At 46.4% G+C, this 72,089-nt stretch overlaps 1 long non-coding RNA gene across 1 annotated transcript; it reads left to right on the top strand.

The window, feature by feature from the left end:
- The first annotated feature begins 24,570 nt into the window (after positions 1 to 24,570).
- On the top strand, positions 24,571 to 36,179 carry LOC310744517. The gene is made up of 2 exons (XR_014539593.1): positions 24,571 to 25,018; positions 36,043 to 36,179. It is a non-coding gene; the product is annotated as an uncharacterized lncRNA (long non-coding RNA).
- The last annotated feature ends 35,910 nt before the right edge of the window (positions 36,180 to 72,089 follow it).

Raw genomic sequence — 72,089 nt, forward strand, 5'->3', positions numbered from 1 at the left:
GAGAAGGGGACGACAGAGGACAAGATGGTTGGACAGTGTTCTCGAAGCTACCAGCATGAGTGTGACCAAACTGTGAGAGGCAGTGGAAGACAGGAGTGCCTGGCGTGCTCTGGTCCATGGGGTCACAAAGAGTCGGACACAACTAAACAACTAAATAACAACAACAGACTTAACCAAACCATCCTGCATTTCATTCAAACCAAAAGGCATCAACAGTTACTAGCCACAGTGGCTGGCTTCTACCTCCATTGTCAGAGGGAGTATGGCCCTTAAAATCTGTTGCTGGGAATCACAGGTGAGTAGAGTGCAGTTGTGCTCATGTCTAGCTTGCAGGTTTCCCATGGGCACCCGTTCAACTCCTGCAAGATAAGGATCCTGGGGTAAGTGGGCCATTCGTCTGCTCCAGCAGGACTCTTCTAACGTTCTTAAGAATCTTGAACAGGATCTTGGCACCTCACACCCTGCGCCACTAGCCTGTGGCCTTCTGCTTTGCTCTCTGCTGCACTGGGGTGCCCCCAAGACCACTGGCCAAAGATGGTACTGCAGTGATCCAATAACACAACAGGCCAGACCCCAATGGCAGGACCCAGCATGAGTTATTTATTTCATTTATGGCTAGCTTCCCAGGAGACATCCTGAAGTGATTAACAGCAAAAGCATCATCAGTAAAATAAATAAATAAATAAACATAAAAGGTAAAGTTACCCCTGACGTTAGGTCCAGTTGCGGGCTACTCTGGGGTTGCGTGCTCATCTTGCTCTATAGGCCGAGGGAGCTGGCGTTTGCAGAAAGTTTTTCTGGGTCATGTGGCCAGCATGACTAAGCTGCTTGTGGCAAACCAGAGCAATGCATGGAAATGCCGTTTACCTTCCCACTGGAGCGGTACCTATTTATCTACTTGCACTTTGACGTGCTTTCAAACCACTAGGTGGGCAGGATCTGGGACTGAACAATGGGAGCTCACCACATCACAGGTATTCGAACTGCCGACCTTCCGATCGGCAAGCCCTAGGCTCTGTGGTTTAGACCACAGCGCCACCCGAGTCCCATAAACATAAACATACCAAGAAACAATTCTTAATCCAATGCAGATACAGACTAGGGTAAGAACTTCTACTCTTATAACTCTCATTCATTCCCATGGCAGCAGTTGAAACTGAAGTGAAATCTTGCCTTCTGGCAAAGGGTGAAGGTTAAGCCAAAGGCTAATTACTGCTTATTGATTGGGGATCATTAACCAATAAACCAATAAATCATAGACCTCTTGATATTTCTCCTGAGTAAAGTGGGGAAGGGCTTAGCTGATGGGAACCTAACTGAGATCAGCACTTGGCTGCTAATCAATATACACAGTGCTATTTTTCTAGAAAAAGAGGTGCCAGAACTCGCCACGAACACCTCCTTCGTTCTCTTAGAATGGCATTGGGGCCCACCTGAGAGGTGCCAGTGTGGTCCCAATGTCAGCCATCTTGAATGCAGAATGCCTGGATAGAGTTTAGGAGTGTGCGGAATGCTGGAAACTGTCTTGGGGAAAGGGAGAGAAGTCTGGATCACAATTCTGAAACATCAAAACGTTGGCTTGTTGTATTTCAGGAAAGGTTCTGTGGAAAGAGAATGGGGTAAAATCCCTTCCTCTTTTGCATTTCAGGTGGAATGTCCATGTTTCGGGGAGGCCGCATTCACACCATCCATTTTAAAGTACTATGATACCACTTTAAACCATCATGGCTTCTTCCCCCAAAGAATTCTGGGAGCTGTAGTTTTTTGAGGGAGCAGAGACTTGTGAGGAGATTCCTGGTCCAATTGAAAGGAGTTCCTTTTGAAGAGAGATCTATTCTGAGAATTGTAGCTCTGTGAGGGGTTTTAGGAGCCAGACCAGCAAGTGCCAAGGGGTTGGAGATGTTCCATCTTCCATGGCAGAGTAGTTCCAGGTGGGCACACAGAGAAATCACTCAAATATCACGCCAGTCAAGCTGCCAACTATGTCCCTGTCATGCGAGTGGATCCATAGAATGAAGATGATGGCGGATCTCAGGCAATTTAGGAAGCGGCTGAAAAACAAGATTGAAAAAACACATGCAGAGTTCCACCGAAAACCAACGGACACTTGAAAGGCTGCCATGGGCTTTTAAAAATAGCAATCTTTATAAAAACTGCCAAGAGGCAAATAGCTACTAAAATACTATATAAATTTCTGGGTGAGGTGAGGCCAGGAAATTGCCACCTACTCAAAATAAATAGCTCTTTTGAGAGAGCCCATTTTAAACTTTAAAACTGGCCGGGGTTCCACTGGCAGCATAATGACTAGCAATTCAGAAAGAGAAGATTGTCAGGAGAATTATTTCCATTTCCGTGGAATTGTTCGATTCAGTACCCCTAGATCTTGATTTTCCTTTTGTTTTAGAAATGGAGAGAGATTTACGTACTTTAAAGAGGAGTTGTCTGCCCTCGGAGCCTATATCATTTGTGCATATCTACCCAGAGGGCTGTGGGTGGTACAGGATCCAAATAATTAATTCCAGATACACCTTAAAGACGTGATGCTGTTTCTCAGGTAAGCACCCTGGGATGCCAGGTGCTTTTGAATACATTCTTTTGAATGGGAAGTGACTCTCAAAAACATTTTGTGAAATGGCACAGGAGAGTTTGACATTGAAAGATGGAGGTGGGGGAGAGAGAGAGACCTGGCTGAGTGTAGCCAAGCCATTAGTAGCCACTGGAGTCATTCTTTGGCTCCCAGCTCACAATTCTGGTCATAGCTGTCAACTTACAGATTTAAGGGATTTTATGAACACAGGTATGTTCAACTTCTGAGCCCCTCCAAGCCAAAGGCAGAAAGCCCAGCCAGCAGCCAAACGAAGCCTCAAGCGGTGGTTCCCACAGCGCAGCAACCCGGCAAAGGGGATGCAGCAAGGAAAACCACCGTCACCTCTCCACTTGGAAGTGCTGAGCAAAGGCAAGGCCCCAGGCAACGCGGCCGATTTGATCGGCACAAGGCATGCAAGCTCCAGCCCCCAGTCATTCTTAGACTCCTTATTGGGTGAGCAATGCAGCCAAGCAACACAGCTGGAGCCTCCCTTCTCCCTGGCCGGCAAGGAGGGAGGGAGAGGAGCTGCTTCCTTTGAAACGAGGGAAATTTACTGGATATCATCAATCCGGGACAGCAGCGGGACACGGCACTGGGATAAGGGAGTTTCCTGCCAAATAAGGGATGGTTGACAGCTATGATTCTGGTTGATTTATTTTATTTATTGTGTTTCTTTTCCACTTTCCATTCAGTGAATCCTAAAGCAGCTTAGGTAAAGGTAAAGGGACCCCTGACTGTTAGGTCCAGTTGCGGATGACTCTTGGGCTGCGGCACTCATCTCGCTTTATTGGCTGAGGGAGCCGCTTTCTTGTGAAGCAGAGCAGTGCATGGAAATGCTGTTTACCTTCCCGCTGGAGCGGTACCTATTTATCTATTTGCACTTTGACGTGCTTTCGAACTGCTAGGTTGGCAGGAGCAGGGACCGAGCAATGGGAGCTCACCTCATCGCGGAGATTCAAACCTCCAACCTTCCGATGAGCAAGCCCAGCTTACTGGTTTAGACCACAGCGCCAATAACAGTGGTTGGCCATTGTAAGGTCAGGATGCTGGACTCGCTGGGTCATTGGCCTGATCCAGGTGGTTCTGCTTATGTTCTTATATCCTCTCTTTTCCCAATTGGCCTTCCTCTGCATTCCCGCACCCACATCCATTTGGTATAGGGACAGGGCAGAAATTCAATTTTGTTTCAAACCCATGCATTCTCAAACCAATAAACACACCACGATGCACAGCAATCCTTTGAAATTCACACTTCTCTGAATTTTGCGATGGGAGTTCTCCAACCAAATGATGTGTGCGGAAATGAGTGCATTTTCCTTGCAGAAATTTGCATGTTGGTCAAAACTGCATACAAACATGCGCTTTTTTTGTAATAAATTTTTATTAAATGGCATGGGAAGTTGAGAAAAGATAAATTGATTATGTATTGAAATTTATATGTCAAACTTTGGAAAATTTAATAAAAAATGATTGCAAAACAAAGAAACGTGCTTATTAGGAGAAATTCACACTAAAGTGCTGGTGAATTTTCATGATGATATTATTATTATTATTGAATTGAATTTTATTATTACGGTCACAGACCAGTTCCGGCTCACTTACAATATCAGGAAAATCATAAAACACAACAGGAATACATTGAATTGCGGGGGGAGGGGCGCTAGGGGCGCATTGGAAGATGGCCGACAATTCCATCTCTCCAACTCACACGAGGTAATTAAGAGGCTGATATGGGAGTACGCAGCCTCCCTTGTTACCCCAAGGGAATGGGGAACACTGCCTTGCCTGCGGTTGCCATAAATCACCCCCAGATTCGAAAGAAGGGGGTGAGGGCACTAGGCACACAGCCCTTGTGCGAGACGGCTCTCCCTGAAGCTGTCTCTGATCGCGCGTCTGGTTGCAGGAGCTCAAAATAAACGATTAGAGAGAAGCATATGCACATATTTCGAGTGAAGATTGGGAGATAAGACTGCTAATTAAAGTGATCTCTGTGAAGTGGAGTGACGGGCTGGACTCATAAATCAAGAAGAAGATTCATTAGAGGATCAGTATGTCGGAGCGGGACTGGAAAGGGGGGGGGACTTTTCTTTTTTTATCTTATGTGAGTACCTAATAACCCTCCCCCCAAGAAAGAATCGTTGCAATTACTGATTACAAGCAGGATAATTAAGAACTGTGTGGAAATAAATTACTAATCAAAGACATGGCTTGTGGGAACATTGGGAAAGGAATGGAAGCTCTTTGTGACGCAGCTAAAAAGAGATTTGTTACCTGGCCTGGCCACAGGACGATCGAGGGGAAGGAGGACCATGGTTTGTTATTATATCGGAATGTGAGTTTGACCTGGCAGGGCCCCCTGAGGAAATTGAGGAGAGACTGGCAGGCCTGTGGAAATTAACGGACAGACTTTGGGAATGTTTTGTACGGAGGTACGGAAATGGCGTCTGTCTATTTTGATATGGCTCTTGGAGGAGTGTAAAATCCACACAGGATATAACAACGTTTGTTTTCAACCTGCTTGTGGAGACTACCAGAGATCACAAAGAAAGGAATATATGATAACAACAAGAAGATGAGGAAAATAACAAAAGAGAAGATTGAACAGAACTGTGAATACTATTTTGACAGAACTGTGTACAGCAGCAAGAGAGATGTTTGGATCGCTTTCTGAGCTCGAAGTATGGGTACCCCCAACAAAATTTAAAAATTTGGCTGTGTAATTTGGAATTAATGTGATTTGATTGGCCTGTTAATAAAAATTATTTTTTTAAAAAAGGAATACATTGAATTGCAATTGGGTATAACAGAGACAATTCAGATACAGCGGCAGTTAAAATATATATTAAATCTTGATCATTAAAATATAACCTAAAATTCGTATTTTTATTTTTTAAAAAATGCTGTTATCCAACCAACTTGTTCTGTCAGTGTTAGAATTTTCATTTGCACAACAGAACCTCCTCCTCTCTTCCCCTATGTGCCCCTAAATCTCTCTTCCCCTATGTGCCACTAAATCTGTCCTGGGGGTTTCCCCAACCCTCCAGAGCAAGTTTAGGAAGGGGGCAGGATGTGGGTGGGAAGAGGAGAGGAGCGGGGAGTTCTCCTCCACAAGTGAAAATCCTTGCACTGACAGAATAAGTTAGCTTGCTATGGCCCATTAATTCTCACATTACTGCGGATATGAATTGAAGAAAGGAAAAATGAGAAACTGAAATTGAGAGGGACTGTGGTGTTTGTCAAATCTCAGATTGTAAGCACCTCGGAGCAGAGGTCTTCTTTTCTCTTTCACTCTTAGCTTACACAGAATCATAAACGGATGGCTCCATTCAAACAAACAATAGAATCACCACTTAATGGGTTGTTTCTGCTGCTTTTGTATCCATTGACTGTTGGAATTCCTTTTTTAAAAAATTGACCTAATGTGTGCACTGCCCTTGACAATGTACGCGTCGGTTTCCGTAAGGCTTCTCCTTCCAATTTCATTTCCTCCTGCCCCGCTTTTAATGGTTCCAGCCATCTGCTTCGTCTTGGCAGAGAATGTGATACAAGCAAAACAAGAGACCATGATAGATCTATGTGCTTGAGGTCACCGTCGTCTGCAAAGCTAAATGATGTCGGTTGAAAGCATTAGCCAAGTTCTTCAAAATGAATTAACTAATGGGAAAGCATGTAAATGGGGACATGATTTGGGGCTCGGCTGTGGGGAGGTCTTTCTGCAAAAGGCTTTCGACAGGAGAGAGCTGAATCTGCTGAGGCACCACATTCCTTCCCAAACAGCGTGGACAGCCCCCTACTGGTGCCGAGAGAGAACTGCGTGCATGCTTTAATAAACACGTTAATTAAAAGTGTCAAGACCTATGAGCCCAAAGTAGCCACCCGCACGGGAACCTGAGTGATCTCTTGTTCCAGCACCGTCAGTGATGTTGACAAAATTCACATTTCCCAGCTGGCATCTCATGGCTGGTGCCCGTTGGGACCAGTAAGGTGTAACGCAGGAGGCCAACAGTAGGTGGAACCAGAGTTAATGACAGGAAGAGTCAACCAGTACTAGTTCAATGCCCATTCTCGTCCCTGCAAAGTTCTACAGTGGCGACACAGAGACGAAGGAAGAGGAAGCCAATAGGCAGTGCCACCCCCGGTCCCATTTGCCCTAATGGGTGTGAATACAGTGGTACCTCGGGTTAAGTACTTAATTCATTCTGGAGGTCCATTCATAACCTGAAACAGTTCTTAACCTGAAGCACCACTTTAGCTAATGGGGCCTCCCGCTGCCGCCGCACCGCTGGAGCATGATTTCTGTTCTCATCCTGAAGCAAAGTTTTTAACCCAAGGTACTATTCTGGTTAGCGGAGTCTGTAACCTGAAGCGTATGTAACCTGAAGTACCACTGTAGTAGCAATTGCCTCCAACATTTCTTCAGTACTTTGAAGTTTCTGGCCTTCCTGGTCTTGTTTGTGATCTATCTATCATCTATTTATATCATCTATCTATATCTATCTATCTATCATCTATCTATCTATCTATCATCTATCATCTATCTATCTATCTATCTACCTATCATCTCATTTATATGCCCCCTTTTCCTCCTTAGAACTCAAGGTGGTTTACATCACTCTCTCAACCCTGTGAGGTAGGTTAGGCTAAGAGGCGGTGACTGCTCCCCAAGATCACCTAGGGGGTCTCGTGGCCATGAAGGAATTTAAACCCCTGGCCTCCCACATCCTAGACCAGCGGTTCTCAACCTGTGGGTCCCCAGATGTTGTTGGACTACAACCCCCATCATCCCTGAGCTCTGGCCTTGCTAGCTAGGGGTGATGGGAGTTGTAGTCCAACACCATCTGGGGACCCACAGGTTAAGAAATGCTGTCCTAAACTGACACTCTAACCAACACACACTGGCATCTTCCGAGGGCCTCCTTTTAATCATTTATTTATTTACTCACCAGGCAATTTCTTCTCTCCTTAATGGCCGCAGAAAGCTAGAGCCTCTGGAACACCTGCTGCCACTTGTTTCCTCCCGCTCACCAAGATCAGTGGTTTAGACTGGGTTGTGAGGGAGAAATGGGGAAAGCGATGGAGAAAGGCTGCTTGGGCACCATCTCAGGTGTCATCCTTTCCAATGTGACCTTCAGGCTGGTCCTGAACTGGCTCCATCCACCTAGACTCCTGGACAATAAGTGGGACCAGAGGACTTCCTGTCCCAGGTGAGTCTTGCTTGACTTTCTGAGTAATGGTGAACAGGCTTTGGGGGATCAGCTTCCTCTCCTGTGGCAGTAAATAAGAGATTAAACAAAAAAAAAATCTTACCAGTTAGATTTTTTAATAATCACAAAGAACACGTCTACTAGAAATGGTGGAGCTCTCAGTTAAGGCTAGGCTCACCCCCCCCCTTCCGTCCCTATTAATCTACATCACTCCTACATCTTGTAATCTGAGCCTATAGCCTCTGCTCTTCCTGTTCTAACACTTTCTGAGCTCTCCGTGTCTTTGGAGACGGGGGGGGTGTGCTGTCCAGAGACTGTGAATCTGTTAACCCTCTCTCTTCCACTGTTTCTTCACCTAGTTGTTCCCCATCCAGTATTTCCCAGCTTCTGCCTTCTGAACTATGCCCCTCTGCAAACCATTGTTCCAAATCTATACTGTCCTCCTGCTCCTAGGAAGATTCAGGATCAGAGGATGGGGGTGGCTCCTACCATTCTTCCTCAGTGCAGTCCTCCTCAGCACGGTCCCTGACAAATGGCATATTCCTACTGGGTTGGTCTATGGTCTTGCCTCCCAGTTTGTCCTTTAGTCATGACTTCTAATTTGCTTTTTGACCCTTTTTGTCCATGCTACCAACTTTGCCCCATAGTTGCTGTATCCATCTCCTAGATTACCTCACACTGCTACTCCTAGACCAGACTTGACACCTAGCTAGGACAGAGTACCAGAGGTTTCAATTCAGGAGCCATTCCAGTGTAGGATTTTGATTCTACGGACTGTCTTGTGGAATGAGTCCATAGATCATCTGAGCAACCTACCATCTAAATCCTCTATTCTTAGAGAGCATCATTATCCCATTCCCTTGTGCCCTGGCCTGGAAGGGTCAGTTTGAGGTGAAGAGATTCCCTTTGCCTTTCTAGCGCTCTCTCCCCTCTTCAAGGTAGTTAGAATTTATGGCATGATAAATATCACCTTGCTTTAGGGAATGGACATAATTTGTACAAATTAGTGTCCCAGAGAGGAAAAGGTTAATGTTGAAACCATAGATACACGCAACGAAGGCATTTTGTGTGTGTGTGTGTGTATGTGTGTGTGTGTGTGTGTGTGTGTGTAGAATATGAGGGGAAAGGTTTTCACTTATGGATGAGGGAAAATATTGAAGAGAAACCAATGGACTCAAGGAAAAGAAATGGTGGTATATCATGTTTTACAATGAAAAGGCCAAGCATTCTGTGTTTCCTAGCCCACATAAAAGAGAAATAAATGGAGGCTTACAGATGTTTGAACAGACAACAAACCAATTCCACCGGGGATGGGCGGAGAAATTGGATTCAGTTCGAATTCAGCCTAATTTGCCCTTTCCAAAACAATACACAAACCAAAACACAGCCATCCCTCGAAATTTGCACCTCCCCAAATTTTGCAATGCAGTTCTCCAGCCATGTAATGTGTACTATATATAGACACATGTACAAACACTAGGATAAAGTGTGCATAAAAATGCATATATTCATGAAAATAACATACAAAACACATCATATTATTAATTTATTAATTGTTTTTGAAACTATTGTCTCAAGACAATTTACAAATAAGGTTATTAAAAACTGTTACAAACACAAATACATTTAAAACACTACTTAAATTCTAACAAGTGGACACACATGGCAAAAACCCATTAACCCAGCTAGGGGAACTGCTCTCTTAGGGGAACGTGCTGTGAATATTTTAGCCAAGACAGAATACAGAACTGTGTACTTTAAGATAAATTCCCACTAAAATGCTGGTGAGTTTTCATTTGGGCTTCTTCTTTTTTTAATTGCAAACTGATGTGGACATGCGGTAACTGAACGTAAAGTTACAAAAATGAGAAATTGTGATAAACCAAAATGGGTAGATTAGTCCCTCCCTAAATCTCACACAAGGGATGCAGGTGGTGCTGTGGTCTAAACCACTGAGCCTAGGGCTTGCCAATGGGAAGGTTGGTGGTTCGAATCGCTGTGACGGCGTGAGCTCCCATTGTTCGGTCCCAGCTCCTGCCAACCTAGCAGTTCGAAAGCACGTCAAAGTGCAAGTAGATAAATAGGTACCACTCCGGCGGGAAGGTAAATGGCGTTACCATGTGCTGCTCTGGTTTCACCAGAAGCGGCTTAGTTATGCTGGCCACATGACCCGGAAAAACTGTCTGCGGACAAACGTCGGCTCCCTCGGACATTAAAGCGAGATGAGCACCGCAACCCCAGAGTCGTTCACAACTGGACTTAACTGTCAGGGGTCCTTTACCTTTTTAAGTGCTTTACATACTGATAGTAACAACTGAAACTTGGTCCACCTGTGAACTGAACTGAAATTGTCCCCCATTTCTGTTTAGACAGTGAGCAAAAGGTACCAGATTCATGGTTGGGGCTAACAGACCCATTCCAAGTTCTCAGGCTGGTGACTTTCCTAGTCCTTAAAATTGTGAGGATTATAACAAGGGGTATTCCGCAAGCAGAGCTAGTGTGAGCCAGTGTGGTGTAGTGGTTCAGAGTGGTGGACTCGTAATCTGGTGAACTGGGTTCGCTTCCCTGCTCCTCCACACGCAGCTGCTGGGTGACCTTGGGCTAGTCACACTTCTCTGAAGTCTCTCAGCCTCACTCACCTCACAGAGTGTTTGTTGTGGGGGAGGAAGGGAAAGGAGAATGTTAGCCACTTTGAGACTCCTTAGGGTAGTGATAAAGTGGGATATCAAATCCAAACTCTTCTTCTTCAGAGTATGTGCTCTTCCACTGAGCTGAGAGCCCTGCGCAACATCCATTTCTCATATCAATATTCCCTAAACCTACTTGCTTTTTCTCTCTCTTCCCCCGCGCCCCCCCCTTTTCATTTTAATAGAGAAATCACTTTAGCGGGAAAGAAATCACTGTGGGACAATTTGTTTGCTTGCCACATGTATATTAGCTATAAAGTAGCCAATAGCACATTACACACGAGAAAGGACTTCAGAGAAATGTAATGCCGCTGATTGTCCCTGAAGGGGTTTTAAGATGATGAGACACCGAGCGAATGAAATTTATTTGCCTTATAGAAAATTAGTTGAATCATGTTCAGGTTTGCATTATTTGCATTTGGAGAGCCTGCAACATCTGTGTAATGCTGGAGATTTATTTGTGGAGGGGGGAACATAATTGCCACCGTGTGTGTGTGTGTGTGTGTGTGTGTGTGTATTCTGCTTTCCTCCTTGGGAAAGAATCATTGTTTTAATGTTCGTCCTTTCCGTGCAAAGGGATGGCACCCACAATTTGCTTCTTCTGGAAAATCTCAATGCATGCAAGGAGGGGGGCTGAAATTTGGTACTACCACTCTATTCTCCCCAAAATTAAAACAACATGCAGTATAGGTTTCTATTCTGACTGTTACTATTTATGCATGAATTATAGAATCATAGAATTGCAGAGTTGGAAGGGTGCAATGTATGTGGTGCAGCAATAAAACTGCTGGCACATTTGCAAAGCTAAGCAGGGTCCGGTATGGTTTCTAACTGGATGGGAGACCACCTGTTAAGATTCCTACGTTGCAAGAGCTTGGACTAGATGAACCTCTGGACTCCTTCCAGCTCTACAATGGAGTGCAGGAACCACAGCTAATTGTGCCAATTTTTCTTGTATTAGATGTCCTGGAAGAGGGCATTCAAGATCTTATTACCCATACGAGCAGAAGGTGCCGGGTTCAGTCTCTGGCATTTGCTATAATATGACCATAAAGCGGACGTTGCTTGGTGGTAGAGCATCTGCTTTTCATGCAGAAGCGCCCAGGTTCAGTTCCCAGCTTCTCCTCCAATAGTGGAAATGTCCCTATCTGCATCCCTGGAGAGCCACTGCCAACCAATACTGAGCCAGGTGGACCAATTGCCTGTCTCAGTATTGCTCTAAGCAACAGGGAGAAGAATTCCAGCATGTGGCGTGGCATAGCGGTTAAAGTGCCGGACTGGGACCTGGTAGACGAGGGTTCAAATCCCCCACTCTACCATGGAGCTCACTGGGTGGGCTTTGGGTCCGGTGGCTCACTCTCAGCCTAACCTACCTCACAGGGTTGTTGAAAGGAGAAAATGAGGAGAAGGAGGAGAATAGATAGCTAGATAGAGATAGATGATAGATAGATAGATAGATAGATAGATAGATAGATAGATAGATACCGTATTTTTTGCCCTATAGGACGCACCGTCCCATAAGGCGCACCTAGTTTTTTGGGGGGGGAAATAAAGGGGGGGAAATTATTTTTTCCCCAGGCGCGGGGCTGGGGCGGGGGAGGCCCAAGCTTCCCCCGACCCCAGCTCTCTGCAAGCCATGGGAGCCCAGCGCTGGCTCCCGCTGCTTGCTGAGAGGTCCACGAAGCCTGGACGCGCTGAGCTCAGCGAGGGCAGGCTTCAGCATGCAGGCAACTCTCCGCAAGCAGCGGGAGCGCTCCCGCTGCTTGCGGAGAGGTCTGCGAAGCCTGGAGAGCTAGAGGGGTCGGTGCGCACCGACCCCTCTTGCTCTCCAGGCTTCAGCAAAAGCCTGCATTCGCCCCATAGGACGCACACACATTTCCCCTTCATTTTTGGAGGGGAAAAAGTGCGTCCTATAGGGTGAAAGATATGGTAGGTAGATAGATAGATAGATAGACAGATAGATAGATAGATAGATAGATATAGACACACACACACATGATATGCAGAGTAGCTTACAGCCAGGAAGCTAAATACGGTCATTCCTTGGTTCTCAAAAACCTTGGCACTCGTACATTTTGGGTCCCGAACGCTGAAAACCCAGGAGTAAGTGTTCCGGTTTTTGAACATTCTTTGGAAGCCAAACATCCGACAGGGCTTCCAATTGAGTTCAGGAAGTTCTGGCAGCCAATCGGAAGCCACACCCTGGTTTTTGAATGGTTCTCAGAGTCGAACAGACTCCTGGAATGGATTAAGTTCAACAACCAAGGTACCACTGTAATTCTTCTGAGTAACTTTTCTGGAAAGACTATACAATGCCCAGACTCTTTATATTCAAAAGGAACTTTACTTTCATAAACATATAACTGAGAACATTTCTACAATTCCATGCCTATTCACTTTGTTCCTTACAGAGTGCACAGGTTTCTCCCTATTAACATTTAGGGATCTTCCTCTGTCTGCTTCACCCCAGAGAGGCCACAATGACACAACATTGTCTTCAGCAGCATCCATAGAAACCTCTCTCAGCAGTTGTTCTCCCTCACACAGAGAGAGAGAAGACTAGAACAGAACAAACAATTAAAAACGACAGTTACTGGAATAACAGTCACAACAGAATGGCATGCCTCTCTCTCATGTGACTCACAGCCAGCCAATCACACAATCACCGCCACAGGAAAAACCCTATGCTAAAAATACACAGCAATTTACCGTATTTTTTGCTCTGTAAGACTCACTTTTTCCCTCCTAAAAAGTAAGGGGAAATGTGTGTGCGTCTTATGGAGCGAATGCAGGCTGCGCAGCTATCCCAGAAGCCAGAACAGCAAGAGGGATTGCTGCTTTCACTATGCAGCAATTCCTCTTGCTGTTCTGGCTTCTGAGATTCAGAATTTTTTTTCTTCCTGTTTTCCTCCTCCAAAAATTAGGTGCGTCTTGTGGTCTGGTGCGTCTTATAGAGCAAAAAATAGGTGCGTCTTGTGGTCTGGTGTGTCTTATAGAGCGAAAAATATGGTAACATAAGCAAAATTCTCTTTTCAGGAAATTAAACCATTATGCTTAACAAAACTATATACAGCACCTTGAGCTCTTTGGAGAAAAGGTGGGCTATAAATGCAATAAATCAATTCTACACTTGAAAAGTAACACCCCAGAATTGTTCCGGTCATGTGTTTCTGCCCTAGGGGAAGCGCCTAACTGACCTGTAACGGTATAGAAAACCGCCACTGGCAGATCTGTATAATTGGCAAGGCATAATCAAACTTACATGGGGCAGCCCAGTCCTTCAAAGACCATTAAGTGGTTTTTGCTTTAAACCTTGTTGGGATTATTTTACGGGCAGGCCCTCGAGGGGATTAAACAGCCCAGCATTTACTGCCTCTCATCAATTTACCATCTGCAGCTCCACCTTTAACAACTTGACACAATGCATTTACCGGACATTTTGTCATTGTGGTGTATTAGGGAGATGCGTGTGGTTGTTTGTTGTTTGTTGTTTGGTTTTTTTTTTTTTTGGTTTTTTTTTGTTTCTCTTAAAAAGCATTTGGCAGGAGGCCATAAACAAGGCTGTTGCAACGTATTGTTCATCGCTGGGCTCGGATTGGGAGCTAATGCATCTCTGCATTAAGATGCGCTGTAATTGTCGCTGGGAAGGCGAAAGGTTACCTTGCTAATAATATGCAAATAGAGGCTTTACTGTGCATAATGAATGATCGCATTAGATTAAAGGCAGAAATTTCCTTTCGTGGTACTCGCAATAAACCTTTTTGCGTTCGGTTAATAATTAATTTAAAAGAATTACCATTTCAGTGAGGCAGGATACATTATTTATTAAATGTAATTAAAGTATTTATTAGGCAAGTAATAAGTGACAGGCACCAGCAATGGGGAAAGCTTTCATATTTTATCAAATAAGCCTGGCCTGTGTTTGAACGCAGTCACAGTTGTCTCGATAGGTTGTGTTAACATATTAATTATCGGCAGGATGGCAGAGATGATAGTCGGAGTGGCAGGTTCAGCTCTCCCACCCAACAGCTACCCACTTTGGAAGGGAGAAAGACGACCCTCAAATCTCGCATTTTCTAACACCTGTATACCCCCAAGCTATAAAATGCCTTTGCATTAACATGATGGGATGCTGTGATTTATTCTTATTAGTAGTAGAATTAATATTTATTTGACATAAGTCACTTTTCATATGAAAAGTAAGTCACAATATAATAAAAAATTAAAACCAATATATAAAGTTAAAACAGAACAAGAGCTACAAGCGTCAACGTTCATTCCAAAGCAGCCTAACTCATCCCACCCACTAAAAGCAGCCACAGTATCGAAAGTGTTCCAGGTTGAAGGCCGAAGCCTGGCTGAAAAGAAACATTTTTGCCTGTTGTCTAGATGGTGTCAGGTGGGCCTCCCTGGGGAGAGCATTTCCTAAGCAGGGAGCCACCAATGAAAAGGCCTTTACTTGTGTTGTCACTCTCCAGACCTCCCTCTGAGAAGGCAGATAATAATAATAATAATAATAATAATAATAATAATAATAATAATAATTTATTTATACCCCACCCATCTGGCTGAGTTTCCCCAGCCACTCTGGGCGGCTCCCAATCGAGTGTTTAAAAACAATACAGCATTAAATGTTAAAAACAGGGCTGCCTTCAGATGTCTTTTAAAGATAAGATAGCTGCTTATTTCCTTCACATCTGAAGGGAGGGCGTTCCACAGGGTGGGCGCCACTACCGAGAAGACCCTCTTTCTGGTTCCCTGTAACCTCACTTCTCACAATGAGGGAACCTCCAGAAGATGGAGAAGATGGAGAAGGACCTCATGTGATGAACGAAGGGTCCAGGTTGTTACATGTGGGGAGTGGCAGTCCTTGAGGCTTTGGGATTCAGACCCACATGAGTCAAAACAACCACTTCAGCTTGATCCCAGAAACTTGTAGCCAGTGCAATTTTACCAGAATTGCTTTTATATCATCAAACCTTTTATTGGCATCACATACAAACATCCAAAGCAAATCAATACAGAATTACCACTTCCCCAGTGGCACAAAACATGGCAGCAATCTATAATTATTCCAATCTTTAAAAAGGGTGATAAAAAGCTGCCATCCAACTATCGGCCAATAAGTCTATTGTCAAACCTCGGGAAATTGTACGCTAAACATCTGTTAAATAAACTAACTACTTGGCTTGATGAAAATAACATCATAGGTCCAGAGCAGGCAGGGTTTAGGCCAGGGAAATCCACTTTACACAATTGCATGGTGTTATCCCATTTAGCCGCTAAGTACATGTGGCTCCACAAAGAACGTCTTTATGTGGCCTTCCTAGATATTAAGGCTGCTTCGCTTTTATATGCTCAGAGTGTCTTGCACTGGTCATTGATCTGGTCATCCAAACTCTGAACCTTCTTCAAAAGCAGTCCCACATATAATCCATTGCCATAATCTAGCCCGCAACAGATGTTAGGCTGTCATGGTCCAGACAGGGCACATCTGGGCCACCAGCCAAAGGTGTTGAAAGGCACTCTGTGTCATTGAGGCCACTTGAGCCTCAAGAAACACTAACAGATCCAGAACTGCCCCCTGCTGATTCACAGGGAAAGTTCCCCTATCAAGAGCAACTCACATCCTGTCAAGGGAACCAGCCAAAAATAGTGTATCCATCTTGTCTGGATTGAGCTTCAGTTTATTGGCTCTCACCTAGTCTATTCATGAGGCAAAATGTTGGTCCAACACATCCATTGCCACACCTGCCGGTCTAAAGAAGTTGAGCTGTGTCATCAGTGACACAGCCAAACCCCATGCTGCAGGCTCCATGGGGCTGAAAAATACTTCGCAGTCACCACCCTCTGAAAGCAACCATCCAAGTAGGATCAGAACCACTGCAAAGTGGTGCTGGCCAACCCTGGTTCGGACAGCTGCTCCAGAAGGATACCATGGCTGGTGGTATTCGACTAACTTGTTGTGCTAGTGGAAGCCAGAGCAACAAGTCCTAGAGCACAATGGGCCTTTCCCACACTCCTCCCTCCATGTGCCCCTGTGTGCTCCCACAGATCAACTCTTGAGTGACAAGAGAACCCCCCAGATCAGCATGCAGGGGGAGGAGAGAGGAGATACTGCCGTTCCATCAGGCGAGCAGAATAGAACAATCTCCTTAGTACCACTTTGAATTACACCCTATACCTTTTTCCTTCCTGAAAGTTTAAAGAAACAAACAGATGACAAATGCGGAAAGAAGCGATTGACGAACTGCACTGGAATGTGAGTAAGAAGAAAGTGAGCTGTGGTAAGTGGGTGGATTAATTTTTTTTTAGTGCAAGCGAGCAGAAAACATTCCGCATCTTCATTCCCTTTGTTTGATGGGCAAATGAGAGAGTGTTTCTCTCTGGAAATGATTGATAATTCTTTGTCAAGGGTAAGCTGCTATTAGCAGGGGATGCACTCAATAGACGGCGCATTGGAAAAGAAGATGCTTTTTGTATGTGCAAGAGGTCTCAGGTTCAATCTACAGCATCTCTAAGTTAAATTTTACAGCTATGTGGGGTTTTTTAAAAAAAATGAATAGCAATAGGTAGCTTGTTTGTTTGTTTAATTAAAGCTATGTTGTCGTTTTTTTGAAAAGGATGCTAGCAGATACAGATAGTGAAGTGTAGGTAGGTTCCCACAAGGCAAGACACAGCGATAATATCAAGAACCTTTATTGAACTACATAACTGGGAAACAGGGGCAAAGCAACTGCTTATATACATTTCTGAAAGCCTAGGCCACTCCCACTCCCAACGTGATTGGCTGTCTAAACTTCCAAGCTGCGAATCACAACTCAGAGTGCAAGGGCCAATGGCAGAGGCCCAAATCCTGAAATGTTCTGTGATTGGGCATCAGGTATCGAATCAGAACACAGGAGCTCAGAATCCTTAGTTCAGGTAAACACAGACCACTGAATACATAACAGATAGGAGGCCTTGGAGAGGTGTTATCATTCAGACTGGACACACCCAGGCACAAGAAGGCAAGAATGCATTAACAGCCTGCTGGATCAGACCAGTGGCCTATCTAATATAACATCCTGTTCTCACAAAGGCCAACAAGATGCCTGTGGGAAATGCACAAGCAGGATTCAAGCAATTAGTATTCAGAAGCATTACTGCTGTTGACTATGGAGGCAGACAGTGGCGGGCCTTAGGGCTTCAGATTTCAGTGGCTCCCTGCACAAGAGCAAAGTTCAATCTGCACCACCACCACTCACCTTACCTTTTACATCATAGTTGTGGCACCCCCTGTGGCACCCCTGAGATTCGTGCCCAGTGCAACCGAACCGGTCATGCTCCCCCAAACCTGCCTCTGAGGCAGAGCACTGCCATCATAGCTAGTAGCCCTTGAAAGCCTTCTCCTCCATGAATTTGTCCAAACCTCTTTTAAAGCCATCCACATTGGGGCCATCACTGTATCCTGCGGGATGGAGTTCCACCGGTTAACTATGTGCTGTGCGAAGAAGTACCTTCTCTTACCTGCCCTGAATCTTCCAACATTCAACTTCATTTTGAACGTCTACTAGTTCTAGTGTTGAGAGAGAGGAGAGAAGCTTAGCTTTTCTCTACCAACTCTATTCATGACGTGCATCATTTTATAAGCTTCTATCACAATTCTATGATTCAAATTGTGGAGTTGGAAAGTGTCTCAAGAGTTATCTAGTCCACCCTCTGCAATACAGAAACACATGGTCTCCCATCCAGTTTGAAACCATACCGGACCCTGCTTAGCTTCTTGAGGTCTTACCACCGCCTCCTTCAAGCAGGCAGGGACCGCTCCTTCTTGCAAGGAGGCATCCATCACCTCCCTGCCCAACCAGCTGTCCCCTACCTGCTAGTTTTTATCAGCCAAGAATGGTCCAGAGTGCAAGTCTCATCCTCTTCCAAAGACATCCGAGCCAGTGGCCTTCACAACCCTTTCTGGGAGCAAATTCCATAGTTGACTTATGCACTTTGTGAAGGATCCTCTTAACTGTGGCTTCTCTTGCTTGTCCTGAATCTTCTGGCCTTCAGCTTACCATTGGATGTCTCCTAGTTCTAGTATCATGAGATGAGTTTCAGCCTAGCATGCTAGTTTCCTGTGCGAAGGGATTTTTTTGTATGAAGGAGCCCTCAGTCCTGTAACAGTCCCACTCAATGCTCTTTTAAGCGGTACAGTCCAGACCTGATGCAGCACCTCAGTGGCAATTAGGCCTGAGTGACTACATTCCTCCAGCACAACTTGGCAACAGAGATTTGGACTGCCAATTATGTAAGTGCTAGATCTTCTACCTTGTCCTGAGCAATAAAGTTGTTTTTCCTCTTCAGTATCCATTTTGGCCTGGTCTTCTCTTAAAAGTAACCTGATGGTTGCCAAGCACAGCCAGAAAAAACATCGTTACTTTGAATGGAAATAAGCCGTGCAAAACCCAACTCTCTGGAATAGTTTTGTTCAGTGTGCTGAATCCATAAATGCTGCTTTTATTTCCATTTGCTGTTTTCTTAAAAAGGGAGTTGCTAAGCTTGCTTTCCTTTCCTTTATGTAAACCCAGATTTTGATTTTTGATTTTAAAAAAAAAACCTGCTCCTTGATCTCATGCAAAATTTGACTGAAAACAGTATAGTTTTGAAAGGTCCAGTCTTCCATTTTGATTCAAAATGGTACTGTATCCAACCAAGCATAGATGGAAACCTACTCCTCGATTTCAGGAACAATCATGCAAAATTTGGTTACGTTGTCTGGGAGGTGTCCAAATATATAATGAACAACTTTCCAAAATACATAGTATTTGAAGGGCAACAGGTTGTTGTGGGAGCTTTTTCTAAAGTCGCCCAAATTCGACTCTGCTCAATCTCATACTAAAACTGATGGACCCTTTATGTGTTTTCCTTGGGCTTGATTTTCCCCAAGTTTCCCCAACCCTCACAACTTTGAGCAAAGTAGCAGGTTTTTGGAAGGCATTGCTTCCCCGCTAGCCAGGCTTGGTGTTAATTAAATTACTCGTTTGATCTTCACAGTCTCTGCACCAGATTCAATGGTGCGGGGCAAGGACGTCCGCCTCTTTTAACCTGACATTTATTTTGATTCATTTCTGTGAGGGAAGCTGGAAGCAGGGGGCAAGGAGACAGAGCCCAGATGAAACGTGATCTAAAAAGAAACGGTAACATTTCACGTTGGCGGAAGAATCGACAAAGCTGAGCAAATGTATCAGCTGCGTTGGCGAGAGTTAATTCGAAGCGACCGCGTGATTTCGGAGAGCTTCATCCAAAGTTAGTCATGTTCAGAGTAGACCCGTTGAAATGAATGGGCATGACTAACTTAGGTCCATTAATTTTTGTGGGTTTGCTCTGAGCAATACTTTGGAGAAAGCCAATCATTGTTCTCCTACATGGCGTGCTCACTTGCCCAGCTGAGCTCTGCAATTTTCCAGTCTGGCATCTAAAATTGATGAAACAGACAGATATATTAAAGGTTTTTGGAAATACGCACCCATTTCAAAATTCAACACACTACAATCAACTCTGCGATTAGGCTTCAGGTCTGTACAGCAGGGGGCTCTTTTGCTCCAGGTGTTCCCATAATACTCCAGGTGCTGCTCAGTGGCAAATGCCACCACCCCTGGCCATCTCTGACCTTACTCAACGTGGGGCTGCCCTTGAGACTGACCCAGAAACTCCAGCGGGTGCAGAATGCCACGGCGAGACTCCTTACAGGCTCCTTGCCGTGGGATCACATTCACATATACCAGCTGCACTGGCTCCCGGTAGAGTACAGGATCAGGTTCAAGGTGCTGGTTTTAACCTTTAAAGCCCTATACGGCCTAGGACCCTCGTACCTACAGGACCGCCTCTCCTGGTATGTCCTACAGAGGACTTTACGGTCTTCAAATAAAAACATCTTGGAGATCCCGGGCCACAGGGAGGTTAGGCTGGCCTCAAGCAGAGCCAGGACTTTTTCGGCTGTGACCCTGGTCTGGTGGAACACTCCGTCACAAGAGACTAGGGCCCTGCAGGACTTGACATCTTTCCACAGGGCCTGCAAGACAGAGCTGTTTCACCAGGCCTTTGGCCAAGGCACGGTCTGACCCCCCTCCTTTGATAATCCTCACAAAACTCTAGCAATGGTTGCCATTGATTTGATTTTGAATTGATTTTAGAATGAATTGATTTTAGAATGCATTTCAATTGATTGATTGTGATTTTATGTGAACTGTGTTGCTTTTATTGTTGTTGGCCACTCTGAGCCCAGCTTCGGCTGGGGAGGGCAGAATATAAATAAAAAAATTATTATTATTATTATTATTATTATTATTATTGGCTGGACATGAGGAGAACTGGAGTCCAACAACGTCTGAAAGACCACAGGTCCCTCCCCCCGCTCCGATAGCAGAGGTGTGTTGAGGTGTGTGCTTATCTTTCTCCTATATGAAAAAAGCAAACACTATTCTAGGCTGCGTCAACAAAGTATTGTGTCCAAGTCATGGGAAATAATAGTACTGATCTATTCTGCCTTTGTCACACCTGGAGTGCTGTGTCCAGTTCTGGGAGCCACAATTTAAGAAGGATATTGGCAAGCTGGAAGGCATGAAGATGAGGGCAACCAAGATGATTAAGAGGACTCTCCTTCTTGAAAGTAGTTAAGCAGAGGTTAGATGGCCATCTGTTGTGGGTATTTTAGTTACATAACAGATGATGGAGTAGATGATGTTTGGGGTCACTCCCAATGCTATGTTTAGCCAGGAAACAGATGGAGAGCAGATATAATAGCCATCTTCAGATATCTAAAGGGCCGTCACATGGAAGATGGAGCAAGCTCTTTTCCTCCTTTTCCAGAGTATAGGACCTAAACCAATGGATTCAAGTTACAAGAAAGGAGATTCTGACTAAACATCAGGAATAAATTTCTGACAGTAAGAGCTGTTCGACAGTGGGACGGACTCCTTCAGGAGGTGGTGGATGTTAGGATATTGATGTTCCGTTCCACCTCAACAGATGTGTGGAATTGTTGTATGTCACATGTCTGTTTACACTCCAGCACAGCTTACTGGGAACTTCCATCTGTGTGTATTGTTGTTGTTGTTGTTGTTTAGTTGTTGAGTCATGTCTGCCTCTTCGTGACCCCATGGACCAGAGCACGCCAGGCACTCCTGTCTTCCACTGCCTCCCACAGTTTGGTCAAACTCATGCTGGTAGCTTCGAGAACACTGTCCAACCATCTCATCCTCTGTCGTCCCCTTCTCCTTGTGCCCTCCATCTTTCCCAACATCAGGTTCTTTTCCAGGGAGTCTTCTCTTCTCATGAGGTGGCCAGAGTATTGGAGCCTCAGCTTCAGGACCTGTCCTTTGCTTATGCTGCTTGCTTGGATGTGAAAGGGAGAAGACATGTTTTTCCTTTTGTCCGATGTATGCTGAATTACCTGCCTGTAAATATGCTTTACACAGCCTCTCCCTGCCACTTCTGTTGTGCGTTTACTCCGCTGAGTTGCGTGCCCAGCTTCTGAAGCTCTGGGTCGCAGATTCATGCCGCACCAAGGACTGGTGTTCGACTGGCACGTCGGCTGGTGGTCTGGAGACAGCTGGGGGCTTGCCAATTGCCCCCAATTCCTTAGCAGCACCCCTACAGTGGGGTCTCCTTCTTTGTAGGTTTTTAAACAGAGGTTGGGTGGCCATCTGTTATAGAAGCTTTAGCTGAGATTCCTGCATTGCAGTGGGTTGGACTTAATGACCCTCCAGGACTAGATGCCCCTCAGTTCCCTACCAATTCTGTGATTCTGTGATTCTATAATATATCTTGGTACTTCACTGGCTAGATGAAGGCAGGCCATGTGAAATATGCTCAGATGCCTCCCCATTTCTGCCCACCCTACAGCATCTACCGCCTGAGGCAGCTGCCTTTACTCTGCCTAATGGTAGGGCCAGCTCTGCCACCATGGATTTATCGTTGTGCTGTGGAAAGTGACAGGGAAATGCATTGAAATGGCAGGTAGAGACACCCCCTGCCAGTTTGTAAGTTAGGGGGCAGGGTGTAGTTGGTGGGGCACAGCCCCATTTGCCCTAACTGACCATCCTCCCGTGGATACAATCTCACCTTGCGGGAGCAAAACAAGATGCATGCTCAACAAACAGGTCGTCTGGAGGGGCCATGGCTTTGTTTCCGAGACTCAGTTCCAGATCCACCGCCATGATAGCCTACGACATGTTCCCCATTAGCTGTGAAAGCGACAGAGAAGGGGCATATGTGACACTTGCAGACTTCATGGCATTAAGGTGCTTGAAGGAGAATGTGCAAAACTGGTTTGGCTCTGGTGTGCTTGCGTTTTAAGGTGGCCAATTCAAAACTCCTTACCTTAAGCCCTTCCTAAAACCAAAAACCCCGTCGCTGTGTATTAACTTGTGGTGTAGTGGTTAAGTAACTCTGTGGTGTCGTAGTTAAGAGCAGCAGACTCGTAATCTGGTGAATCGGGTTCGTGTCTCCGCTCCTCCACATGCAGCTGCTGGGTGACCTTGGGCCAGTCACACTTCTTTGAAGTCTCTCAGCCCCACTCACCTCACAGCCCCACAGAGTGTTTGTTGTGGGGGAGGAAGGGAAAGGAGAATGTTAGCCGCTTTGAGACTCCTTTGGATAGTGGTAAAGCGGGATATCAAATCCAAACTCTTCTTCTTCTTCTCATTCAAAGCAGTAAACGCTTCCATCCGCCTTTCCAAAATTTTGCCCAATCACGCTGAGAAACATTTTGTGTTTTAGCACATTGCATATACACTCTTTGCTCCCTTGCTCTCAATTTGCTTTCGGGGTTGTAGCTTTCACTCCCTGCTCAGCCATTCCATCTGCATTTGGCAGCGAGGGAGGAACAACGCTCCAACCGCGTCGCTGTTGCTGTGTGTATGTGTGTTGTTTTTTAAAATTGCCCCACGCAAAATGGCGACCAAGTGACCGAGAACCGCCACACGATGCCCAGCAATTGCCAAACATCTCCCTCCTCCATCTTGATCCCTTTCGGTTTTCCGACCTCGCTCATTGTTTTGGATGCTAAAAAACGCCTTTCCTCTTCTTTTGTTACAGGAAAACAGCGAGAGATACAGGCTGCTCTCTGCGACCAACGCCCCACCACCACAGACACACGCTGGATTGTTGCAAATATAATATACAGGGAGTGTGCAGTTCAGGGGGAACTGGCACCTGACGGGGAATTGTAGCAGATACACAGAGACTGTGCATGAGGTTCATATAAGTGGCGGTCGAGGGAGGGGAGAGAGACCGTGTTTTCAACAGGGTGCGAGCTCCATGATTTAAAAGGTGGGAGTGAATAACGAAAGACAGAAAGCTTGACCAATTTATAAGCCGGGACTGCGGCAACAACAAATTAGCCTTTGCTAACATACTAAGTATATTATCCAAGTGTGAAATTATTTCCTGTAGGGACGAAGGTGAACGATGAGGAAGGGTTTTTTGGAGGGGGGTGGTGGGCTTATGAGGTTTTTAAAGAAGAAAATGATAATAATCTGTTTTTAAGGCCTGTTGTTTTGCCGTTGTTTACCACATCTGGAAAATGTTAGAAAGCCCCTGCGCACTTTACAGAGATGTTAGCGGCAGGGGAGGGGGGATTTAGGAGGGGAGGGGAGAAAGAGAGAGAGAGAGAAACCGCACAATGTCAATTACATTTGCTGAGCAGTATATCTTTTTAGAGTATGTGTGACCTTTTCTGTTTGTCATTTCCTGGGCACCACACCAAGTGATCCCCTCAGGACTGCTGGCTTTGTGGAGCAGCCCCCCCCCCCCGCCCTCCCCCAGCAGCGGGAACTGTAGAGCTGCAGGCTTCTGGGCTGGCTGCCAACCTCTGGATAATTGCCATCAGCGGGAAAGATCGAGAGGAGCTTGGCAGAGTCCATCTTTTCTTTTCTTCCCCCAGATTGGTTAACCCCTTTCTGCCTCTCTGCAACAGAATCACCACCCCGGAGGAATTCAGATTTCTACATAACCCGCCCCTCTGCAAAAAAATAAAATAAAATAACCTCAGGAAAGTGGAGAGGGAAAAGGCGTTGAAACGGGGAAGCAGCATGCTTTCCAGAGAGAAGGACGGGTTTCGAATTTAATGCTCCTCCACTTGGCAATCCCAACCCATTCTCCACCGCCTCAGACGTTGCAGTGCCATGTTCAGCTCTGTAATTCGAACACGGGTGATTCCATTTTATGTAGACAGTGGCGAAGCCTCTGGCAGGGATTGGCTTCAGGCCTAACTCGAAGTTACAAGGGATGCCTGACGACCGCCAATCAAAGTCTCCCTTGGTGATGTTTAGTTTTTAAACAAAAACAAAAACAAAAGGCATGCAACACTATGACATCATCTCATCCGGCATTTTCCTGCCTTCTGGAAGCGTCCGCCAACAAACTGAGCTAGGTGATGTCACAGCTGGACAGTCCTTTCATGGGGCGTTGCCAGGGAACTGTCCACTTCATTCAGGCCTGTCCACTTCATTCATGTCTCTGGCGCCTGGCTTTCTCAGCTCGGAGGTCTGTTGCCCACAGGAGGGGTGGGGCTAATGAAAGCACTCTGTTTCTATGGCAACTTCAGCCATGTTCAGGCCAGAATGACCGCTCCCCACATTAAATGGTGTTCCCAGATCCCCGGCGGGGGACTGGGAGGGATAAACGCCCAATGCCTGAGCCAAGGTCTACCCACATCTGAAACATAATACAGTTGTGGCTAATTTTAATCCCATAGCATGTTGTCTTGAGTCGTTATTCCACACGGGGGCCGCCTAGGGTTTGGGGGACTCCGCCTGTCCACGCAAAGCTCAAACGGTGGGCAGGTGTGCACACCGTACCTTAGCTGTGCTTGTCGGCCTTGCTCTTCTTGCGATGGAGGAGAGAAGGTCTTCAGTCATCTCTTTCTCACATTTTCTGGAATGCAAGCAGAAAGCTCACACTATCAGGGATCATGGTAAACCAGGATCCCTGATTGCACAGAGGATCCTTTTTGTGTGCAAGTAAATGCAAGTAAAAGATGCCGAAAGAACATTTCCCACTTAATATGAGAAGTTTGGAGGGCTGAATGGCTGGGCCAAGTGGTCACAGAGGAATTGGGGGCAGGTCTTGTTTCTGTTCCCTTTCTACACTTTGAATGTGTGTGTGCTCAGGCAAATGCCATTGGCTGTTTGTGTCAAGTCCTGGAATTGCTTCAGGGCAATATTGTTGTTGTTGTTGTCGTTGTTGTTTAGTCGTTTCCGACTCTTCATGACCCCATGGACCAGAGCATGCCAGGCACTCCTGTCTTCCACTGCCTCCCACAGTTTGGTCAAACTCATGCTGGTAGCTTCGAGAACACTGTCCAACCATCTCGTCCTCTGTCGTCCCCTTCTCCTTGTGCCCTCCATCTTTCCCAACATCAGGGTCTTTTCCAGGGAGTCTTCTCTTCTCATGATGTGGCCAAAGTATTGGAGCCTCAACTTCACGATGACTCCAGCTGCCTTCTCCTGCTCAGTTCTTCCCCCATTCCTGACGTGACTTTGCAGGAGGGGGAATCAAGAGAGTTGGCAGAGCTGCTTCTCCCCAACATCTGGTGTCATGAAGGTCAGAGCTCCATTTTCCATTCCTTGCAGCCAGCCTCCCACTTCTCCTCCTCCTCCTCCCTCCTCTATTTGGGATTGCCAAACCATCCTGATGGAAGTGAGTGACCCATGACGCTCAGAATAATTAATAGGAATTGTGCAGATCACGTATGGAAGAGATCTGGGCTACAAGGCAGGCTGTGTGTTTCCTTAAATGGGGAGTAAAGGTAAAGGGTAAAGGGACCCCTGACCATTAGGTCCAGTCGTGACCGACTCTAGGTTTGCGGCGCTCATCTCGCTTTATTGGCGCTCATCTCGCTTTATTCAGCTTCAGGATCTGTCCTTCCAGTGAGCGCTCATGGCTGATTTCCTTCAGAATAGATAGGTTTGATCTTCTTGCAGTCCATGGGACTCTCAAGAGTCTCCTCCAGCACCATAATGCAAAAGCATGAATTCTTCTTATGGTCCAGCTCTCACTTCCTTCATGGATCACTGCCTTGTCATGGCGAAGGCGCTTGAATAACTCAGAGAAGCTATGAGCTATGCCATGCAGGACCACCTAAGACGGACAGGTCATAGTGGAGTGTTTTGACTAAATGTGATCCACCTGGAGCAGGAACCGGCAAGCTACTCCAGTATCCCTGCCAAGAAAACTCCATGGACTAAAACAGGGCAATATTACTATTATTGCATTTATATCCCACCTTACTCTAATGTGGTTCCAGTGGCATTCATGGGTTTCCAAGCGGGAGTTGATCACAGTGAGGGTTTGCCAAGCATGCCTTCCTCTTAGCACTTTTTCCCCTTTCGTCCTGATTTCGAGTGTCTTCAAAGCCCATGACACCTTTGATAAAGGCCGTTCCCCAATTGGAGCACTTGCAGGCAAGTGTTTCCCAATTGTTGGTGTTTATACTACATTTTTTAAGATTTGCCTTGAGATAAAACAAAAAAATTTTTTTCCTTCCAGTAGCACCTTAAAGACCAACTAAGTTAGTTCTTGGTATGAGCTTTCGTGTGCATGCACACGGCTACCTATCTGTAACTGCCTTGAGACAGTCTTTAAACCTCTTTTGTTGACCACCAGCATTACGCTTTCCATTTTTAAGTTCTGAATGGAGTAGTTGCTTTGGAAGACAATAATCAGGCATCCGCACAACATGACCAGTCCAACAAAGTTGATGTTGAAGAATCATTGCTTCAACACTGGTAATCGTTGCTTCTTCCCATTTTATCCTCACAATAACCTGTGAGGTTGGTTATGGTGAGAGACAATGAGTGGTCCGAGGTCACCCAGTGTACTTCATAGCCATTTTCAACCCTCCTTTTAAAAACCACAGCTCCCACAGAATAGCAGAACTGTAGACTTGGAAGATACCATGAGGGTCATCCTCATGAGGGTCAGTCCAGGCATGTCCAACAGGTAGATCATGATCTACCAGTAGATCATTGGACATCCGTGGTAGATCACTGACTCCCCCCAAAGAAGCTCAACAACTTTGGCTCCCCTAAAACAAAGCTCAACATTTTTGTTTCACCCCAAAAAAATGTGGCTCTCCCCCTCCCTAAGAAAAGCTCAACAACTTTGTCCTGAACCCCCCAAAACAGGGCTTTCCTTCCTAAACAAAGCTCAGCAAAAGGGGTAGATCACTGACAGTTTTTAACTCTGCGAGATCACAGTCTCTTGGGAGTTAGCCACCCCTGATCTAGTCCAACCCCCTTCAATGCAGGAATCTTTTGCCCAATGTGGGGCTTCTGAGATGCTCTACGAACTGAGCTATCCCTGTATCCTTTGGAAGAAGCCATCACTGTTTTAGTCCAAAGGGCACCAGGTTGGCAAAGGCGGTTTTAAAGACTGGGATATCAAGTTCGGTATAATCCTGTGATCTGCCCAGTTTCTTCTTCAGCTGCACCAAAAGTATAGGAAGCATCTTCAGAAACTGTCACAGAGTCAACCCAAATCAGTGAAAGAAACCACAGTGTGTGTGTTTTTCATGCTACAAATGCCACACAGCTGTGTTATGAGAAGACAGGGCTGTGTTTGTATTCAGGTGGGAAGGCTGCGTAAGCAACTGTGTTTATTTTGGAGCCTACCTTTTCCAGCTACAGCCTCTAATTGCTATTAAAGCTATCAAGCATATTGCAAAAATCTTGCCTTTCCATTAGAGACGCCTGAGGAATTTGATTTCTGTGAATTCTGAAGTGCACTGATTTGATCTGCACCTCCTCGACTGATCTTCAGGTCTGATCGTAACTACCATTCTCCAAATTTTGCCATATAGTTCTTGGCTAAGATAAAGTACCAAAATGTATTTAAAGAATAAAATTTTAGAGTAAAACATACCAGAAATTTAGGTTTCTACGATTGCACTCTGTTGCAACAAATCAACCTTTATTTTTATTTTTAAATTACTTTTTGCAGTTAGGAAAGTGATAAGGAAACGCACCAAAAAGCTTGAGATGAAGAAATTATTAATGGGAAGATGTGCAACCAGTACATGAGCAAGTAAGGATGATTTGAGGATGAATTGCATGATAATCTCCCTGCAAACAAAACAGAACAAATGCCCAATAAAGAACAGGTATAGTTTAACCTCTGTGTCAAGTTTGTGTAAGCAAATTGGGATAAATACTCATTAAAGAGGTCATCTGGTGAAGCCCTAAGATAGGTATTTTTATAGGCAGGAGAGTGCCAGATGTCTAGGGCCTCACTCAACAGAATGTAGAAGGTCTATAATACTTTTTGCTATAGACTTGAGTTGAGTTATGGCACAGTCTTCGGGTTCGCTGCTCTCTTCCCTCAAACTGTTGGAGGCCTATGTTATGAGCCCTGCTAGGGAGTTGCATTCGTTGGCATCCATCAGTCTTCAGAGACAATGGAAGATTGTACCTTTGTGGGGTGAAGTCAAGCTTTAGGTGGTTGCAGCACCTGCTGTGTCTATAGAGACCGATAGGGGAGAGACATGTTTTGTTGCAGCTGGGGCAGATGAAGGCGTCCAGTTATGCTGCTGCAGACGCACCACAACGTTTCTTCTCTCTGAGCTCCTCCCAGTGGTCATTCCTCCTCTGGTCACTGCTATGGATACGACCAGTTGTTGTTGTTGTTATACAACATTTTTCTCTGACGGATTCAAGGCATCCCATCCTGTTAATGAAAGTGTTGTATTAGGGTTTCAGAATCCGTGGCTTCTAGATAATGCTGAACTACAGCTCCCAGCACCCATGAGCATTGGCCATATATTAAGAGACCCCTATTTCCTTAACAAGGGATGTGGGTGGTGCTGTGGGTTAAACCACAAAGCCTAGGACTTGCTGATCAGGTTGGTGGTTTGAATCCCCACAACGGGGTGAGCTCCCCTTGCTCAGTCCCTGCTCCTGCCAACCTAGCAGTTCGAAAGCACGTCAAAGTGCAAGTAGATAAATAGGTACCACTCCTGCAGGAAGGTAAATGGCGTTTCCGTGCGCTGCTCTGGTTCGCCAGAAGTGGCTTAGTCATGCTGGCCACATGACCCGGAAGCTGTACGCCGGCTCCCTTGGCCAGTAAAGCGAGATGAGCACCTCAACCCCAGAGTCAGCCACGACTGAATCTAATGGTCAGGGGTCCCTTTACCTTTTTGTTTCCTTCACAGAGCTACAGTTTCCAGAGTTCCCCAGGAAGAGGGGTTGACTGTTAAACCACTCTGAGAATTGTAGCTCTCTGAGCAGAACAAGGGTCTCCAAACAGCTCTCAGCACCTTGAACAAACTACAGTTTGGGGGATAATTTGGGGGAATTCATGACTGTTTAAAGTGGCATGATACCAAAATGACGCTATTGTTTGAAATTCACACTTCCTGAATTTTCACAATGCAATTCTCCAAAAAAAAAAAAAAGCATATTTGGGGGGGAAGTTTGCAGAAAAGTGTGTCGCGTTAAAGAAAATTGCCTGCAAAAATGTGTATGTTGAAATTCACACAAAAATGCATACACTTTTTCATGCAGATTTTTTTTTAAAAAAAAAAAGTTCGCAAACAGTGTGAAAAGGGGACGAAATGGAATTGCTCGGGGGGGGGGTTGGAAAACGAAACTTACCGTATTTTTCGCCCTATAGGACACACTTTTCCCCCTCCAAAAATGAAGGGGAAATGTGTGTGCGTCCTATGGGGCGATTGCAGGCTTTCGCTGAAGCCTGGAGAGCGAGGGGGTCGGTGCGCACCGACCCCTCTCGCTCTCCAGGCTTCAGGAAGCTATCCGCTAGCCGTGGGAGACCCAGCTCTCCCAGGGCTAGCAGAGAGCTTGCCTGCACCCAGAAGCTTGGGGCGCGCTGAGCTCCGCACGCCCCAAACTTCGGGATTAGCGCAGCGCTCCGCTAGCCTTGGGAGAGCCGTGCGGCTCTCCCAGGGCTAGCAGAGACCTTGCCGGCAGCCAGAAGCTTGGGGCGCGCTGAACTCCGCACGCCCCAAGCTTCGGGATTAGCGCAGAGCACCTGGGGGGGAATAATTTTTTCCCCTTTATTTCCCCCCCAAAAAACTAGGTGCATCCTATGGGCTGGTGCGTCCTATGGGGCGAAAAATACGGTATATTGACAGATTTGTTCATTTGGATCTCGAACCTCAAAAGAAAAAAAAATTCCCAAGGCATTTGGCCCAGTAGTTTTGCTGTGGCTTGGAACAGCTTCTCCTGAAATATAAGTCTTATTTTAAAGTCATATGCTGATGTAAGCCGCTCTGCTGCCAAGTTTTGATTTCTTGGTCACTTGACAAGCAGCTGCTGTCTACCCATATGGCACAAAGGTAGCTATTAAAGATGAATGACGCGCTTGTTTGATTTGGCGTGTGATACGGAAGTTTTGGAGATAAACAGAGAGAGAGGCAGGTGTGGGTTTTGGGGTTTTTTGCATATAACAAGCTAAATACAGTTCATTTTTTGGTAACGTTTTAAAACACACCCATCTCGAGAGAAACTCTCTTTTTAAAAAAGCCAAGTAAATTGAGGAATAAAACACCTACTCCATATTAAAATTATTCAGGACTAGCATAATTCAAAAAATAAAAAGACGGATAGTAGTAGCAGTAGTAGAAACTGTGAGGATGATCAGGAACATACCAGATATGAAATCCTATTGCACTCAGTCAATCCTACTGAAGTAAGTCCTATTCTTATGAGTGCAGTGTAAGGCTGCACAGTCTTTAATAATAATAATAATAATAATAATAATAATAATAATATATTATTATTATTATTTATACCCACCCATCTGGCTGCATTTCCCCAGCCCTTCTGGGCAGCTTCCAACACAATATTAAAATACAGTAATGCATCAAACATTAAAAGCTTCCCTAAACAAGGCTGCCTTCAGATGTCTTCTAAAAGTCTGGTAGTTGTTCTTCTCTTTGACATCTGGTGGGAGGGCGTTCCACAGGGCGGGTGCCACTACCAAAAAGGCCCTCTGCCTGGTTCCCTGTAGCTTGGCTTTTCGCAATGAGGGAACCGCCAGAAGGCCCTCAGCACTGGACCTCAGTGTCCGGGTAGAACACCTGGGAGTAAGCTCCTTTGAATACAGTGGGACTTATTTCTCAGTAGACAGTTTAAGGCTCAATTTACAAGAAAGGAATAAACACTCCACATTTCCTTAAAAAAAATTGCTGGCTTCTGAAGCATTGCAAATAAAGAATTTAAAGTGGATCGGTGACGCCTTCCTTCAAAATTCACCATTTCCCACTTCACCATTTCCTTCACTAGGGGCAAGTGTTTTATTCTCAGTATAAACAGGACCTACACATAGAGAGCACAATGGCTCCTGTTTCCAAAAAGGACAGGAGCCTGGTGGGGCTAATCTCTGCACCACTTTTAATTGTTCTTAGAGACATAGAGGGAAAGAAAAAGAAAAAACAGGAAATTCTGGGATCAAACTAGAAACCAGGAAGGCTTCTGTCATTCTGGGACTGACCCTGTAAAATCAGGACACTTGGAGGGTATTCAAAGGGGACCCAGATGGAATGCAAGGAAGGAGATATTCCTTATAGCTTGATAAACAATGCTGTCCAGGGTTGTAAAGACTGCGGAGAGAATAATTGGGTGCACTCTTCCCACCTTGGATCAAATCTATGCTTCCAGGTGCCATAAGAAAGCTGCAGAGATAGCGCAGGATAGTGCACACCCCGGAAATGAAATGATCTCTTTCAGCTTCTGCCTTCTGGAAGAAGGTACAGGGTTATAAAGACTAGGACTAGCTGCCTGAGAAACAGTTTCTACCCAAATGTGATTTTGGTTTTAAACGCAGTGTAAGGAGTCTGTATGGGAGTATATTGTATTTAAAATTGGGGTATCAGAGTTTTTAGGGGGCTAACCAGGTTGGGATAGCTGGGGTAGCAGGCTTGTTGGGTTTTGAATGTCTGATGTAGATTTTTCAATTTCGTTGTTCTGTATGGGACAATGACAATAAAGATTATCGTATTGTATCGTAACATGTGTCAGAAGCACAGGGTAATGCTTTCCTGTTGCCCATGTCAACTCATTGTAACCCATCCTATCAAGAATAATCTGCTCCCTTCATCAGGGGGGGCGGAAGGGGAGGTGGGGGCAGTCAGCCGTGGGTGTCATAACTGAGGAGGGTGACATTTGGCGAGCCACCCGCCCGCGACTCCAAAGCCTACCCTGAGCCGTCGTGGGAAGGGGCAAAGTTGCGCCACCTTGCAGTCGTCCTTCCCCCCGTGACGTTAACATTTGAGAGTGCTGGAGGTGAAATAGTTAAACAAGTTACCCAATCAGAACCCAGGGGGGTGGAGTCAGAGGGACTATAAAACCAGCTCTGGGAGGGACGAAGGGAGGAGTTCGTTGGGAGTTGGGTGGTTGGTTGGAGTGGGAGTGAATTAATAATAATAATAATAATAATAATAATAATAATAATAATAATTTTTATTTATACCCCACCCTCCCCAGTAGGGAATTGGGATAGAGTCTGTGGGTAGGTTGAGTTAGTGTAGCAAAATAAGTTGAGTCAGGAACAGTTAGGAGCTAGGAAGACGAGTAAATATCTGAGAGGTGGTTTAGTGAGTGAGAGCAGGTAGAGGAAGTTATAGGTCTGGACAGGCACCCTATGATTGTAATTGACCCATACCGTTTATGAAACCACAAGCTTGTTAAACTGCAATAAATAAACAGAAGTTTATGTTCCCATTTAAATCTGACTGGACTCAGTATTGTCCCAGGTAGGGCCTGGGTGGTGGCAGCGAGAAATAAAGTGGTGGCACAGGGATCAATAGACGGTGAAACGTCCGGGGACCCTGTGTGATTGCCACACCCCCTTCGTTTTGACAGCTTGGGGGAGACTTGGAAGTCAGGGGCAGGCAGCACACTGTCCCCCCCATACATTCCTGGGCTGCTTTCTGGGGGGGAACCTCCCCCGAGCTGTCAAAAGGAAGAGGGAAGGGAGGAAGGCTGCTGGCAAAGCGGTGCTGTTCCCTCCCCCCCAGGAAGCAGTCCGCAATGGGCAGCTTGCTCCACCCCCATGGACATCTCACCTCCTGGGATTCTCACCGTGGTGCCCCCCTGGGACACTTACCCCATCTCCGGGTACACAGCATGTGCACCACTCCTGCTGCCGGAGCAGCTAGCTCCGCCTCTGCCCTTCATATCTGTGTTAGGATATTGATAATAATAATAATAATAAATTTTATTTATATCCCGCCCTCCCCAGCTGAAGCTGGGCTCAGGGCGGCTAACAACAATCAAAATAATCCAACATTTTAAAAACATTCATTATAAAATTAATTAAAATCAAATTAAAATCAAATTTATGGCAACCATTAAGCAAAATTCTGTGCAGATTGCCAGAGGAGGGGGTCAGGCTACGCCCTGACCAAAGGCCTGGTGGAACAGCTCTGTCTTGCAGGCCCTGCGGAAAGATGTCAGGTCCCGCAGGGCCCTAGTCTCTTGTGACAGAGCGTTCCACCAGATTGGAGCCGCGGCCGAGAAAGCCCTGGCTCTAGTTGAGGCCAGCCTAACCTCCCTGTGGCCTGGGATCTTCAGGATGTTTTTATTTGCAGACCGTAAATTTCTCTGTGGGACATACCAGGAGAGGCGGTCCCGTAGATACGAGGGTCCTAGGCCGTATAGGGCTTTAAAGGTTAAAACCAGCACCTTAAACCTGATCCTGTACTCCACTGGGAGCCAGTGCAGCTGGTATAGTACCGGATGAATGTGGTCTCGCAGTGAAAACCCCATAAGGAGTCTCGCCGCGGCATTCTGCACCCGCTGGAGTCTCAAGTCTCAGTCTCAAGGGCAGCCCCAAGTAGAGCGAGTTACAATAATCCAGTCTGGAGGTGACCGTCACGTGGATCACAGTGGCTAGGTCAGGGCAAGAGAGATAAGGAGCCAACTGTTTAGCTTGGCGGAGATGAAAAAATGCCGCCTTTGTTATAGCTGTAATCTGCGCCTCCATAGAGAGGGAGGTATCGAAGATTACACCCAAACTCTTAACGGACGATGCTGGCACTAATTGCACCCCCGCAAGAGATGGGAGTTGCCCCCTCAATCCCACCAATCCCACCTGATGTTCCGTTCCACCTTAAAAGGAACAGACATGATTGTTGTATGTCACATGTCTGTTTACTCCCCAGTACAGCTTGCTGGGAACTTCCATTTGTGTATAGCTTTTGCCTTATGCTTCCTGCTCTTAGGCATGAAGGAGAGCAGACATGTTTTTCCTTTGTGCTGAATAAACTGCTTGTAAATATGCTTTACATATGCCTCTGTCTGCCACTTCTGTTGTGTGTTATTCACTCTGCTGGTTAAGGCATGCTCAAGTTTCTGAAGGCTTCTGAAGCTGTGAGTCAACGTTTGATGCTGTTCCAAAGGACCGGAGTTCATCCGGCTGCCGGCCGGTGAGCTGGAGCCAGCTGGGGGCCTGCAAATTGCCTCCGTTCCTTTGGACACATCCCAACAATCTGAGCCGGGATACTCAATGTGATGCCCACCGAGGTTTTTTGAATTACAACTCATATCATTCCTGACCATTGGCCAGACAATTTGGGCCTGATAGGACTTGTAGTCAAAAACATATGGAGGGTACCAGGTTTGAGGAGGTTGCATTCCACCAGGTGTGTACCAGTTGCACTGTGTGTACCCACAGCCATGGTAGCAGCTGTCAGGAGCTCGTCCTACTCTCGAGTAGGACCCTGGCAGAAACATATGCCCAACTGGCATGTTCCCTCCCTCCTGGTTGATTGTTCGGGAGCTTCAAAAGCTTTCTTCAACCTGAACATCACAGTGACCGATGCCAACAGACACCGGCACACTTAGGGATCCGCAGAGTCTTCGCAGCTTGCATAACAGACCTCGGCAACTCAGCATTTGGGCTAATCTACTTTATTTACATATAAACACACACGGAGCACTGCAACATGGCTCCCTCTCTCTCTAGCATCAGAAAGAACAAAGGACTATAGTCCCACTTCATGGAACACAGTAACACAAACATCCTGTCTCCGCCACTTCCCACTCTGTGGAGTCAAAACGTACACCATCATGTGATAGACAACAATCCCATGACTGCAATCGTGGAGCAGGAATTCTAACAGCAGCAACACCCCCTTGCTAACCTCACTGCCGGGTTGCCAGGCAGCCATTCTAGTGGCAGTGCCACTCTTGATTGGGTGCTTAGCTGTGGTGCCTGTCCAGCATCTTAAATTACCCAAAATGCAAAGCCCCAGACTATAGATCCATAAAACATAAACAGAATGGGCCCTTCTGAACCCCAGAAGCCCTTAATGCCTGGCTGGCTGGCTGCTGGCCCGTTCTTATTCTGTGAAACAGTATTTTAAAAATTACAAACTAAATAAAACAATCCTCCAAACATCAGAAGCGGCATCTTCCATAATCGACCCAAACCTATCCCCCCCCTCTCTTTCCTTTCGGCAGTATGGGACAAAACTGAAAGCTATGTTTCTGTTCTAATGTGTTGTCCATCATTACCGATGCCGAGCGCACGGTGTGATTATCTTTTTCTGTTTTTTGACTTTCCGTTTCAGTGCTGCTGGGGAAATCCAAGATCAGTTCCTGACTCACAACGTCTTTATTATGCACCCATAAATCATGCATGGAAAAGCTCTGACAGCTGAGGATGTAAACGACCAGGAAGCTAAGCCCTCAAGGCTTGTAAAGAAAGGGGAAAAAATCTGTGTTATCTCTGCTTCCTTTTTTATTTTTGTATGGATATAGTGTTGTCTTGGCCTTCTCCAGGAAAAAAGACTCCTCTCTCTCCCCATTGTCCTCCCTGTCCTTCATCTGACATCTAAGCACCCTTCGCACAGAGATGAATTCTGCAGGAAACTCTTTTGACAAGAGCCTTCTCGCAGGGACCAGAATCTTATATACTGTGTCAGAAAAATTCTGGGTGCATATTTACTCCACTCCCCAACTCAGCAAAAGAAGGATTCTCCAGCCAAGTAAAGAAGCAAATCAGCGGTCAGTAGACCTGATCTTTATTGTTGCAACGAGGTTCAAACACACATGGAGTAGCAACCTTGAGCATGGGGTTGCGTGGACTTTTAAGACCTCCCCCCCCTTCCCATAATCCATTTCCAGATACATCATTCATACATCGCCAATGTGTCACCAAGAAGGAGGGGATATTGCGTGGTCCATCTTTCATCCCTGTTATCAGATTCAGTTCCTGACACCTTCTAAGTACCCACCACCAAGAGAACTATTAAACTATTTACACCTATCCTTGCCCTCTGGGCTTTCCTGAAGATGGGCTTTGTGAACACCTGGCTTCAGCAAGCTCCATCAATGGATATTTGTCTGGTCCATTGTTATCTTTTCCCCACTTTCTGGGAAGGGGTGAGGTGTACGTGACTCGATGCCTCAGGGATTATGGAGGTAGGGGAAGCCCTGGATTCCCATCTTCCAGAGGAGTTATTTGCCATTGGAACCAAGGAAATGGGTCAAACCATTGAATTTTGGTGATTGTTTGATTCTATATTGGATAGTTGGAGGAAACAGTTGGTATCCACTTATTGCTAGAGTTTTATAGACTACTTTTTAGAGGCTGTAGAAATTGGTGGGGTAGGCAACTTCTTCACATGATCAGTGTGTGGAATTAGCAACCACAAAGTGGTGCAATGGCCATAGGCTTAGATCAGGCATAGGCAAACTCGGCCCTCCAGATGTTTTGGGACTACAACTCCCATCATGCCTAGCTAACAGGACCAGTGGTCAGGGGTGATGGGAATTGTAGTCTCAAAGCATCTGGAGGGCCAAATTTGCCTATGCCTGGCTTAGATGTTGGGTGTTGGGTGCCAAAAGCAGCTGGGACTACTTGCTGTTGGGTATAAGCAATAGATGACAGTGTGGAGACTAACAGACAGGGGAAAATAAACTTGGTGGCTTCCCACTAAACCCACAAGCTCTGGCTGCCCACCCCCCATATTCTGCCCCGCTCTCTTATACATGAGACAGCTATGAGAAACTAGCTCCACCATGTAGGCTTAGAATCCAAATCCATCCACTTGTACCCATATCTCCAGTCCAGAAAACATAGGTGCCCCTTTAGACTAACAAGCTCAAGTCCAATATAATGGTGGAATTTTCTCTTACTCTCCCCTCAAATACCAGTAGTCTTTTTCAAGAGGTGATCTGTTGAATATTTCAAAACTTGTGTACATTGCCTTTTATCAGGCACCTGCAGAGTCTTACACACACACACACACACACACACACACACACGTTCCCTGATACGCCACATTGCATTATTACCAGCTGACATTTCGCAAAAGGCCATTTTTCACACTTTAGATTCTGCACACCTTCTGTGATCACCAATTGCTCCGTGATGTTCAGATTGGAATCTGCGCTGTTGTACAATCCACAAGGCCTGTCCCTTGTCTATCACTGCTTCCGATGCAGACCTAACCTTGCTCTGCGGGAAAAGCACGGAAGAAGGCTTGCTGTGGAAGCGTCAACAAAGAACAGGCAATCAGTGCCATCCTCGACGGGTCTACTCAGAAGTAAGCCCCACGGAGCTCAATGGGTCTTCCTCGCAGCTGCGTTATGGGATGGCAGCAGTAGAGAGGACTGGGTGTTCGTCTGAAGCATCTTTGAGCACTCAGGGAACACAAAGACCCAAAAATGGATTTCGAAGCTGCATGTCACAAGCTGGTCTCCCTATCCTAAAGGAAGAAAAAATGAGGGAAGATCTAAAGCAGGCATCCCCAACCTGCGGCCCTCCAGATGTTTTGGCCTACAACTCCCATGATCCCTAGCTAACAGGACCAATGGTCGGGGATGATGGGAATTGTAGTCCAAAATATGTGGAGGGTCAAAGGTTGGCGATCTAAAGGAACAAGGGGGAAGAAAAATCAATATTGTGATCTGCAGGGGCGTAGGAAGGGGGGCGGTGGGGGCAGACTGCCCTGGGTGCCCTCACTGAGGGGGTGACATTCAGCACACCACCCGCCCATGACTCCCAAGCCTACCCCGAGCCGTTGGGGTAAGGGGGGAGCTGCACTGCTTTGCTGACAGCATCCCCCCTGTGATGACCTGGGATTCGGACTCGGGTGCTGAACCTGAGGGATCCCAGCCTGCACAGGATTCTCCACCTCCAGAAACAGCTGAGCCAGGGCTGGGGCATGAGCCTGAAGGGTCCTCACCTGTGCTGGATCCTTAGAAGCAGGCATCAGCTGAGTCTGCTCTGGCTCCTGAGGTGATGGAGGACCCGTTGCCTGCAGGTGCTCCACTCTCAGCCCCGTCAGAGGAAGCTGAGGTTGCCTCTGGGTCCGGTCACCCTCCAGCCTCTCCTGAGCTGCAGAGGCTCAGGGCAGAGAGGCGGAGGGAACTAAGTTCCCGCAGGAGGAGTGCTCACCTCCAGGCCAGGAGAGGCAAGTCACCAGAGGATTGGGGCCGCCCTATGCCTCGGGGCAGATAAAAGCTGGCCAGCCCCAGTCCGAAGTTGCGGGAGCAACATTTTTGGTTGCTAGTTCCTGCCTGAACCCTGTCCTGCTCTCCTGCCTGAGCTCCTGACCTGCCCTGGCTCCCTGCTTGCAAGCCTGTTCCTGACTTCACCCGACTCCCTGCCCTGCACCCAGCTCCTGCTACTACGGACTGCCTCCATGTTGCACCTTTGACCACGGACTGGACTTGGACCTCGCCTGTCAAGTAACCCACGGGACCAGCACACCCCCTTTCCCCTTCATTTTGACAGCTTGGGGGAGGCTTGGGAGTTGTGGGCGGGTGGCACGCCGAATGTCCGCCATGGGTGGCTCGCTCCGCCCCCGTCTGCAGGGCACGCACAACTCTCCGGGCACTCGAGCAGCTATCCCATGCCTGGGAGGGCACCCTCCATGCCACGCCCCCCTTGGGAGTGTGCCCACCCTGCGCAGCGTGGGCATATGTTCTGCCACTGGGTGGTTGAGGTGGTTGCCTAACCTTGCCTCATGGGTAGATGTTTATTCATTGCCCTGGAAAGGAGAATGTTGTCCCCACAGCACTACTCCTTACGGGGTCCTTGCCACGGGATCACATTCATCCAGTGCTTTTCCAGCTGCACTGGCTCCCGGTGGGGTACGGGGTCAGGTTTAAGGTGCTGGTTTTGACCTTTAAAGCCCTATGCGGCCTAGGACCCTCGTACCTACGGGACCGCCTCTCCTGGTATGCCCCGCGGAGGTTAGGGCAATAAGGGAATTCCCTTATTCTGAATAGGATTCCTGGCAAGAAAAGGGGAAAGTTGACAGCTATGGTCAGATGGGCTGGATGTAAATAGTAAAATCATCATTCTGGAATGGGACATCGCTATTTTCATTGGAGAAATGCTGGAGAGTAGGGAAGTACCCATTATATCTGTGGAATCCACTGAGATTTCTCTATACCACTCCGCTGCTCATTCCTTCCACTTGATAGGATATCCACACACACACACACACACACACACACACACACACCTCAGATTAGTGAGCAGCTCTGTGCATGCATGTTTAATTTCAGGAAGAAAACTGAGGCTGTCAGTGTAAAAAAAAATACAGCAAGACCCATTTGTGAACTTAATATTTGATGAGAATTCTTCTTACGTGTGGTGTCCTTTAGAGCTGTTAAGATCCGATTTCCCTTGATCTTTCCAGAGGTGATTCCAGGCTTTGCCATTCAGAAACAACATTTGTAGCAGGACCTGGGGGGAAATGAAAACTGATCTGAAATCTGCCTGAAAGCTGGCGTTCTCAGCCAAGGCAATTTAGCAATTTAAAACTGTTGTTCTTGCTCCATCCACACATTTATTTCTTGCATGTCGCCTTTCAAGACAAAACCTGTCCAAGTATAGGGCATTTAATTATTATTTTACATTTGCATCCCACTTTTTCCTCCAAGAAACTGAAGGTGGCACACATACGTCTCCTCCTTCCTGTTTTATCCTCACAACCACCCTATGAGGTAGGTTAGACTAAGAGCAGGCCACTGGTCACCCAATGAACTTCCTAGCTGAGAGGAGAATCACGCTCTGCACTCCCAGGTCCCCTTCCACAACTCCAACCATTAGGCCACACTGTTGCTGGGGGGGGGGAGCAGTACATGTGGATAAATAGTTTATATTTATTAACATATAACAACTTGAGGATCTGCAAAACAAATTAACTAGTCAGATGCAGCCAATGTAACCAAATCAACTTAGGTCTAGGCAGGTGTTCATTAATAGGCAGGGATAATTTCTATTTGCATCACCTGGGCAAGTTAAGAGCCACACACTGTGTGCCTGCAGCAAGGTTTCCTTAAATGAAACCTACAGGACCACCTCTCCTGGTATGCCCCACAAAGGACCTTAAGGTCCACAAATGACAACACTTTGGAGGTCCCAAGTCGCAAGGTGGTTAGATTGGTCTCAACTAGGGCCAGGGCCTTTTCAGTAGTGGCCCCGACTTGGTGGAACGCTCTGTCACAAGAGACTAGGGCCCTGTGGGACTTGACATCTTTCCACAGGGCCTGCAAGATAGAGCTGTTCTGCCTGGCCTTTGTTTTGGACTCAGTCTGATTCTTATGTTCCCCCTCCCCCTTATGATTTTGATCTATGGGCTACTTTTAAAATGAGGCTGCATTTTAAGTGCTAGAACCTAAAACTAAAATCATGTCAAAAATGTATAACTTGCTGTTGAAATGGAATACACAGGATGAAACGGTTAAGTCAGCCATGATTAAATGGGCACAAGATCTTGGACATAACATTATGTTTGCTGATTGGGAACAGTTATGGACCACAGGTATGAAATTCACGGCATGTAATGCCTTAAGAGAGAATATTATGAAAATGATATACATAACCCCAGTCAAGCTCGCAAAAATATATCATTTGCCCGATAATAAATGCTGGAAATGTAAGGAAGTGGAAGGTACATTTTTTCACCTATGGTGGACGTGCCCAAAGATTAAGGCCTTTTGGGAAATGATTTATAATGAAATGAAAAAGATATTCAAGTATACTTTCCTGAAAAAAACCAGAGGCTTTTCTCTTGGGTATAGTCGGCCATTTGGTGCCAAAGAAGGATAGAATCTTTTTTATGTATGCTACAACAGCAGCAAGAATACTTATAGCAAAGCACTGGAAGACTCAAGATTTACCCACTCTGGAAGAATGGCAGATGAAGTTGATTGACTGTATGGGATTAGCAGAAATGACCGGCAGAATCCGCGACCAGGGAGAAAAGTCAGCAGAAGAAGATTGGAAGAAATTTAAGGAATACCTACAGAAATATTATAAAACTAATGAACTTTGAAAAGATGTTGGTTTGAACTTTGGTGGTCTCCAGCTGTTAAGATAAAGATAATGGGGATTATAATTGTCTTTGTTACTAAATTTGAAAAAGTTGAGTGGAAAATAAGGTGATATTTTAAAAGGAATGTTAAGAGATTAGGATTTGCTGAACTAACAAATTGAACTAGAGAACAAGAAGGGGAGGTATGAGGAAGTCAAAGAAACATGTGATTGAAAATTGTTATTGATATTGAATTGTTTTTAATTCTTTTCTTTTTCTTTTTCGTTTTGTCTTTATTTAAAATTGGAAAATTTAATAAATATTCATTTAAAAAAAAATAAAATGAGGCTGCATTTTCAATTGCATTTTAACCTGTCTTTTAAATTGGTTTCTCCCCCCCCCCATTATGTTTTTACTGGAATTTTACTGGTGTTAGCCACCCTGAGCCCGGCTCTGGCCTGGGAGGGCGGAGTATAAATAAAAATTATTATTATTATTATTATTATTATTATTATTATTATTATTAAATTCCTCCCTCCCTGCTATGTGGGCCTCGGGTATAAGAGCCCAACAGGCACACCGTAGCCCCGTCGGCCAACGTTCACCCCGATGTGTCTGTCAGGCCAAAGGGCACCCCACAGCACCCACAGACCATGCCTGACCACAGTGACTAAGGGGTGCCCACAACCCAACACTGTCTCAGGTAAGTGTTTCATTCTTTTCGAAATCTTCTCACCTGCCCAGTCCACATGCCAATGAGCCAAATTCCTACTCAGTCCCTGGAAAACGTACGGCTGGCCTGTAGAACCAAAATAAATTAAAAAGGTAAAGGACCCCTGGACGGTTAAGTCCAGTCAAAGGCGACTCTGGAGTTGCGGCGCTCATCTCGCTTTCAGGCTGAGGGAGCCAACGTTTGTCCACAGACAGCTTTCCAGGTCATGTGGCCAGCAGGACTAAACTGCTCCTGGCATAACTGGACACTGTGATGGAAACCAGAGCGCACGGAAACGCCGTTTACCTTCCTGCTGCAGTGGTACCTATTTATCTACTTGCACTGCTAGGTTGGCAGGTGCTGGAATAGAACAACGGGAGCTCACCCCAACACGCAGATTCGAACTGCCAACCTTCTGATCGGCAAGTTCAAGAGGCTCAGAGGTTGAGACCACAGTGCCACCCGCGTCCCAGAGCCACACTGCAAATGGGTAGAGGGTGGGGGGGTGCCGAAAATAGAAGAGGGAAGAGTGTGGGGTGGAGTAAGGTTAAATAGCCTGTCACCACCTCTCCCCATTGGGTGAAATCACCCTCAGGCCATAACATTCTCCCATCTCTCTTCTTCTTCCAAGGGAGGAGGGGTGTGACAAATTTCTCCCCTCCAAAATGGTGGGAACGGCAAAATCATGCAGGCAGCTAAGCCAGCAATGCCAGGTATATGGGGCAGAGGGGGCTTCAGCTCCCCTGATATATTTTGGCAGCGGCCCCCCATATTGAGGGGGTCATGACCCCCTGCCGCTGCCCCACACCTCTTCATGTGCCCCAGCCCCAGCCTTCACCAGGCAGCCCAGGAGCCAGGCAGCAGCTGGGACAAGTGTGGAAGCAGATCTGCAAGCTTGCTTATCCCAGCCGTAGACTGGCAGCCCGGCAGCCCAGGTGTTGGGCTGAGGCTTGGACAAGTGAAGCAATGATCTCCTACAATCAGCACACAGGTGATCTTTGCTTCACTCGCCCCATGTCACAAGACCGCAACCCCTCAATGTGGGGCAAGTCGGCGCCCCTGACCTAAGCATACCAGCATTTGCATTAATCCAGATCATTTCCCTATTTCTCAGATACAATACGATAATCTTTATTGTCATTGTCCCATACGGAACAACAAAATTGAAAAAATCTACATCAGACATTCCAAAACCAACAAGCCTGCTATCCCAGCTATCCCAACCTGGTTAGCCCCCTAAAAACTCTGAAACCCCATAATTAAATACAACATACTCCCATAGAGACTACCTTAGGTAAAAGGACCCCTGACTGTTAGGTCCAGTCGCGGATGACTCTAGGGTTGCAGTGCTCATCTCGCTTTATTGGCCAAGGGAGCCGGCGTACAGCTTTCGGCTCATGTGGCCAGCATGACTAAGCTGCTTCTGGTGAACCAGAGCAGAGCACGGAAATGCCGTTTACCTTCCCGCCGGAGTGGTACCTATTTATCTACTTGCACTGCATGCTTTTGAACTGCTAGGTTGGCAGGAGCAGGGACCTTACACTGCGTTTAAAACCAAAATCGCCTTTGGATAGAAACTGTTTCTCAGGTGGCTAGTCCTAGTCTTTATAACCCTGTACCTTCTTCCAGAAGGCAGAAGCTGAAAGAGATCATTTCCAGGGTGCGCACCATCCTGCACTATCTCTGCAGCTTTCTTATGGCACCTGGAAGTGTAGATTTGATCCAAGGTGGGAAGCGTGCACCCAATTATTCTCTCCACAGTCTTTACAACCCTGGACAGCATTGTTTTTCCCCTGACCGTGCAGCTCCCAAACCACACACACAGACCATAAGTTAATACACTCTTCACAGTACAATGGTAAAATGTCATGATCACTCATGATGCCAGCTTCATTAGATCCTATAGGAACCCCTCAAAGTTAGTGAAATGGTGAAGGCAGAGCATGTTTTGTTTTTTTAAGACTTCAGAACAATGGATGAAAACCCTCTGATAACATGTGGATGCAAACCTTTGCAATGAGGCACCTTCGGCCTGAACAGTAATGCAGGTCACCTTGTCAGCAGCACCATATTTAACATATTTTCTACTCTTGAATGTGTAACAATATCAACAGCCATCCATCCGCTCCCCCCGGCACCTTCGTAATGGATTAGAATTCGCAATGTGAGCCCGGCTTGATAAATATATTCAAATATGCTGCCCTCCAAAATCAGAAGCGACTTGGCAACAAATCAACCATAACTGCAGCACCTCCATCGTCTTCCTGCTCAACTCGGCTGCAACCCGGGACTCACACATCCCCTAATGGAGCTGTGGGACCAAGCAAGTTTCTCCCTGGAATGATATGTTCAAGGTTTGCTGCTGCCCTGGGCACATCTAAATCACCCCTTCCTCCTTCTATCCATGTCTCTCTCTATTCTGATCAGCATAACAATAGCACATTAGAGTGAGCATTAGAATGTTTGTTTGTTTTTTATTAAGATTTTTTTAAAGTATTACAATAAAATGAAAAAAATAACAATAACAAAAATACAAAATAAAAATAATTAAAAACACACCAATTTTCCATTGCTTATTTTCCTTTAGCCTGTTTCCCAGACCTCCTCATACCTCCCTTTTTTGTATTCCACCTCAAATTGTTAGTTCAGCAAATCCTTACCATCATGTTTTTACCTATTTATAACCCTTTTTTCATATTCTCTTAAAGCATTACAGCTGGAAACCACTTAATTTCTATCCAACATCATTCTAACATTCGTTAATTTTACAATATTTCTGTAGATAATCTTTAAATTTCTTCCAATCTTCTTCCACCAACTCTTCTCCCTGGTCTCGGATTCTGCCAGTCATTTCTGCCAATCCCATATAGTCCATCACCTTCATCTGCCATTCTTCCAAAGTGGGTAAATCTTGTGTCTTCCAATACTTTGCAATAAGTATTCTTGCTGCTGTTGTAGCGTACGTAAAAAAAGTTCTGTCCTTCTTTGACACCAATTGGCTGACAATGCCCAGAAGGAAGGCCTCTGGTTTCTTCAGGAAGGTATATTTAAATACCTTTTTCATTTCATTATATATCATCTCCCAGAAAGCCTTGATTCTTGGGCACATCCACCAAAGGTGAAAGAATGTTTGTTTGTTTTACCATGTTTCTAACCCACCTACAAACTGTACCGCTTGCCGCAGATTAAGCATTCCTTTTCAGTTTCTCTGATGGACTGCAGTTCCTCATCTTTAAAGTTATTCATTTATTGCATTTATACTCCAACTTTTCTTCCAAGGAGCCCAAGGTGTCCGGCATGGTTTTCTCTATCCTCATACACAGTTATCCCCACAGAAACTCTGGCACCCAGTGAGCTTAATGACCAAGCGGGGATTTGTTATGGAAAAAATAAATAGTACAAAAAGAATGTGAGACTCGGACTCATCGGCACTAGTGTTATAATTAGGAAAACTTACGCAGTAAACAACAGCAACAAGGATGCTGGTAGCCCAAATTTGGAAAGACAATAAGGTTCCTACCAGAGTAGAATGGCAGACTGAGTTGTTGGACTATGCTGAGATGGCAAAAGTGACCGGGGAAATCAGGAGGAACACAACTTCAACAAAGAATGGAGGGAATTTATATTTGAGAGACCACTGTAAACAGTTGTAATCTTTAGGAGGTCTTAAATAACTCTTGTAATGTAACAAAGACTTTGGACATAATGGAGAACTGGAAAATTAGAGTAACATAGTATGCAGCTGAAAGGGTTAAGTAAAGAGCCCATGGCGGCAGGGGAGGGCGAGTCTAAAGATTCGGAAGAATCTCATGTGTTTGTTATTTGTGATTTGGAATGTGAACATCAATTTGTAAAACCAAATAAAAACTATTTAAAAAGGAAAAAAAGAAAACTGACGCAGTAAACCTGATGTGACTATGAACTATGTTGGCGCTGGGTGATGAAAGTCAAAGTCCATCTACATTGATAGCTCAGTTGGTTAAACCATGGTGCTGATAATCTCAAGGTTGTAGGTTTGATCCCTGTAAGAGACAGTTGTATATTTTTGCATTGCAGGGGATTGGACTTTATGATCCTCTTGGTGCCTTCAATTTATGAGTCCAAGCTCTATGATCTGGAGAGCCACTGGCCACTAGCCACCTTTGCTTTAAAGAAATCTTTCTTTCACTGTTTCTCATAGCACTGGCTGGCTGGGGAGAAAAAGGTAAATCAGCAAGAGGCAGGATTTCAGAAACCCAACATCTTTTCCCAGTGTTTACTTGGCTCCAGTGTCAAAACATTCCAGTCCTCAATCATAGATCGAGATCTTTGCATCGTCAATGACTTCAGTTTTGGCAGCCACACTTCAGATAATGGGAACATATCGAAATGTGTGCTCTTCGTTTCCAAATTAAGTTTGAATAAACCTTGGATGCTGCTTCCCACTTTGATCTATGTAGCTATCTGGTCTTAAAGAGCCCCAAAGAGCCCTCACAGCTGCTCAGAAAATTTTTATTTGTTCTGCAAGACTCATTTTAAAAGAGGTCAGCTAGTGAAAGGGTTTCTCAAGCTGTGCATTACCAGAAGGCTAGAAATCCCACTCCTTTAAAATGCAAAGTGAATTTGCATTTCATAACGTATTTGCAAATGACAAAATTGATCAGTTGTTGTCAGAGTCCTTTATTCTTCTTGCTTTCCATGATGTTAAAAATCCTGAATGGTTCACTGGATTCTTTTATTGAACTGGGAGCACCATATACATGTCCATCAATGGATGACTGCAGCATCAAGTGATAACTTGCATGTGTGAATGGGCCATTAGTGGTGTAACACCCACAGTGGTGCTGTGGTCTAAACCATTGAGCCTCTTGGGCTTGCCGATCAGAAGGTTGGCGGTTCAAATCCCCGCAACAGGGTGAGCTCCCGTTGCTCTGTCCCAGCTCCTGCCGCAACCCCATAGTCACCTTTGACTGGACTTAACCGTCCAGGGGTCCTTTACCCTTTTAATTTATTTTGGTTCTACAGGCCAGCCGTACATTTTTACCTTTTACAGCTGGCATTCTGCCTCACATCCCCTCAGTCACAATACTTTCCAATAAAGTCCATTCACATATCCACTTGTGGTGGATGGTACAGTGGTACCTGGGGTTAAGAACTTAATTCGTTCCGGAGGTCTGTTCTTAACCTGAAACTGCTCTTAACCTGAAGCACCACTTTAGCTAATGGGGCTTCCTGCTTTCCCCGCGCCACCAGAGCACGATTTCTGTTCTCATCCTGAAGCAAAGTTCTTAACCTGAGGTAATATTTCTGGGTTAGCAGAGTCTGTAACCTGAAGCGTCTGTAACCCGAGGTACCACTGTACCTTATTTTCAAAACATAAAACATACCTACATCATTGTGCATTGGACACAGATGAATCCTGAATCCCAAACCGAAGCAGGCCACTTCATACAGATATGCGGCTGTTCTGAGTCAAACTGGAATCTCTCCAAAGTGCCCTAAATCAAATTCTGGTGTCCTACAGGTGTATTGGGCTACGGCTTCTATCACCCCCAGCTGGTATGTCCCTGGGAATTGTAGTCCAAAACCACTTAGAGCAATTTTGCTGAGCAGCTTCAAGAAAACAGAAATATCCCGAACAACTTACGACCCATTCACAGTTTAAAGGAAGTAAAAGGGGGGAGAAACCAAGTGTGAGAGACAAACACACAAAAATAATAACACCCAAGCCATAAGACAAATGTTTGGGGAATCGTTTGGGCCTGTGAATGCTTACAATCCCTTTTTGGAAGCAACGGCAGGACTGAGCATACATACACATTGTAATTGGAAAATGAAATAACACCAGGAGGAGTGATCATTAAAAGAACAACAATAACAAATACCGTCTCCTAAAAGCCAAGAATAATAATTATTTTTCCACGCAATGGGGAAAAAAATCTAATTAAAAACAATGCATCCATCTGCCAAGTATATAGCCTCTGGGGGAGACAGCAGAATAGGCTAACAAGGAAATGGCTCCATGTATCAATGCACTTAAATCTGAGATGAAAAGCAAAATTAAAAATGAAACTTTTGAGAAATCGAGGAGGTTTGAAAAAAAACGCAAATGAGTTTTAGAGCAAGAAAACTGCCCGTTTCCCATAGGCAACTTGTTGGCTACTGTGAGGAGAGAGTAATGGAAGATAACCTGATGCAGAAGGACTCTACTTGCATTCTTTACAAGAACAAGAAAAGCGAGGTCACAGATATGATGATGATGATGATGATGATTTATATACTGCCTGAAATGTCAAAGATTATGAAAACACCACACAAATAAATACCCCAAAAATGCAATGATAATAATAATATAATGATTTATTACTTATACCCCACCCACCCAGGCCACTCTGGGCGGCCTCCAACAGAATATTTGAAACACAATAAAACATCAAACTTTAAAAGCTTCCCTAAACAGGGTTGCCTTCAGATGTCTTCTGAAAGTCAGATAGTTGTTTATTTCCTTGACACCTGATGGGAGGGCGTTCCACAGGGTGGGCGCCACCACCGAGAAGGCCCTCTGCCTGGTTCCCTGTAACCTCACTTCTCGCAGGGAGGGAACCGCCAGAAGGCCCTCGGCGCTGGACCTCAGTGTCCAGGCAGAATGATGGGGGTGGAGACGCTCCTTCAGGTATACAGGACCGAGGCCGTTTAGGGCTTTAAAGGTCAGCACCAACACTTTGAACTGTGCTTGGAAGTGTACTGGGAGTCAATGTAGGCATCCGTGCCTACTGAGATCAAGCAGGTGCTGTTTCTGTGCTTTTTTCAGCACCTGCTTAAAAACATTCTCATTCAGACAAGCTTACCCAGATGCTTAGAAAGTTGGAGTGATTTTAATCTGTTGCAATATTTTAACTTTTGCATGTTTTTAAGTATGGTTATTTTGCTTGATTTTATTTTTTTATCCTTTTCTAAACTGCTTTGGGGGTCGCGGGTGGCGCTGTGGTCTAAACCACAGAGCCTAAGGTCGGCGGTTCAAATCCCCGCGACGGGGTGAGCTCCCGTTGCTCAGTCCCAGCTCCTGCCCACCTAGCAGTTCGAAAACATGTCAAAGTGCAAGTAGATAAATAGGTACCACTCCAGCGGGAAGGTAAACGGTGTTTCCAAAAGTGGCTTTGTCATGCTGGCCACATGACCGTCTGCGGACAAACACAGGCTCCCTCGGCCTATAGAGTGAGATGAGCGCACAACCCCAGAGTTGTCCACGACTGGACCTAATGGTCAGGGGTACCTTTACCTTTTAAACTGCTTTGGAGGTGGTGGGTGGTTGTTGTTGTTGCAACCAAGTGGTGTATACATTTTATGAAATGAATCAATAAATAATTTTTAAAGCAGCACAGAACAATTGCCTCCCGATGGACCTGATGGACACTTTCTGCCTGAAGACCTGCACTTAGCCCAGGAAGCAGACCAAGCAGGAGCTCTACAGTCACCTCGAAAGCTTCTTGTTTTCGCTGGCTTCCTCCTTTTCAAGGCTGTCACTAGATTTGCACCACCACCTCCTGTATGTTGGAGCATTTGGAAGCCAAGACCCAAGTTTGGGACAAGTACTCTTGGGTGAGGAGGGACGTGGGTGGCGCTGTGGGTAAAACCTCAGCGCCTAGGACTTGCCGATCGTATGGTCGGCAGTTCGAATCCCCACGGCGGGGTGCGCTCCCGTCGTTCGGTCCCAGCGCCTGCCAACCTAGCAGTTCGAAAGCACCTCTGGGTGCAAGTAGATAAATAGGGACCGCTTACCAGCGGGAAGGTAAACGGCGTTTCCGTGTGCTGCGCTGGTGCTGGCTCGCCGGAGCAGCTTCATCACACTGGCCACGTGACCCGGAAGTGTCTGCGGACAGCGCTGGCTCCCGGCCTATAGAGTGAGGTGAGCGCACAACCCTAGAGTCGGACACGACTGGCCCGTACGGGCAGGGGTACCTTTACCTTTACCTTTACTCTTGGGTGAGAAATTTCCAGCAAAGATTTAACATTGCAAAACATGCAGCAAAGAAACATAGGCTGCAAAACTTTATAATGTATCCTTCCAGCAAGTCCCCTTTGACAAGATCTTCCTAAGCTATCCCACTTCCCTAGCACAGAGATAGAACACATGTTCGGTAAGTCATAAATTAATTGGCTTACTTACAAAACTCTTCTAAGGTCAGATTCATGTGCTTTTCCATGCAGCAGTCAGAAAAGATGCACAGGCGGTCAAAACATTGCTTAGTTACAAAAGGCAAAAAGTTGCTAAACTATTGGTAGTTTCAGATGCCGTTCTAGTTTGGAAAAAAGAGGCTGGTTAAAGCCATGCAGCTGGATCAACCAGGTCAGAGCTCCTTACATACTAAAATTCACATGGAGAGAAAGAGACCCATTTCCTCTCAAGGTGGGAAGCGATGGTATAGGATAAACGTGGCAGAACAGCTTACTCTATGATTTAGCCCCTTCGTGTTGGATTCAAACATTATGTGAGGCTGGAACCCTACACTGTCCTCCTGGCAGACCCTAGGCATATGATAGCATGAAGGTATTGGAATCCAACCACATTGGTAGGGTTCCTCATCCCTGACTTAAATCCTTGATGGAATTTAATCCTTTAATGGAATTTACCTCCTTAGTAAGGGATGCGGGTGGCACTGTGGGTTAAACCACAGAGCCTAGGACTTGCCGATCAGAAGGTCGGCAGTTCAAATCCCCGTGGTGGGGTGAGCTCCCGTTGCTCGATCCCAGCTCATGCCAACCTAGCAGGTCAAAAAGTGCAAGTAGATAAATAGGTACCGCTCCAGCAGGAGGATAAATGGCATTTCCATGCGCTGCTCTGGTTCGCCAGAAGCGGCTTAGTCATGCTGGCCACATGACCTGGAAGCTGTATGCCAGCTCCCTCGGCCAATAAAGCGAGATGAGCGCCGCAACCCCCGAGTCGGTCACGACTGGACCTAATGGTCCGGGGTCCCTTTACCTTTTAAGCATGCCTCAGATCAGGCTGCTAGGTTGGAAATGTCTATCTGTTTATCTGGGGCATCCCCTCTTCCTTCTGTTTCACCCCGCACTCCTTCTTCGCCACTTTGGTTTCGTATTATTCTGCAACACATGAGATGCATTTGGCTGTCAGTGGATTTTCTCCAGTACTCAGCATAAATTTCCCTCCTCTTAATTTAATCATGCTGCTCTGCTACGCTCCCATCTATCACGTTAAATAATTTCTCTTCCTCCACATTGTTAGCACCCTTCAAAAATACTTGTTGACTGTTCTCATATCCTTCCTCCTTAATTGCCTCTTTGAACGGTGAGATACATATTTTAGCTCTTTTCAGCCTTCCTAATAAATCACAGCCTTCAGCTCCATGATCCTTTGGATTATCCTGACCTGAACTCGCTCCAATTTGCAGAGACCTTTCCGAAACTAAGATACGTGCAGCAAAACTCAGTGCATGCATGCATGGATTTATCTCTTCAAGAGCCATTCAAACCCAAGTTCTGCTGGGATGGGTGGAGTTTGGAATAGGTGGATCTCTGGCTAAATTGACTGATAAAGGTAAAGGCAAAGGTACCCCTGCCCGTACGGGCCAGTCTTGACAGACTCTAGGGTTGTGCGCTCATCTCACTCTATAGGCCGGGAGCCAGTGCTGTCCGCAGACACTTCCGGGTCACGTGGCCAGCGTGACAAGCTGCATCTGGCGAGCCAGCGCAGCACACGGAACGCCGTTTACCTTCCCGCTGGTAAGCGGTCCCTATTTATCTACTTGCACCCGGGGGTGCTTTCGAACTGCTAGGTGGGCAGGAGCTGGGACCGAACGACGGGAGCTCACCCCGCCGCGGGGATTCGAACCGCGGGGATTTCGATCGGCAAGTCCTAGGCGCTGAGGCTTTTACCCACAGCGCCACCCGCGTCCCACAGCGCCACCCGCTGTGGGACTGATATTCTGGTGTAAATTCTCTATCCTGGCCAATCCAGCTCAAGGAAGAAAAGTCCTGGAAAAAGGGCATTCTAGAGGAATGATGGGGGTGGGATAGGGTAGGAAGAGACTTACCCCTATTCCAAACCCAAACGCCATGAACTAAAAACCCAGAATAAGTTACACTGGAGAGAAAGGTGGTGTAAATTAAACTCTGCTTTAAAGGCTCCTTTTCCCTCTGCCTCCTCAGTAGATCTGCTACTGAATGGAGTTTGGAAACCGGGTAAATTACCCCAGCATAATTTATTCCATCGTAAACTAGGCTGGTTTTCTATAGCTTGGATTGCTGCGCCCATTTTACAGCCCAGGACGCCCTCTCTTGTTTGCACTGCATCATGGGTTCCATAGTCAAGCTGCCCATATACATGCATGACAATTAAGCTTTCACCTAATGTCATTGTCACAGTCCGGTCTATGGGCGATCGAAGTCCTGGCTGAGGATGTCAGGACCAGGGGTAAGATGGCGGGGTGGAAGCAGGAACGAGAGTCCAGAAGCCAGGGGTCCAAGGGTCAGGAAGCAGGGAGTCACAAAGTCAAGGGTCCGAGGGTTGAGAATCAAGGAGTCACAAGGTCAAGGATTCATGGGTCGAGAAGCAAGGAGTCAGGAAGCCGAGGTCTGAGGATCAGGAAGCAAGAAGCCAAACGCAGCGAGGCAGGAAACATGTTGCTGTGGCAAAGAGCCGAAGGGAAATGCTGACCTTATATCCCTTCCCAGCTCTTGCCACCAGGTGCAGTGAGTTACCAAGCGGCCTCACCTTTGCAGCCACGCCTTGCCTCTCCAGAACAAACTTAGGGAGGCCCCAGTCCTGCGAAGCCCTACTGGTCACAGGGCCCGGCTCCTGCAATACACACTCCTGACAGTCGTTAGATCTGGTGGGATTCGCATAGGTCACAAGAAATGCTGCTAGGCTCGCCATATGTGGCAGCTGTGCTCAAGACCTATGGCTTCCTTGTGGGGCTGAAGAACACCACCACCCCAAAAAAATTGCTGGTGTATTCACAGGTGGCAAATTTGGAAGGATCATCTTGGGGATTTGAGAAGAGGATCAAGAGATGAACATTACGAGTGGTCCTTCTCCCCACCCCCACCCCAAATTCCCCTACTTGTAGTGTCAGTCTGGGGCATTCCGAGGCCAGGATGGCCACCCCACAAACAAAAAGGATGTCTGGCAGAAGAGTATCAGGCTTCTGGGAATCAGCTTCCTCCCCCTGTGGCAGTAGATAAGAAGATCAAATAAAGGAACGTCTTACCAGTTAGAAACTTTAATAATCACAGTGAGAGAACAAAGAACACGTCTCCTAGAAATGGTGGTGCTCCCAATTAAGGTTTACACCCCCTCCATCCTTATTAATCTACGTCACTCCTACATCTTGTAATCTGAGTTTGTGCTCTCTGCGCTTTCTGTTCGAACACTTTCTGAGCTCTTCATGACTTTGGGGAGATCAGAGGAACACTCTCCAACGACTGTGAATCTGTTAACCCCCTCTCTCCCAGTGCTTCTTCTCCTAGCTGTTCCCCATCCAGTATTTCCCAGCTGCTGCCTTTTGAACTATGCCCCTCTGCAAACTACTGTTCCAAATCTATACTGTCCTCCTGCTCCTGGGAAGATTCAGGATCAGAGGGAGGGGGTGGCTCCCACCATTCCTCCTCAGTGCAGCCCTCCTCAGCACGGTCCCTGACAAGGAAGAGAAAACAATGCTTCTAAGAGCTTTTTTTTAAAAAAAAAGAAAAAGAATGCTTAAAATGAGAAAGGGGGATCACCACTGCTACCAATGGTATGTATCACCCCTCCGCCAAATCTTTAAAGGATTTTGTGTCTTTCTCCCTCCCCAACTATCCTCCATTTATAATTATTTCTTACATTTATACCCGCCCTTTTCTTTTTGAATATTTTTTATTAGGAATTTCAACATAACGTATGTTTTATTAGGAATTTCATACATAACATATGTACACGACAACAGCAGCAAGTGTCTTAATAGCACAAGGATGGAAGAACGAAGAAATCCCGACCAAAGAACTGTGGCAAGAGAAACTGGTGGATTATGCGGAATTGGCGAAATTGACCACAAACTACGTGATAAGGACAACTGTGACTTTAAAGAAGAATGGGAACCTCTTACAAAGTACTTAAAGAAACAACAAAATGAACTGGACCCCTTGGCAGGTTTTGAATACACACTCACAAACTTTTTATTGGTAATATATAGATAGATACATTAAGGATCTTCACAATTTTATAATATGCAGAGAATAACAAGTGCTGAAAAAACAAAGAGAGGAGCTGAGGGAAGTCCGGGGTGTTTTCTTTCTTGGGGAGGGGGGAGGGAAAAATGGGGAGAAAAAATGAGGATGATGTGTTTTTGTTGAATTGTTATTATGAAATACATTTACAGTGGTACCTCGGGTTACAGATGCTTCAGGTTACAGACTCTGCGAACCCAGAAATAGTACCTCGGGTTAAGAACTTTGCTTCAGGATGAGAACAGAAATCGTGCTCCGGCGGTGTGGCAGCAGCAGGAGGCCCCATTAGCTAAAGTGGTGCTTCAGGTTAAGAACGGTTTCAGGTTAAGAACGGACTTCCAGAATGAATTAAGTACGTAACCAGAGGTACCACTGTATACCCCACCTTTGGTGTGCATATTTATCCTCCTCCCAATTTTATTCTCACAACAACCCTGTGGTGTAGGTTAGGCTGAGAGTGAATGACTGGTTCAAAGTCACCCAGTCACTTTCCTGGCTGAGCAGGGATTTGAACCCTGGCATCCCAGGTCCAGCACTCGGGCCACAGTGCCACAGGTCTCTGCTCTGAGTCCAAAGTTCTCAATTGCTCCTGGTCAGTTCAAAATTCCTGATCCTTAGACATGGAATTTTCTTAACAATCAATAAAACATAATTTGGTCTTAACACTAAAGACCCGACCTCCCGTCTACTCCATATTTTGATAACATATTACTTTTTGCTATTACACACTTTTATTGTAATTAAACTTTTTCTTAATATATCTTATTTCTTATATCTGTCTTACTTCTATTACTGAAGTTCCCCGAGTGCTGTAACTGAGTTTAGACTACTATATTTATATTTCAAATATTCTTTGAAAACCTCCCATTTTGAAACAAATTCCTGGTTTGATTTATTCTTTATTTTTTTCTGATAGACCGTCTAATTCGGCATATTCTGTCAGCTCTTGGATCCAGTCTTGTATAGAGGGAATGTCATTACTCTTCCATTTAGCTGCGACAAGAACTCTTGCTGCCGCCGTAGCGTATAAAAAGATACCCTTCCTCTTTTCTGTTTTCTTTTTTTTCTTGCTGTATCAATAAAAACAAAAACAGAAAAAACAAAATTCCTGATCCTAGAGCCTGTGGTTCTGGCCCATAAAGCTGCCCCAGTTAATTTGACTTCATCCAAAGGCATAGGCCTTTCCTCCTCCCAGCTGATAATTAGGCCAGAAACATTCTCCCTTTTAAGGAGTGGGAGGGAGAAGCAAACTTCATCCCACGGTGCCAGGGAAGATTTCCCCAAGACTGATGTCAAAGCTTGCCCATAGTCAGGATTCATTTTCACAGAGTTTGTCACTTTTCTTGCTGAAAGGGTTGCTTCTGCCTTAAAATACCGAGTGGCAAAATCTCTTGACATCAGCTACCTGCTACGCACATTTTCAAGCTATTAAAAGCAGGGCAGGAGGCGGAAGGCGGAAGGATTGGGACGTCGAGAGCCTGTGAATACGCAGACAGCATCCTTGGAGAACCCAGAACATGGCTAACCACCTGCGGCAGGGGCTAATCCATCCTCTGGGCATTTCATCCCAGGTCCAGAACCATCTAAATCCTTCTTTACCAGGGAATCTAGCTCTAGGGAAGTAGACATCATCAAGCAATAACGTTTCCACAGGTATAAAACTCAGGTGGCATAAGATTGTGGATCAGGGCAGATTGAGGTTGGAGCCTGGAGACCTTCTTTAATGAGACACATTTACAACAACACACATTTTGCATATATTTTTGGTACGTTTTGGAGCCGAGGACTTCATCACAAAATTCAGAGAAGCGTGAAACCTGAACGATAACAATGTCCTCATCCTCTCCTTGCCTTGGGAGGTGAAGATCAGGTTAGGTCATATTGGGATGTGCAAAGATTGAATTCCTCCAGTGTCCCTATGTACTGTTCAAAAAGACACAAAACCAAAAGCACCTCGACAAAATATTTAACCCTTTTAAACCCAAACTTTAAGAAGAATGGCAGACGAAATTAATGGACTACCAAGAATTGGATAAGATGACAGGAAGGATTCGAAACCTGTGGGACCAGAGATTCACAGAAGATTGGAAGAAATATACGAACTATTTGAACAGCAACTGTAATCAACAAATTACTCTGGTAGGACTACAAGAAGTTTTGTAAGGAGGAATATATGAAATATTGCAAAGAAAGAAGAGAGACATTAGTTATGATACTTACCGATAAATGTAATAGTGAAAGTAAGAAATGTAAATTAAGTGGGAAAGATTGGAAAATTTTCAGATGGATTGATGGAAGTCAAAAAAATTGTATAAGATATAAAAGTATGTTTAATAACTGTTGAAAAAGATATGTTAAAAAACTATTTTAAAAAATTTAAAAAATCCAAACTTTAAGGCTCCTCCATCTGACGATGATGGGATGTGGGTGGCGCTGTGGGTTAAACCACAGAGCCTAGGACGTGCTGATCAGAAGGTCGGTGGTTTGAATCCCCGTGACGGGGTGAGCTCCCGTTGCTCGGTCCCAGCTCCTGCCAACCTAGCAGTTCGAAAGTACGTCAACGTGCAAGTAAATAAATAGGTACCACTCTGGCGGGAAGGTAAATGGCATTTCTGTGTGCTGCTCTGGTTCGCCAGAAATGGCTTAGTCATGCTGGCCACATGACCTGGAAGCTGTACACCGGCTCCCTCGGCCACTAAAGCGAGATGAGCGCCGCAACGCCAGAGTCAGCCACGACTGGACCTAATGGTCAGGGGTCCCTTTACCTTTACCTTACATCTGATGATGCCCTGACCTTGTCTTGAAACACAAGAGGTTCAAGCTTAAACTGGTTTACGGATCGCGGGGGCAGTATGCGTCTCCATGCTTCTGAAGAGCATCATCGCTGGTGATTCACAGGTAGCTAACTCTCTGTGCACTTAACAAGGTGGCACATCTAAGGACAATGTGCAAGGTTGAGACTATCGCCATGCATGCTTTCTCCGCATCTAATTCGAGGGAGAGGAGATGAAATCTTAGCATGCTACCAAGGTCACATTAAAGGCAACAGTCGACGCTACAAAGAGTGTCTAAATTTAAGAACCTTCTTTCCTCCAGCACCCTTTAACCCTTGAAGGTAATGGAAGCTGTTTATCTAATTTGAACAGATCGCGGGGTCCTAATCCTCCTATGATTAGAAGCTCGCTGGTTTAGCTAAGCCCACAACTGCAGCCACAAGTCTTGTTGAATGGAGGGCATCGCATCTTGGCAGAGGAGGGGGCTGCAAAGCCAGCTGCTGCCTGAGCGAAACAAACAGTTTTGTCCTTTGAGCGAAGAGAAATTTGCTATTGATTTTTGGCTTAAGAGTGATAAGTGGGCACTCTTTATAATTCTAATCATGGTTGGAGAGCTATTATTTTTAGACATTAGACTCCTCTGAAGCTGCGGAAGATCCAGTATATCATCTCCAGGAAAGTCCCCTAAGTTGCGTGCCCAGGCGCTTTGAACCTGCCACCCCGCAGCTTCTGTGAGATTGAATGGCCACTCGTGACAAAATCATTTTTGGTTCAAATTAGGCCACAACTTTATTGATTGCCGATGTAAGGGACTTTGGGTTAGGCATTGGGTATCAAACCTATCCATTCTGAAGGAAATCAGCCCTGAGGGCTCACTGGAAGGACAGATCCTGAAGTTGAGGCTCCAATACTTTGGCCACCTCATGAAAAGAGAAGACTCCCTGGAAAAGACCCTGATGCTGGGAAAGATTGAGGCCACAAGGAGAAGGGGATGACAGAGGACGAGATGGTTGGACAGTGTTCTCGAAGCTACCAGCATGAGTTTGACCAAACTGCAGGAGGCAGTGGAAGACAGGAGGGTCTGGCGTGCTCTGGTCCATGGGGGTCATGAAGAGTCGGGCACAACTAAAAGACTAAACAACAACAAGAACCTATATCAACCAACTTGCCTGATGTTTGATTCATCAAGAAGTCAATCCAGTGGGGGGGGGGAGTCCTATAAGTAAAAAAAGGTAAAAGACCCCTGGACAGCTAAGTCCAGTCAAAGGCGACTATGGGGTTACGGCGCTCATCGCGCTTTCAGGCCAAGGGAGCCGACAATTGTCCACAGACAGCTTTCTGGGTCATGTGGCCAGCAGGACTAAACCACTTCTGATACAATGGAACATCGTGATGGAAGCCAGAGTGCATGGAAACACCATTTACCTTCCCGTCGCAGTGGTATCTATTTATCTATTCACATTGGTGTGCTTTCAAACTGCTAGGTTGGCAGGAGCTGGGATTGAGCAAAGGGAACTCACCCCAATGCTGGGATTCGAACCACCAACCTTCTGATTGGCAAGCCCAAGAAGCTCAGTGGTTTAGACGTCCGGGGGGGAGTCCGGGGGGAGTCCTATGACATACATCCAATAGGTACGACCCTATCCAGATCACCTTAGGAGGAGTGCTATGGCCCTAGCCCCCATCACTCTATGTTCCGTCACACATTGGCTTCCAACACATTTTAACAAGAGCTCCGGGGAGAGTTGCCATGTCCTTCTGCCCAGTCGGGGTTTGGGGCCGATGACACTCCCCCAGACGGTGGTTCCTGTGGAGATCACTCTATTTCATGGAAGTCTTAGGAGGCCCCTGCACGAATTGACCTATGGCGTTACTTCCAGCAGGCGGGCCAGAAGTATTCGATTGCCCCATGCCCAAGCCAAACCTTTTTCATTTGTATTCAATAAAGTTGTGGCCTGTTTGGATCCAAATCAGTCTCTGCGGTCATTAATTCAGGGACTGAGGTGAAGGACACCTGCAACAGGTTGGTAGTATTTTCCACAAGCAAAATCAATCCAACACACATTTCAGATTTCTTTGTCCCTATTTTCATTGGAGGGTATGGCATTATCTGTCTGAATAGGGAAGTTTTTTAGGTTTAATGTTCCATTATGTTTTTATATTTATGTTTTTATATGGGACACGGGTGGCGCTGTGGTCTAAACCACAGAGCTTAGGCCTTGCTGATCAGAAGGTCGGCGGTTTGAATCCTCGTGGTGGGGTGAGCTCCCATTGTTTGGTCCCAGCTCCTGCCAACCTAGCAGTTCGAAAGCACGTCAAAGTGCAAGTAGGTAAATAGGTACCGCTCCAGCAGGAAGGTAAACGGCGTTTCCGTATGCCGCTCTGGCCACATGACCCGGAAGCTGTCTGCGGACAAATGCCGGCTCCCTCGGCCTATAGAGCGAGATGAGCGCGCAACTCCAGAGTAGTCTGCGACTGGACCTAACGGTCAGGGGTGCCTTTACCTTTATGTTTTTATATGTGATGGAAACTTCCCAGAGTGGCTGGGGAAACCCGGTAAGATGTGTGGGGTATAAATAGTAAAGTTATTGTTATGGAATGGGACATCCCTATTTTCACCAGAGAGATGTTGGAGGGTTCGTGTCACTCGTTTGACCTTCTGGGGGAGTGGGGGGGACCCACACCAATTAGTTCACTTATACAGCCTATCATTCTTCATGATCGTTTTACAACGTTCTCCCTGATTTGTGGCACAAACCGAGTGTTCCTCACGAGGTGGGGGCAGGGGCGGAATTTGCTGGCAAGGGCTCGGCAGCAGCTGGAAACGATCAGCGCATTGCAATTACTGTCTGTGCAAGACTCACATCTGGGAAAGAGCTCTGTGCGGCTTTTAAAGCCAGCCTAATGAAGAAGGGAGCCTCGCCATTGACTGGCGAGAAGAGGCAAAGGAGAGCTCAATGACTAGTTTGTTAAAAGAGCTGGAACGAGAAGCACATGCTGTACAGGGAGCGGCGGGGAAGCAGGAAAGAAAAGAATAAAGAGAGAGAGAGAAATGAATTGTGCCGGAATGTTTTGCGGCCATTCTTGAAGAAGGAAGAAACATCTTTGGGAAAGGTGATGGAGGGAAGGCTCACCCTAGAGCAACAGAAATCTACTGCTCCCTCAGGGGGCTGCGTCTGGACCCCGATTCTTGGCAGGTGTGGGGTTTTCGCAGTGTTAAATGGACCTCCAAACAAATATATATATATATATATATATATTTATACCCCACCCTTCCCGGTTCAAAAACCGGGCTCAGAGCGGCTAACAACAAATTTAAAACACTTTAAAACACTTAATTATATCATAAAATACATTATAAAAACATGAATGACAATAAAATTCAAAAATCAAAAATCGATTAGAGCTAGCTGGCTGAATTGGTCCTACTTGGGCCAGCGAGGAGGCCAGGGGAGAATTAGCTGTGGGGTCTCAGAGCGGGCGATCTTCATAAATGGGGAGGGGGAGGGAAGAGAAGGGAAGGAAAAAATAAAAGATCAGGCTGAATTCAAATTAAAGGCCAGGCAGAATAGCTCTGTCTTACAGGCCTGACGGAAGGAGATTAAATCCTGAAGGGCCCTAGTCTCATGGGACAGAGCATTCCACCAGGTCAGAGCCATCACTGAAAAAGCCCTGGCCCTGGTGGAGGATAGTTTGACTTCCTTAGGGCCCGGGACCTCTAAACTATGGTTATTCATGAACCTTAAGGTCTGTGGGGCATACCAGGAGAGGCAGTCCCATAGATACGAGGGCCCTGAAGGCCCCACAAAGGGCAAGAACAAATACGTCCACAGAGAAAACAAAGTCACAGGAGCCCCATATTTCTCTCACGCGCCATGCCTGGTTTTATTCCCCGCACCCCAACTCATTTATGTACAAACTGATTTCCAGTGGTTCCTCCATAACATAGGCTCCCAGGACAGCTCACAAAAACAAATAAAACTATTAAAATATAAAACAGTGGTTGAAAGCTAAAACCACCATTGCATCACCAATTTAAAACAGAACAAAACAAAAATGCTGAGGACCAGACCATAAGACATAACATGACCTGGGTGAACAGAAAGATCTTCATTTGGCGCCAAAAGAAAAAGGCTACGAAGATAGCTCCTGGTGTCCTTCTCTGGGAAGTAGGGCCAGACCAAGAAAGTTTGCTGCCTCGGGTGCCTATTTGCATTCTTTTGCACTCTGCTGCACTGCATCATGGATTTTGTTGTCTTAAGGCTGCATGAACCACTTGGCTCACTTGCAAAAACGAATAAAAAGAAATACGTCACAAGAATGCAGGAGTCTTCCCATTCTTCCCATCCACAGGAATGCAGCTCTAACGCAGATTTCTTGAAAAAGTATTGAGTTTTGGAAACAACCAGTAGAATTTTCGGATCACGGTTTGGTCGTGTCAGAATAGCAATATTCAGCCTGAATTCTGGATTTTGCGAAGCGGGGAGCAGTTGATTAATTGGGGCCAACTCTGATTTCCAACTCCCTGAAGGCCTCTTAATATTTCAGTTAGAACCATTCACAATGAAAATATTCACTGGGCAAATAAACCAGGCGTGTGCAGTGGAAGAAATTCTCACTGTCCTGCGACTGACCTTGAATACCGCAGTCTGAAAGGAACAGGGTCAAATTACAAGACCAGTCTCACTCCTTTTCCATTGCTGGTGCTGTTGATCTTAAGCCTTCTGAGACTTTTCCTTTCCACTTTAAACATTTGTTTCCTGGTATTTTATTATCCCCCCGGCTTGTGCCAGCTGTAAAAGGAGGTAGTCACTGGAATGGATGTGGGAAGGGGAGAGAAAAAGCTGGGAAGCTTTGAAAACCTACACTCACCGACTCGCCCATCCTACTTTCGCACATTCAAATGACTGGCACCCATCAGTGACTTCTGCATCTGTATCCAAGTCCAAAGTCCATAAAACTGAGTGGGAAGGGGGCAGGCAATCCCACTGACTTTGATGGATTACTGAACATGTCTATAAACAGCATGAAACAACCAGACAGGCTGCCTCACCTTTCCTGAGCTGCTTGTTCATTCCTAAAGCGTCTCTCAGGGATGCTCTTAAACTCACGGCATCCCTTCTGCATTCTCTGCCTCTCTCCTGATGCTCGGTTCAACCAAGATGTCGAACGTAAGAACGTAAGAAGGGCCAGCTAGATGGGGCCAATGGCCCAATGTTCCAGCATCCTCTTCTCACCAGATGCCTATGGGAAACCAGCAATCAGGATCAAAAGGTAGAATGTTTAGTGGGGAATGTCTTCCCATGGCCCACAAATAAAGGATGCAGGGCAAATTCAAGGGGTAAGAGAGAACTGGCAATGGCTGGAGTAAAAAATAATAATCTCAATGGCAAGTTAAGTTCAAGGGAAGGGACACATTCCCTTTCAGGTGCAATACTCCAAGTTGATGTTTCTTTGTAGCCTTATTGGAGTTCACTGATTGGGTCTGCATTGCTCCGGGACAGGAGGAAAGAAGTCAAATGACACCGAGGTTGATTCCAAGAAAGAGTTTATTCTGCTCTCCGGATAGCAGAAGGCACTTGCGTGATCAAGTCCACAGCAAGTCCAAAGAAACGACAAATTTCATGCAGTATATATATCCTCCAGGCACCCTCTCCCTCCTTCCAACCACATCAGCCTATGTACGCAGGTTGACATCACATATGTTCTTGCTCTGGTATTCTTAACCATAAAAGGGTGTTCCTTCCTGTACTTCTGACCATAAAAGGATCTTCCTCTTCCTACTCTTATCTGGGAGGAAGAGGTAATCATCTCCGGGAACACGCTCTGGCGTTTGTTCCCGGACTTGAGTTTGTGTGTCAGAGTGCGTCCAGGACGTAAGATAAAGCACAGACGTGTCTTCTCTCTGTTCTGTTCTACTACTGGTACAGTGAAGGCTATAGTTGCCGTCACAACTGATAAAGGAGAGGGCTCTGAGCACTTGTCTATACAACCGGGCTTTTGTTTATGCATTGAGCTCAGAGCTCAAGTTAATGGATTTTAGCTAAGGAAAAATAGGGATTTTTTTTTTTTAATAATATTTTTATTTTTTCCATATAAACACAACACAACAAACAAACAAACAAAGACAAAAACAGAACAAAAAACATGTATCATTTCATATCCTAATTTCATATCCTATCTTCCCCGACTTCCTCATGCCTCCCCTTTCTGTATTCCAAATTCTTATCGATTGTTCAGCAAATCTTCCCTTATTTTAATTTAAATTTAGACTATACTTCCTTATTCTCCTTGTCTTAACCATTGCTAATAGCAACCATTTACTTTCCAGTCCAACATCATTCTAACTTTCATTAACTTTGTAATATTTCTTTAAATAGTCCTTAAATTTTTTCCATTCTTCTTGCGCTGCTTCTCTTCCCTGGTTTCGGATTCTGCTCGTCATTTCTGCTAAGCCCATGTAGTCTATCGCCTTCATCTGCCATTCTTCCAGTGTGGGTAGTTCTTGCGTCTTCCAGTACTTCGCAATGAGTATTCTAGCTGCTGTTGTAGCATACATAAAGAAAGTTATATCCGTCTTTAACACCCCTTGGCCGACAATACCCAAGAGAAAGGCCTCTGGTTTCTTGGGGAAAGTATATTTAAATACCTTTTTAAGTTCATTATAGATCATTTCCCAGAATGCCTTAATCTTCGGGCAAGGAAAAATAGGGATTTTGGTGCAGTTTCAAACTGCCTGCACAGTCAGTTTTGGGTTTTGGAAACCCATTCCTTCATTTTGACCCACTGGATCTCAAAGCCCCAGAAAGCCTGATTTTTCTTGAGCCCGTGACTCAAAATGTCCAAGGAAAGAAGATTTGCACCCAAATCCTTAGAATCGTTGGCTGCCCATGCTTTGGGGTTTGTGGGAAACCATAATCTCCAGAAAAACAGCTTTCGTGTTAAAACAGATAGTAAGTTTCTAACATTTGTAGATTGTGTGATGTTGTAATGACATCATTTGAGTGGCAGGTCGGCAGCCCTGCCCACCTGTCAAATTTGGCCCACAGAGTGGATCCTGATAAGGTCTGGTTCCTGGAGCCAAAAATTCTCCTCACCCCTGACCTAAGATGTGAGAGAAAATATACAGACCCTATTTTTCTCCTTTGGTTGTGAGCAGCTAGCCTGCTCTGCTTTTTTTGGTGTTTTCCTTGGCTCCTTCCCCTGGGGAAAAAAAAATCCTGCAAATGTCCATGCTTTGGAATAATTGAATGTAGGCCTTGACCTCCATAGAATTGCAGTTTGCCAAACAATGTCCCATTGGAACTGATAGACATGGCTCATTGAGGTCCATTCATTTCAATAGCTCTACGCTGAGTAACACTTAGTAAGGTAAAAACCTCTCTTGTTAACCTTTGCAGGTTACCTTGACTTTTCAAAAGCAAATCACACACATACACACACAAGCACCACATTAATATCTATTACTGTTAGTCATTGCTAATATTAATCATTACCATACTTCATCAAGTGTGTTATGCCTATGCTGTGGTTTAAAATTTTATCGAGTAGCCAGCCCTCTTAATGATTGTTCCACCTCGATTTTAGAGGCTATTCTATGTTGCTGTGTGCTATTGCGATGTTTTGTGAGAGGGAGGTAAGCAAATAATTGTATAAATGTATAAATAAATAAAACATTCCTGTGGTATTCCAGGCCCATTTAACATGATACCGACATTCAGAATCTAAATCAAATTTACTGGATTGTTTTGTTTGATGTCAGCAAGCAATGTCAGTCATTGCTCACTTCATTAATTCATTTGAATATATTTTTAAAATGTAAATTTGCATATCAACTGAACTGGGAATCAACAAGTGCTTGACCAGTAGAATAAAATGGGTGGGGCAGGTAACAGCCCTATATGGACTGGAGGGGGGAATGTAACTAAGAAATATGCCATTTCCCCAGAGAAAATATTTTAAGACACCGGTTCTAAATAGGTTTAACCATCCATTCATTAAATAAGATTATAGCATATTAGCAAATGATTATTCACATCGTTTTACCACAGTGTGTATCCAGCTGCAATAAATATATTTTTTTTTCTCCAGTAATGCAGAATATACTAGTTATGATATGCTAGTTATATACATATTAGGATATACATGAGACTGTTGCCCCCGCTTGTTCCGTTCACCAGCCTAATAATAATAAATAAATAATAAAATTTTATTTATATCCCGCCCTCCCCAGCCGAAGCCGGGCTCAGAGTGGCTAACAATAGTAAAATAATAGAGCATTCTAAAATCAATTCATTATAAAATCAGTTCAAATCAAATTAATGGCAACCAATTGGGCTAGAGTTCTGTGAGAATTACCAAAGCTTATTTGCAAATCACCCTTCTCCCACACCTGACCGAGCCTCCCTCTGTTTAAAATTCACCCACCCTCACCTATCCCACCACAGCTTGCCCCCAAACCCTTTTAAAGAGGAGGGGAAGTGCTTTAGAGAGGAATTTTCTGAAGTGCCTCCCCTGCCCTTTGTTAAACTTTGCTGCAGCTGTGTTTAATGAAAGGGGGAGAGCCAAACCACTCTGTGAAATGTCTCCCCTCTTGCTTGGGTCACCTAACCCCAATGCTGCTTGCTTGCTCACCTCCCTGCCTGCCGTCCATCGTGCTAGAGGTGGCATGGCTGTCTCTTGGCAGCCACACAAACAGCAGCATGATGGCAGCCTTACATTTTTATGTATAAAAGGTAAAGGGACCCCTGACCATTAGGTCCGGTCGCGGATGACTCTGGGATTGCGGCGCTCATCTCGCTTTATTGGCCGAGGGAGCCGGCGTACAGCTTCCGGATCATGTGGCCAGCATGACTAAGCTGCTTCTGGCGAACCAGAGCAGCGCACGGAAACGCCGTTTCCCTTCCCGCCAGAGTGGTACCTATTTATCTACTTGCACTTTGGCATGCTTTCGAACCGCTAGGTTGACAGGAGCTGGAACCGAGCAATGGGAGCTCACCCTGTTGCAAGGATTCAAACCGCCGACCTTCTGATCGGCAAGTCCTAGGCTCTGTGGTTTAACCCACAGCGCCACCCGCGTCCCAGGTAGATAATAACTGACAGAATCTATCTAAATTCTGGAAATTCGTGCAGCTGAAGCATTACAATCCCAGCTTCTTCTTCTTCTTCTTCTTCTTAATGAAAATCCTATAGCTATGCTTATGGTGAAGCCTACTTTTCACATATGTCTCAAATATATTTGCAACAGGATCCTCAGAAATATACACATTCTTTGGCAAGAAAACAGCGTCACAAAATTCAGAGAAATGCACATTGCAAAGGATCGCTGCCTCTTTTGTTTCACATGTTGTTTTAGGAAGTGAAAACGAGGTTGTTTTGCCCTGAAAATGCAAGCAAAATCAAATTTATTCCTCATCCCTACCTTGGGTTAGAGGCAGGGAGCAAAGGATCAAAGAGCAGTAGAAAGGGCCTCAGAAAGGGGTTGGTCTAGAGTGCTAAAGACACATAAGATGCAATCCAATAATGACTTAGCAGTAAGAAATCAATGGCGTTGCAGAAACTGGCCTGCCGTTTCCTTTGATAGGCAGATTATTGGCTGGTTGCCTATAGCAGTTGATCAATATTTCCTCAAAGGCATCTAATAACTAGGAGTAATTGAGAATCTCTGTGCTTGAAGGAGGGACCCATCAGAGCTTTGGGGAAGCGATGAGCTGTTTGACAGTGGAATGGACCACAGCAAAAGGTGGTGGATTCTCCTTCCTTTGAAGTTTGGATGGCCATCTGTCAAGGATTCTTTAGTTGTGGTTCTTGACTGCCAGGAGTTGCACTAGATGACCCTTAGGAGTCCCAGCTCTACAATGGTATGATTCTATGATGCACGCACCAGTTCAAAGGAGGACAAAAGTGTGTCGTGTGAGAGAGCAATTTGAAAAAGAGAGCTATCTCTTTCTCAGGGGATCTTAAGAACACAGGAACCCAGCAGTCCAGTGGAAGCCCACATGATTGACTAGAGAGCAACAGATTGTGGGGCTGTTGGCAAACAGACCTAGGATCAATATCGAGGCCAGCATGGGTGTTATGTACTGAGTTGAATAGGATCCAAACTGCAGCAGTCTGATTGGTCCTAGAACAATAGGATCCAAAAGGCAGCAGTCTGATTGGTCCTAGAACAATAGGATTCAGAATGCAGCAGTCGGATTGGTCCTAGAACAATGCAGCAGTATGATTGGTTGGCAGGAACCACCCAATCATGCCCCAGATAGAAGTGAATCCACAACCTGATTGGCTTACAGTAGAATTCCGGAATTAGCCAATCATGTGCAGCCCATTGTGTAAATAATGTATATAAAGCAGATACTTTGAGGGGACTTTCATTCATTCCTCCTCACCACTATGAGCTGAATAAAGAGCATGAAATCACTTTGCGACTCTGAGTATATTTCACTGGCGACGAGGATGGGATCCCGCTGAGCTGACTGCCACACACAGCACCGCAGTACCGCCACCTGCCGCACCGCTGCCTCGCACCGTGTATCCAGGCTTCAGCTCTGGGACACAAGGAACTCAGAATGGCAACCGACAGCAGCTTCTCGCCGTTCAACCCAGCATCTGGAGACTGGGAAGCGTACGCCTCCCGTTTCACCTTCCTCCTAGAAGCCAAAGGGGTCACCGATGAAGAAGACGCCAAGAAGAGGGCAATATTCTTCAGCGTCTGCGGAGAAGAGACGTTTGAAATCGCCCGGGCTCTCCTTGCGCCTGAAGACGTTGCTACTGTTCCATACAAAACAATAATGGAACAGCTGAAGGGGCACTTTTCGCCACAGCCCTCAGTGGTGGCTCGTCGAAATGCCTTCTACGCAAAGCGACAAGCCCCTGGGGAAACCATAACTGGGTTTGTGACCTCTCTCCGCCAAGCTGCCCGGTTCTGCAACTTCTCAGAGCTGGAGAACATGCTTCGTGACCGCCTCGTCGGTGGCCTGAAGGATGAGAAGCTGCAACGACGCCTCTACGCTAAGAAGGACCTAACGTTCCAGGTCGCTCTGGAGGAGGCCCTGGCAACGGAAGCTGCTGAGAGGTCGACGCAAGAGGCACGGCCGAGCCAGCCGTCCCAACAGAGGGTCCACCATAAAGACCTCACCGACGACTCAGGATCTGACAAGGAGGAGGTGCACCGAGTACAGCAGCGCACTCAAGCAGCCCACATACCACAGCTGCCTCAACGAGAAGGAGGGAACTGCGCAAGCTGTGGGGAAAGTCACGAGAGGAGGACCTGCCGTTTCCGCAACGCAGAGTGCAGGCAGTGCAGAAAATTGGGACACATCGCCCGGGTGTGTCGAGCTCGGCCCACCCGATGCCAGGCATCAGATGACCAATCCAAGAGCCCCAGGTCCCGGGGCCCAACGCACCAAGGCAACTCGACGGAGCTCACGGACTTCCAGGTATACCAGTTGCCCCACCCCAACGTAGAGAAAATTTATGTAGAGGTACAGATAGAGGGGGCCCCATGCCGCATGGAGCTTGACACGGGTTCAACTCTATCCATAATCTCAGCAAGGACCTTAAGGAAACTGTGTCCTACTGGGGGTCCCAAACTCAGGCCGGCCCCATTCACCCTCCGGGACTTCCAGAAACGTAAGGTCCCCACAATGGGGGTGGGGACCTTCAGGGTGCAATACCGAGGGCGGACGCGGCAACTGGACTTGCTTGTGGTCAAGGGCCCCTACATTAGCTTACTGGGATTGGCATGGTTTGGACCACTGGGGCTAGCCGTCACCGGGGTGAACCACACAAGCTTACAAGTGGACGTGGACGCCATATGCAAGGAATTTCTGGGGGTTTTCGATGGGAAATTGGGACAGTATACGGGGCCCCCCATTGCTCTACAGCTTGACCCCGCAGTACGACCGGTCAGGCTCAAGGCCCGCCGGGTCCCGTTCGCTCTGAAACCCCGTATAGACGAGGAATTGGACCGACTCGTGGAGCAAGGAGTGCTGGAGCCGGTGCCTAATGCCCCCTGGGAAACCCCAATCGTCACACCCGTCAAGCCTAATGGTTCGGTCCGCATCTGCGCAGACTACAAATGTACCATAAACAAGGCCCTCACGGCCCATGCATACCCAGTGCCAATGGTCAGCCATGTCCTTGCCACCCTGGCTGGGTCGAAAATTTTTGGCAAGCTGGACTTGGCCCAAGCATATCAACAGCTGCCAGTAGATGAGGCCACAGCAGAGGCACAGACGATTGTGACGCACAGAGGAGCGTTCAGGGTAAAGCGGCTGCAATTCGGTGTCAGCGTGGCACCAGGCATATTCCAGAATCTAATGGACTCTCTCCTTAAAGGGATTCCTGGTGTCACCCCCTTCTTCGATGATGTGTTGATTGCTGGGCCCACACCAGAGGAGTTTGAGGACCGCCTCCGCACCGTTCTGCACCGTTTCCAGACGGCGGGTCTCAAGGTGAAGCGGGAAAAATGTCTACTAGGAGTGCCTCAGGTGGACTTTCTGGGATTTATGGTGGACGCAGAAGGGGTCCACCCGACTGGGGACAAGGTACGGGCCATTTGTGATGCCCCAGCGCCCAAGAACAAGACTGAACTTCAGGCCTTCTTGGGACTATTGAACTTTTACCATTCCTTCCTTCCCCACAAGGCGGCGGTAGCGGAGCCCCTACACAGACTCCTGGACAAGCGGGCCCCTTGGGTGTGGGGCCAGCGCCAGGAGGCCGCATTCCAGGCAGTCAAGGACTTGCTGGTCTCAAACTCGGTCTTGGCACACTTCGACGAGAGGCTGCCGGTGGTGCTAGCATGCGACGCCTCGCCCTATGGCATTGGCGCTGTTCTAGGACACCAACTCCCGGATGGAAGAGAGGTACCGGTAGCATACTTTTCCCAGACACTCAACGCAACCGAGCGGAACTACTCGCAAATCGACAAGGAGGGTCTGGCAATCGTGAAGGGAGTAAAAAAATTCCACGATTTCTTGTACGGGCGGCCCTTCACCGTGGTGACTGACCACAAGCTGTTGCTTGGCTTGTTTGCCCCCGAAAAGCAGACCCCCCAAGTGCTGTCTCCTCGCGTCCTCAGGTGGTCAATTTTCCTTGCCAGCTACCAGTATGCACTGATTCACCGCCCTGGGAAGGCGATGGGCCATGCAGATGCCCTCAGCAGGCTACCACTACCGGAAACAGGCCCTGACCCAGCACCTGCACAAGAGGTTATGAGCCTGGAGCTGCTTCCCGACCGCCCCATTCAGGCACAAGAAGTTGCACACCATTCCAAGAAAGATAGGGTCATCTCCCGGGTCCTGGACTGGGTGTGGAGGGGATGGCCCAGCAGCAGCCCCGGGCCAGAATTTGCCGGCTACACAACCCGCAAACATGAACTGTCGGCCCACAAGGGGTGCCTGTTATGGAGAAGCAGGGTCGTTGTTCCCCAGCCCCTCCGCAAAAGGGTCCTCACAGCCCTACACGAGACACACCCAGGGGTAGTAAGAATGAAGGCCCTTGCCAGGAGTTATGTGTGGTGGCCGGGGATCGACGGAGAGATAGAGGCCTGGGTCAAACACTTCCAGGCCTGCCAAGAATCCCGCCCAGATCCCCCAAGGGCCCCAGTCCAGTCCTGGGAGTCCGCCCGAGCACCATGGTCACGCCTGCATGTGGACTTCGCTGGCCCCTTTCAGGGGAAAACATTCTTCATAGTGGTGGACTCCTACACCAAATGGCTGGAAGTCGCACTGGTACCGTCCACTTCTACGTCCGCAGCCATCCGGGTACTACGCAGGCTGTTTGCAACCCACGGGCTCCCTGACACTCTCGTCTCAGACAACGGGACTGCATTTACGTCAGGAGAATTCCAAACCTTCACAGCGCAGAACGCCATCCGCCACATCCGTTCGGCACCATTCCACCCTGCCACCAATGGCCAAGCAGAACGCATGGTGCGGACCACCAAGGACACCCTTCACCGCATGACGCAAGGGGATTGGGAGTACCGCCTTGCCACATTTCTTCTAGCACAGCACAGCACCCCCAGCTCAACGACTGGCCGGAGCCCTGCTAAACTACTAATGGGTCGGCGCCTTGCAATCAGATTGGACCGCCTTCACCCCGATAGAGCTCAGGATGAGGTAGTGGTGGGGGAAGGCAGGAACCCCCGGACCTTCGAGGCCCAGGACCCAGTGTACGCAAAGAATTTTGGGGCAGGCCCTGCATGGGTACCCGCCACAGTCACCAGGGTCACTGGCCCCGTGTCGTACGAGGTGCTAACAGATGGGGGGCAATGCTGGCGCCGCCACTGCGACCAGATACGGCGACGATTCCCGGGAGAAAACCAGGAGGAGGAGGACAGGTCAGAGGAGTCCCAAGGGAACAGTGGGGCAGTGAGGCCCATAGAGCAGCAGGGGCAAGCAGGAGAGGCAGAATCAGTAAATACAGAGAGGACCCGTGAGGCCGAAAGGACACTGGAACCAGAACCACGACTGAGCGAGCCGGTTGCGCCAGACCATACAGCCCCATCACAGCCAGCATCCTTGGAACACGAGCCAGAACCTGAACCCCGGACCAGGGAACACCCCAGGCCGCAACGCACACGTAGGCCGCCGGCGTACCTTGAGGACTATGAATGTGACCTCCCGGGCAGGACTGGAACTTAGAAGGGA

Source organism: Podarcis filfolensis, assembly GCF_964270895.1.
Source record: "Podarcis filfolensis genome assembly, chromosome: 11".
Taxonomy (NCBI): Eukaryota; Metazoa; Chordata; class Lepidosauria; order Squamata; family Lacertidae; genus Podarcis; species Podarcis filfolensis.